General features: G+C 50.0%; 1 protein-coding gene across 1 annotated transcript; it reads left to right on the plus strand.

Moving 5' to 3' along the window:
* Positions 1-22,905: 22,905 nt before the first annotated feature.
* On the plus strand, positions 22,906-45,613 carry KIAA1755 (KIAA1755 ortholog). The gene is made up of 14 exons (XM_054574144.1): positions 22,906-22,983; positions 24,116-24,313; positions 26,958-28,308; positions 28,790-28,987; positions 30,488-30,611; positions 31,912-32,005; positions 32,898-32,984; positions 34,266-34,382; positions 36,056-36,154; positions 37,056-37,204; positions 39,283-39,421; positions 40,233-40,355; positions 40,889-41,110; positions 44,790-45,613. Exons 1-14 carry the CDS (start codon positions 22,906-22,908, stop codon positions 45,486-45,488), a joined length of 3,678 nt encoding a protein of 1,225 aa, XP_054430119.1. The 3' UTR covers positions 45,489-45,613.
* The last annotated feature ends 22,295 nt before the right edge of the window (positions 45,614-67,908 follow it).

Below are 67,908 nucleotides of genomic sequence, written 5' to 3' on the forward strand. Positions count from 1 at the left end.
CAACACTCATGCGTATGCACCTGCCTCTTCCCTCTCTCCCTCCCTCCCTCTCAGCTTCCAGAAGCATCCGAGCCCTCCCTCTTTCTGAATTTTTTGGAGACTTCCCAGCTCACAAAATTCTCCATCATAAAATCAGATGAAACTTCCCTTTGATCTCAGGCCTCCTTCCAGCTACGCCCTCCCTCCCCTCCTCAGCCAAACCTCCTCAAAGCACCATTTGTCTCCCGGGTCCAGACTCCCATTTCCTGCCCTCACACCACCCTCCCCACTCAACTCTGGAACCTTCCACCCCATAGGTAAGAGCAGCGCCTTCCCCTTGTCCTGCTGTTTCTCTCTCCACAGCGCCCCTCACCTCCTGAGATGCTATATACTTCTTTGCTTATCGCCCATCACCCTCATAGATTGTAAGGTGGCCGTTACGATTTGAATTGTGTTACCCCCAGACTCCGTTGTGGAAATCCTAACCCCCAGTAGCTCAGAACGTGGCCTTATTTGGAGATTGAGTCTTTGCAGGGGCCATCAAATTAAAATGAGGTCATTAGCTTGGACCCTAATTTAGTACAAATGGTGCACTTATAAAAAGGGGGAAAGTTGGACACATATACACAGGGCGGGGGCTCTGCGAACGTGAACCTGGCTGATCGCAGGCCAAGCAGCGATGCCTGGAACAGCCCTCAGGAGGAACCAGCCCTCCCAACACCCTAATTTCAGACTTCGAGCCTCCTGAACTGTGAGAAAATAAATTTCTGCTGTTTAAGCCGCCCAGGCTGTGGTATTTTGTTATGACAGTCTTAGCAGACTAATCCAGCTGAAGACAGCAGGGACTTCGCTCAGCTCACTGTTTCAGCGCCAAGAACAATGCCTGGCGCACAGTAGGAACTCCATAAAGATGTTTGTTGTTAGAAGAAATGAAAGAACTTCTTTTCAAACTCAATGTGCTCTCCTTTGGTCACCTGGTAGTTATTTTTTAAAAAATACATTTATTAGAATAGGGAAACATGTAAAAGATTCAAAGGGATAAACAGTGAAAAGAATATCCTCCCAGAGATGTTCCATGAAATGGACATCAGATGCTTATATAGGGGGGTGGCCGTGTCAAGACAACCTTCTGGTTTTCTTGTGGGCCTCTATTCTACCCTTTAAGCCCTGGGGCTTTCTGAGCTTCTGTCCTGTGTCCCCTTCTCTTCCCGCTCACGAGCCATCTTGAATGACCAGTAGGTCCAGTCTCTCCTTAGCCCCTCCGTATGCTGCCAGCTCCCAAACCCCTCTCTCACCTCAGATCTCTCTAGAGCCCCAGATCGGCAGCCCCCTGGACAGGGATGTCCCACGGGAACCTCAGGCTCAGGAGGTCAAACCTAAATGTATCTTTTTCTCTGTCGTGCTAGTCCTGGTATGCCTTCATCTAAGAGATGGCCCTCCCTCCCACCAGTAACCTGATGCCACCAGTCCCCGATGCCACCTCCCCCAACAACGGCAGCCAATCAAGCCCTGTGGATTTGGCATCCAGGGGAGGTAGTGTAGCCTTGCTTTCTCCTCCTCATCCCCGTGTGCCCTCCCCACCTGGTCTGCCCACTGTCTCCTGCTCCATTCTCTGCGCACGCGCGGTCAGAAGGAACTCTGCCCTCTAAATTTGGCCATGCTCCCTCCTCTGCTGAAAGCTTTTGCTGGCTTCTTATACTTAACAAAAAGAAGAAAAGAAAATTCTTAGCGTAAGAATTTTCTTAGTATCGCTTAAGTTCCTCCTTGAATTGGCCCCTGCCAATGGTTCTCCTGCCTCATCACACGCCTGCCCCAGCACCTTTGCACTTGCTCCACCCAGATTCTTCACGACTTGCTCTCATGTTCACTTCAGGTGTCTACTAATGGCCATTTTCTCCAAGAGGCCTTCCCTGGCTGCTTTCCATGAAAAATGAACCCCTAGTCCCTTACCCTGCTTTATCTTTTTCCTTAGCACTTATCACCTTGTACATGTTATGCATTTATTTGTTTACAGTTTGTGTTTTTCTCTCCTTTTCACTGCAATGTAAGGTCATGAGGGCAGAGGCCTTGTTTGCTTTGTTCACTGTGCCCAAACCTAGAGCCAAAATAGGGTCTGGCCCACAGTAAGCACTCAACCGACGTTGTCAGTAAGTGAATATTTTGGCCTCCAGCAACACTGAACTGCTTTGGCTGCTCACACAAACCATGCTGCTTCTCACTTCCAAACTTTGCTCATGCTGATCCACCTCCCTGGGGAACCCTTCCTCCTTTGCATAGATATTTTCTGCGGCTCCTTCAAGATTCTGCATGGGTTACCACCTCCTCCAGGCAGCCTTCCCTGGTCACTGTCCCTTTGCCTGGGTTAAGTACCCTTCCCTGGGCTCCTGCAGAGTCTCGGACATCTCCATTACAGTCCTTATCATTGAGCTGTTGAAGTACTTGTTTGCTGTTTTCTTGCTGGCTTACTGTGTACATCTTGTGCTCAAACTCTCTCTGGTACATCCTTAGCATAGAGCCTGGTATTATCAGTGCTCCCTGAATGTTTTTATGAATGAATGAATGAACTGGCTTGAGTCTAGCCATAAAACTCGCTCTGTGACCCTGAGCAAGTCCATGTCCCTCCCTCTCTGGGCTCCAGTGTTCTCAGTCTGTGTAACCAGATGTCTCACCAACCAGCTGTGTTTATTAAAAATACAATTTCTGGTCCTAGCTCTGGGGGGTTCTGATCCTGGAAAAGAGAGGCGCGTCTGCACGTCATGCACTCCCATGGGTCATGCTGATGTGGCAACCGCTGGACACCATGGCTTCTGAGGCCCTGTCTCACTCTGCGGACCTGAGATTCTGCTTTGACAAGAAACCAGCCGGGGAAGGTGGCACCTCATGGCCCCTGGAAGACAGTCCTGGAGGACCCGCTGGTGGGGCCAGGGGAGGGGCACAGGCAGGAAGAAGACAACCACCACCCTTCCCTATCAGGACTGCAGACTGAAAGAGGAAGAAAAACAGGCACAGCTGCAGAGGACAATTTAGCTTTTCATCAGAGACTAAGGTCACAGCCGGCGGGCGGGGGAGGCCACGGGATGACCTCGGCGCCGTCCTGTTGCTGTGGCCACAACACCATCTGCCTGATTTTTTCACACTGACGAGGCCTTTTGATCCCAGGAAGGGACTCTGGGTGTTCTTGGGTGGCCCCTGGAGCACCCTCAGGGAGCCCATGGGGGGAAGGTCCTGTCCCCATGAGTAAGAAGGCATTTTAGTGCTGAGAATCCCAGAAATGGGGGTAAATGAGGTTAAGCTGCGACTCTTGTGGGGCTTACGGCTTGGGGAGCCCCACTTCCTGTTTTGCATCTCTGCCACTGCAAGGCAATGCGGGGAAATTCCACCAGCCCTCTGAGCCCCGCTACCTTCCCTGTGAAAGGGATGACCCTACAGAGGCGGCCCTGATGACCATCGAGAGGCCTGTTCTACTCCTGGCACTCTGGGATTTGGGGGTGGATCCCTGGTCAGGACAGCGAGTGTGAAACCCGAATCTGCCATGGGCAGGCTGTGTGGCCTTGGAGAAGACTGTTGCCCTCTCTGGGCACCTCTGCAAGGCAGGTGAGGACAATTATCCCATTCTTGCACCGCACATCAAGGACACATACAATCAACAGGACCTATCACTGTTGATGTTGGCCTTGGTCCCCTGGCAGACGTAGTGTTTGTCAGGTTTCTCCACCACCATCGTGCTCATTTCCCCCGTTTCATACTGTGCTCTTTGGAGGAACGTCATTATGGTGGCCACACTTTAGGACTGGGGTGTGATGCTCCACCTCCCTGAGGGCGAAGCCTCTACACAGATTATTTGGAATTCTTCTGCATGGCAGGTTTGTCTCTTCTCTCCCACTTCTTTCTTTATATCAGCATAGTACTTTATTTTCTTGCTCAAATTGTTCCCAATTTGGTTATTAGAAGCTCTCTCGGTTGGTTCCTGTGTTCCCTTTCCATCACTGTGGGTTTCATGTGTTTGTTTTTAGCACTTCCTTTCTTTCTAGGCTCACCTTGTACATTTCTTACTCCAGCCTTAGGATCAGCCATTTCTTCAAAAAACTCTGGCTCTTTTATTTGAGAATGGCATTAGAAACCAAGACTTGGGTGCTAGGCACGCTGGTTGTTACTGGCATGTCATTACTTCTGAGCCTTCTCAGCTGATGGAACAAGGAAATATATATGTATATACTCACTTCTCTATACACATAGATCTATAAATATTTCTATATGTCTATCAATCTACCTATCTACATCTGTATCTATCTCAAGCTAAGCATGACCCCATACTGTCTCCAGCGTGTATTAATTGACACACAGTTAAGCTCATTTTTTTTCTCTTTGTTTTCAAGTTTAGGGCTTAGGTTTTCATCTTTTTATTTCATTTATTTTTGAAAATGTAAAATGTTTACAATGGTTAAAGGGTCAAAATTGTATAAAATATCCTCAGGAAAATTTCACTCCCATCTCTTGCTTCCCCATTGCATTCCCACTGACTCCTTATGAGCCCATTTTCAATAAGTTTGTCATTTATACTTCTTGGATTTCTCTTGCATAATTAAATAAGTATGTGTGTAAATAAATAAATGTTAAAAAATTTTTTACATGAAAGCTAGCACAGTATATGTAGCCCTTTATACTTTGCTCCTATTTTGGTTTTTTGCCTAACAATACAAGCTGTCGATCATTCCTATGGTTCATGGAGACCTTCCTCCCTGTGTTTACAGCTACGTAACTTTCCCTTGTGTGGCTCCATAGTTCATCCATCCGGTTACCTGTGCGTGGACATTGGGGCACTCCAACATTTTGCTATCCCACGCAATGCCTCCATGAATAACTTTATGCATATGTTTTTCATATTTGTCGGGTTATATCTTTAGGTTAAGTCCCAGAAGTAAAAATCCTGGGTAAGAGGATACAGCATACCGTACTTTGCCATGTATAACATGCACTTTTTTTGCCCCAATTTTTGAGGAAAAAATAAGAGTGCACATTCATTATACATGGGTAGTACTAGTTCCGTATCTATATAAATGTTTTCAATTCTTTTATTTATGCTTATGAGTTAAAAGTGTAACTCTAGAAAGCAATAACAATATCTGTCTGCAAAATAATACCCTGGAATATGAGAATCGGTTTTGTCTCTAAATATAAATAAATAAGATATTGAATTAAAAAATTAAAAGATTTTTTCCTGAAAGTTTGGGCCAAAAGCATGGGCACGCATTATACCCGGGAGCACATTACACACGGCAAATGTTATTCCGTTAGCTAGTACCAGATTCCCTTCACAGGGCTTGTCTGTGACTGACATTCCCACCAAGGATGCACGGGAGTGCCTGCCTGCCTACAGCCTCGCCACGTGTCGCCAAGCTTTTGAACCTCTGCCAGTTTAATAGATGAGGAATGGCATTTCAGTACTGTTCGATTTGCATTAAGACTTCTCATATGCAGGTCCCCAGAGCGCGTGCTGGGTCATTTTCAACAATCCCAACGGACTGGATCAGGGTTGATCTCCTCCAATGGGCGGTTGGTGTTTGTGGCTCCCCATGATGCCCGAGGGCCAGTGGGGTCTCCACAGAGAGTCACAGCTCTTCACCCCGCCTCGGGTTTCTGAATGTCACTGACGCTGAGCCACCCCCACCCACCCCCTGCTGAGGAAGCAACTGCTTCCTCTACACAAAGACGACTCTGAGAGAGGAGCATGACTTGGCCTCTGAGAAATGCTGAAGTCTTGACCTCCTCCACAGCTCAGAGAGCCAGCCGGGGCTGAGGAATGATGGAGCCGGGACCATGGTATCCGGAGGACCGGGTGGGGCTGCGGCAGGAGGAAGCTGGGTTTGAAGGCGCAGGGCCCCCCCGCCGTCTCCCAGGGAGGCTCACCCAGGTTCTCGCCTACCTCTCAGCTTTACGGCTCATCCACTCCACCCTCCCCTACCTGGCTGCCTGAGGGACCAGCCTGAAATGTAGAGGTGAACAAGGCACTCTCAGATGACAAACTTCTTCTAGCTCTTCAGGATGACAAACTCAGTTGGACTCTGATCCCCATTCAGTTTCCCAAAAGAATCTCCCTCCTTCCCTAACACACCCTAAAAGCACCTGTCCATCCCTCCATCCCTCCATCCATCCCTCCATCCTTCCATCTATCCCTGCCTCCCTCCCTTGCTTCTTCCTTCCACCCATCCATCCATCCATCCATCCACCCATCCATCCAGCATCCATCTGTCCATGTTAGCTATCTATTGATGCGTAACAAACTGCCTCCAGCTCAATGCCTGAAACAATAATCATTTTTGCACATCGATTCTGGGGATCAGGTTTTGGAAGCAGCTTAGCTGGGTGGCTCTGGCTCAGGGTCTCTCGTGAGTCTGCAGTCAAGTTGTCAGCTGGGGTGCAGCCCTCCAAAGGCTTGGCTGGGCTGGAGGGCCCACTTCCAAGGAGGCTGCCCACATGGCTGAAGTTGGCAGGACGCTTCAGTTCCTTGCCACATGGGTTTTTCCATGAGTTTCCTAACAACACGGTGGCTGGCTTACTCCACCGCAAGAGATCCAAGAGACAACAAGGCAGAAGCCACATGTCTTTTATGACCGAGTCTCAAAAGCCACATGCTGTTACTTCCTCCACATTTGATTCTTTAAAGGTGAGTCTCTAAATTTGTAGACATGTTTTAGTATCACCACACTATTCATCCACTTACTTAACAAACATTTATTGAGCGCCTGCTGTGTGCCTGGCCCTGTGAGCAGCTCATAGTCCAGACCCTTGAACATATCACCTAGATCAGGGTACAAACTCAGGTGCCCACAGGGTCCGGGAATTGAACCAGGTGTGGACTCTTGTGAGCTGGATACCTCGGGCCTGGATGAAAGGAGAGGCTGGTGCCCAGCTCCACAAGTGTATGTGAAGCCTCTTTATTGTTAGATGTTAACAACGAACTCAGTTTTATTTTAAACCCTCTGTGTGTAACTCAGATACTACCAGTTTGCAAACTCTGATGCAGCCACACCAAATTTCTCAACATTGTCCCCAAACATGCATTTATTCATTCAACAATGCACTCGGCCCCTTTCACACATGACAGAGATGACTTGCAATCACACACACTGTGTCCTTGGCCATCTTTCACCCTTCCGCGAACTTCTATTCCACCTTCACAACCCAGGTGCAGATGTCACCTCCCCTGGGAAACCTCCTCTGCCCCCACTTCTAGGGTCTGTTATGAGCTGTCTGCTCAGGTTCCATTCCTATTGGTGCCCACAGCTCCGTCACTGCACTCCCCTGGCACCTTCACCAAAAGCTGAGCTCCTGAGGGAATGAATGAAGACCAGGTGCAGCTCTGATCGGTGTGGCTCATTTGGTTGGGCATCATCTCCCCACAAAGTGAGAGGTTGCCGGTTCGATTCCTAGCCACGTCACATGCCTGGGTTGCAGGACTGGCCCCCTGACAGGGTACATGCAGGCAACAACTGATGGATGTTTCTCTCCCTCTTTTTCCTCCCTCCCTTCCCCTCTCTCTAAAAATAAATAAATAAAATATTTTTAAAAAATTAAAAAAGACCAGGTGCGCTGGGCCCACCAGGCAGGGCTTCCCGGAGAAGATGGTCCGGGGAGGAGGTACAGGACCTGCAGAAAGTGGGTCTCTGGGCAGGGGGAAGAGGATGAGAAAAGTCTCAGAGGCAAGGAAGACTGGGTGGTACCTGAAGCTGGCAGAATCCCAGCTCCTTCCTTCTTCAACAGCCCCCCAAAGCTGGCTGCCACCCCCAGATGGTGAGCGGCAAGGTCCGCAGGCCCCGAGGAGCTCTAGGCAGAGGGAAGAGGGGTTGGGGGCAAGATAGCTGGAACAAGAAACCCAAGTCCTAGATGAGCCATTGATGAAGTCCATCCCACAATAACAAGAAAGGGCTGAACTAGGGGGATAGAGAAGCCCCAAGGCTGCAGGCCCCAGAGGGGCAGGGGCTAAGGGATGGGTTGCGCGGAGTAGGGCAGCCCTCAGCAGCCCCTGTCTTGGGGTCTCCAGCCCTAAGCCCCTCCCCCACCAGGACCTTGGCCTTGGCTGCCACTGCCCTTGGAGCTAGACCCTCCTCCAGCCCTCCACCGCTGCTCCCTGGCAGGCTGGCGGGCCTCTTTGAAGCCCGCCTGGCACTGCCTCCTCCACGCAGAAGCTGGAGGAATGTTTCAATTCTTCCGGTGATTACATTGCTCCCTCCTTACTGTTCTCAATGGCTTTTCATGGTGCTAAGGAGAAAAGTCAAGCTCTCTGTGATCCGCAGAGCCTAGCCCACCTCTCCCACCCCTTCCCAGCTCTCTGTCCCTGTCCCTCTGCTTCTTTTGTGCCTCCAACCTGCTCTCCTACCACAGGGCTTTTGCATGTGCTGTTCCCTCTGACTGCAATGTTCTTCCCTGACTTCTTCCTCTCTTCAGATCTTGGCTTAAGCCTTCAGAGCAGCCTTCCCAGACCCTTAGAATCTACTGGGTTCCTTCGATAAGCGTTTTTGCCCCTTTAACAACTGTACAACATGTGCCAATGCATTCATTATGAGGATCTGATCCCTCACTACACTGTGAGCTATACAAAGGCAGGGACTGTCTGTCGTGTTCCCCCAGCACCCAGCACACTGTCCCTGGAAAAGAGGGGGCAATCAATAAATGCATCTCATGACTCCTGTCTCTTGCAAGGCATGCCAAATGTTCACAGCTCTTGCCTCACAGAAGGCAGGGGAGGGAGGCAAAGCAGAGATTAGTGATTTTATTGTGCAGCTGAGAAGACTGAAGCTCAGATAGTTCAGGCAAACCCCATGGCCCTCCAGGGAGTTAGAAGGCAGGCAGGTACTTGAACTAAGGCCCTATCCTGGGCTCCTCTCCCATGAAGCAGTTTTAGGAGCAGACCAAATATGACAGGCAGTGTGACACTGTGTGAGTCATCCCTCTCTGGACGGACCTCCCTGCGGTCACTTAGGACAGTTGAATAAGGCAAGTTTTAAATCTCAGGGGCCCCGAGAGGTTTTGTTCTTGTGGGTTGTTTCCATCTCTGTCCCTGCCACCAGGTTTGGGGCATCCCAGGAGAGGGAGCGCAGACAGTGTCCGAGGTACCTGTGTGTCTCCCCCACTCCCATCCCCAGATCTGACATCGGGAAGCTCATTTAAATATTCTATTTTCCCCTGTAAGAAGAGAAGGCCATTAAGAGATAAAGGCGTGTCTTTCCCATCCTTTTTCTTTCCGGCGCTTATGAAGTAGGCAATGAAAAAAACTTGCGTTGACTTAACCTGTGTTTTCATCTCCTTTCCGATTCCAGGAAATTCTCCCCACTCCATGCTGCCCAGGGACAGGCATAGAATCTATTCCAGCCAGTCAGACGGAGCTGTCTGGGTTCTGTGTTGAAGAGGATTCTGAGGCTGCTTCCAGGTTCAGCAGGAAATTGCATGTTTGATGATGTCTACCGTGAGTCGGAGAGGGCTGAGTGTACACGTGTGCTAAGTATTTGCTATCCTCTTCATAGGAACAAATAAATATTTATCGAATGAATGAATTCTTAATTCCAAGACATTCTGTTTAAATTAGGTAACTCTCTTCCCCTAAGGGAGACTGTTACCCGGTGAGATGTTCTGGCACCTGGCCCTGGGAATAGCGGGGTAATAGAATATCAGAATTGATATCAGAACCATTTGATGGAGAAGTCTCATATGCCCTCTCAATGAATTATGTCATTGGATTTTCACGAAAGTCTCACAAAGAGAGGGTTATAATATCCATTTTATGCTGAAGAAACTGTGGCCCCAAGAGGGAAGGATCTATGCAAACCCACCCAGCAAGTTGCAGCACAGCCCGTTCCTACATCGCTGGCCTGTTTTCTCCACTCCACCAGGCGTAAGACCAGTGAGAGGTTTGCCATTTCTCCAAATCCAGTGTAGCAATTGGAGCATGACTCAATTATTCATTTACCGAAGAGAGAGGAAATAAATACTTGGATAATCCTTGGAAAGTCCTCTGGAAAGTCCCTGAGTGATGAGCCCAGTCCAATCCAACACTTAAGCCTGTGTATTTGGACGTGGATTTCAGAACCATCAGCCCCTAACAGAAACAACATCGTTTCATGTGTTGTTACATTAATTCAGCTGTGTACCGGACACAGCACAAAGCACCTTACATGCATTAACTTCTTTAGTCCTTACCATAGTCCTAAGAGGAAGTAACTATTAATCTCTCCATTTTACAAAGGATGAATCTGAGTGTCCAGAAAGTGAACCTCCACATGCAGTATGGGACCAAACCACACAAGGGTATATACATATATGTACGTGCTTGCGCATTTTTGGGTGCATGTATAGTTGCACTGTGTCAGTAGAGAGTACTTTTGGAGGAACAGGCGTGGGAATAAAGGTGCAAGGGATGTTGAGAGACCCAAGGGGTAGACTGTAACGAACGCTTGCTGTTCGTAAGCCGTTTCAGATCCTCCATTCCCACCATTCTTTCTTTTTAATCCTCGCCTGAGGATATATTTTATTTATTCATTGGTTGTCAAGTGATCTTTAATTGAAATATTTCCCTTTGTAGTTTTTAACTAGCTGGGCATTCCACTGCCCGACGGCTGATGTCATCTGTGATGTCATGAGGGTGGCGGTCGTCAGCATTGCCGCCCACAGGCTGGGCAGTCCCCAGGATCTCTTTAATGGTTCCAGAGAGTTCTCAAGGTAAAGATTGGTACCACATCTGTCGGGCAATGTTGGCAATCTCATCAAAAGCGACATCGCTACTGTTCTTGATGTTGTTTTGTTTCTTTCTGTCTTGGGTGGTTCTTCGGGGGCTTTGACGATCAAGGCCAAGGCAGGAGGCACTGCCTCAGTCTGGGCCTGTCTGCTCTGAATGGTCGGCCTTGCTGTAATCCTCAGACCCTTCCCAGCACCGGTTGCTTGGGTGATGTCATCACCAACACTTTTTTCGTGTTTGGAGCCCAGGGGGTCAATCTTGGGGGCCGGGGCAGACGTGGCCTGACTTCCCCACTCGTGCACCTCGGGTATATGACTTTGATCTCGTTGGGGTCGGACTTCAGCGGCATAGGGGAAGTGGCTGGTGCCAGATGACCCCAGATTCCGGATGACTGAAAAAAGTTGCATCTATGCCTTCTCCCAGCCGAAAGCCAAAAGGACATTTACTGATTTGAGATAGAGAGGAAGTGGAGTTGGGGGGGTGGAGGGGAAACATGATATGAGAGAGAAACATTGATCAGTTGCCTCCGGTACATGCTCCAACCAGGGAATCGAACCTCCAACCTAGGTATATGCCCTGACTGGGAATCGAACCCGTAAGCTTTCAGTGCAAGGGATGATGCTCCAACCAACTGAGCCACACTGGCCAGGGCATTCCCACCCTTCTTATGCAATCTAAGTTTCTTTTAGGTCTCCAACTAGCCCTGAAATGTTTAGTATAAGGGGACCATGGGCACATGACCCAATTAGAATCTTTGAAGTCTTTGAAGCTAGTCGGGAGTGACAAAAGGATTGAGACTCATTCAGGTAGCACAAGAAAGGGGTTAATAATATAATTTCCGGAAATGGACAGCCTTATCCAGTTCCAGACTCCACAGTTTACCAACTGCTCTGACGTGGGGCCAGCTGCATAGCTTCCGTGTGCCTCAGCTTCTTCATCTGTCAAATGAGGACAATAGTAGAATTTAACTCATAACTGTTACACATTTAGAGAAGCACTCGACACGTAGAAAGCTCTGCTTTGGTGTGTGTGTGTCCGTCTACGTGTAATTCCATCCGTTGTGAAGAGTTCACAACTCATTTTTGCCAACGAGACCCCGGGAGCATGCGGCTTGCTCCTGCGCTTTCCAGAGGGCAAGCCCCAGCCTTCTCCTTGACTCTGTGGGCAGCTGATACCCAGTCAATCCATCATTTATCTGCTTGACTATCTCAGACTTACTCTCTGTTGCCTGCAGACCCAGAATACTAGCTGTCATGTCAGTTCTGTCTCACTGCAAAGCAGGGACTGCATATCCTCCACGCTACAACCCCCCAACTCTCATTGGAATTCTGCACCTGACATCAATCAGCAAGTCTATTTTCTCCCAAGTTCATGTCTGGAGGAGTAATACCAAAGCCTGCAGGCTGGAGAAGGTTTATTTGATTGCTTAGTAAATAGAATGGAGAGATCCTCTGGGCTGCATGGAATAGTGAACTGTTGGGGATTATTAGTCCCACATGAACAACGGGCAAATGGAGGTCCAGGGATAGGAAGAGACTTGTTAAAAGTTACACAGCAAGATAGGCTGGCTCTTAGCTCAGGTTCTCTCTCCTAAAGACTGATTACCCTATGTGCAGTGAGAGATGGGCTTTGAATAAGGCTTGGGTTTTGAATTTAAACCCTTGCTACTGCACACTCTTCCTTTTTCAGGTCTTTGTTGTCTCCCAGTTTCTTTAGGCTTGCTGCTACCCCAGGGCCTTTGCACATGCTGTTCCTTCTGCCTAGAGCTCTGTTTCTCCCTGCACACTCCTCCTGCGCTCTTCACCTCATTCCTTCGCCCCTTCTCAATCTAGGATTCTCTGCCTCTTCTGAGACTACCAGCTCTGAGTTGATCTCCTTACAGTTCCCAATGTCAACATTTATCTGTTTCCTTAGCAGTTACCCTTGTTGGGTTTTTTTTCCTCCTTTTTATCTGTTTTCTGCCCTATCTTCTTCAATAGGTTACCTGAGGGCAGACACTCTGACTTGTTCAGGCTCAGTGCTGGGAACAACGTTTGATAAATAAATGGATGGATCCTAGAGTCATCCAACCAGAAGTCATCTAGTTTCTAGTCTCCTTCCAAAGCTGAGGAACAATGGCTTGGCCAAGGCCACAAAGGTAGTCCTTATCTGGGAGACACAAAATACTTACACCTTGCCACCACATCTAAGGGCCACCATCAGCCCCATTTTACGGATGGGGAGACCAAGGCTCGAGGCAGTTCGTGACCGCCCAAATCCCTCGACTGGAAAGCGGCGTCTGTGAATGCGGGCTGTCGGGGCGGGCGCCGCTGCGAGGCGGAGGTGGGAGCGCCGTGGGAGGAGGAGGGGCGGGGAGGCCGAGGCCGCAGGCTTCCCTTGGCAGCCGCGCCGCCTGGAGCTGGGAGCGAGACGCCTGGTTCTCATCACGCGCGCCGCGGTCGGGGCGGGGGACGAGGCGCCGGCACACAAGGCCGCCGTCGCGCCACCGGGCCCACGCGGGGAGCCGTGCGCCGACACGGGCGGGGCTTCGGGTAGCGCCCGCCCCTGAGGCCGCCCCTCGTTGGTGGCCCTACAGCGCCGCCGCGTCTCTGCCTGGTCTCTCGCTGTCTCAGTTTCGCCTGTCTCTCGGGCACCTCCGCTCCGTGTCTCTCTCTTTCTCTCTCTCTCTCTCCAGCCTCCACTCCGAGATGAGGCTGGTGGCGCTCCAGGCCAGCCCGCTCCAGTGCTAGGCTGGGGACCCGGCTGCGCCGGACTGACGGACCCGCAGGAGGACTGACCCCGGCGCCCAGACAGGAGCCGCCGCTGCAGCTTGTAGCCCGTAACCATGGTAACGCCTGCCAAAGCCTGGACCACCTCCCTCTGTCTTCTTTTGGCGGGATCCTAGAGGGGGTGTACAGCGCAGACCCGACTTTTACGCTGAGACAGCCCTCAGTACCTCGCCAGGGCTCTGTGCTTAACTGCCCCCACCAGGAGGGGTGGGGTGGTGGGGAGGTGCCCAGACCCATCTCTGGGCCATGCCCCTCTCTGCATTCTGGGCCTCCGTCTCTCCATGTGTAAAGTGGATGAGTAAGCCTTGTAAACTTTAATATTGCCCCATCCCACAGCACAGATCAGAGCCGCAATCTTAGCTTTGGGGCCTTGGACCAGACTTGGGGTGGTGTTGCATTTTAGACTTGTGGCTGAGCTCAGATACGCCCCCTGGCCCCACACAGGGTGCAGATGGGGGTGGGGGTAAAAGGTCCCTCTGAGCCCAGTCAGGCAATGCAGGGCAAGGAGGGTGAAAGGTGAGGAGCAGAGAGGAGGAACTTGCCCACCAAAGTTTGGGGTGGTTTTGCTATTTTCGACTTCTGGCGGGAAAGTCAGATATGCACATGACCCAAGTTGAGGTGCTCCCATGGAAACTGGGTGAGAGGTAGGCCTAGGGGAGGGGGAGGGTACTACCCACATACCGTGACTTCCTGGGCTGGCACCTCACGGTTGGGTCAGGCGCGTGCGTGCGTGCGTGCGTGTGTGTGTGTGTGTGTGTACGTACAGAGAATGAAAGAGAAGTCTGTTTTAAGAGAATCCCAGCCCAGCCCCAGACAGGCCCAGGAGCCCCAGGCAGATTCACACAGACCCTCAGGAGTGGTGGGGATTTGGAAAAGGGCTGTGAACACAAGCTAGGGCTTTAACCCAGTGACAGTGACCTACCAGGTTGAACTCGTGTGGGTTTTCACTATGTGCATGTCCATACACGGAAGAATTCTGTACAGAGACGTGTACACACACACACACGCATACACCCCAAAGCATGCTCCTGCTGATTCACACGGCTGAACACATGTGCCCTCTCACACACGCAAGCCTTGTCCCCCCGCTCTCCCATACTGCTAAAATATGGGTACACGCCTGCGAACACACCACAGACGTGCTGTAAAACCAGGCTCCTAAATTCGTACACCAGCAGGGCATGTGCACGCACACATTGCTGTTGGAGATGTTTGACAATAATCATTGTGAGCTAATGTTATTCACCCCTCACCACAGGCAAGACCCTACCCCAGGTAATTTACATAAGGGAGCTGGTGTAACTCTCACCAACTCTGAGTACACCTGCTGGTATTTCCACCCCGCAGATGGAGACCTGAGGCTCTGGGAGCTTAAGTGGCCCAAGGTCACCCTACCAAGAAGTCAGAGTTAGAACAGCATGGATTCTAAACCTGCACTCAGCTGTCAAGGTGTTTGCCAAACCTTGCCTGGTTCTGGACCTAATTTAGTTATTTTTAGAATCCAGACACTCCTTGCTGAACCTGAGGCCGTAAGATCAAGGGTAAAGCACTTGGGTGGTCCTCTCAGAGAATAAACAACTCTTTCCTGAGAGGGAATGATGGACTCATGTTCCTTCCCATCATTGTCTTTGTGTATTAAAAGTTGTCACTTGCCCACCTCTCTGGCCTCACCTCTGTACTCCAGACACTCTGACCTTGGTTCAGAGCCTCTTATGCTTCATGTTCCCTCCTGCCACAGGGCCTTTGTACATGCTGTTCTGCTGCGTGGAACCCTTTCCCCTAATGCATTCTAGTCATCCTGTGCGTCTCCATCCAAATGCCACCTCCTAGGAAAGTCTTTCCTGATTTTCCTGACTCTCATTCTAGCATGCTCTATCTCTCTCCTTCAAGAACCCATCACAGGTGTAGTTTTTGTGGGATGCTTTGATTAACAGGGTTTATCCAGCCCCAGATATCTATAGTTTTGGTATCATCAGAACAATTTTTGCACATCCACTTATTGGACATAGGAAATAATAAATTCTACTACTTATTTGCTTCATATTTTATGTACATAAACTTTATAAACTTAAAAATATATTTAAACAGGAAATTTTATAGCATGACCATGAAAAAATCAGTATTCCTGGTCATCAATAGAAAATAATATGTAAAAATATATACAACAAGGGCAAATCCACGTTAGAAAATTCTGGCTGGATGAGGGTGGCTGTGGATGACTCCAAACCCAAAGACTGCTTTGTTTTTGTTGAAAGGAGTAATGACTAAGTGTTGAGAGGTGTTTGAGATATGCTGTCACTGAACTGAGACCTTCTCTTTAGTGTCATCAAGAGGACCAGAAGAGAATGGGAACAACTTCTTTACTGTGTTTTCATGTTGAGTTCATGTCCTCCCCAAATCGCGGGCCGCCTGTGATCCTATCCCGCGCTTTGAGAAAAACTGGTTGAATCCAATTCATTTCATTCAACACTGCCAGAGTATTGTACCTGCTTCATGGCAGCCCCCTAGAGTGCCTACTGTGTGCCAGGCCCTGTATAAGGATCTGGGGGAAGGATGTGGAAGCCCTGGGTGGGCCCGCCACTGAAAATTCCAGGCTCAGTGATAGGCAGTGGGGGCCCATCCCTTCACCTGGAAGCACAGGTGTCAAGCGAAGAGAAGAGATGCCGGTGCAACAGGGCTCTGAAGTGTGGCAGGGAGCTCACCCGGTTTAGGGAGGGACGCGGTGCTTCCCAAAGTGGGGGGTCCACCATGAGTCCTCGGAGGGCAGATTTTATTTTATTATTTTTTTCATGCTATTTACTTTAATTTTATTTTTCAATTACAGTTTACATTCAATATTATTTTGTAATCGTTTCAGGTGTACAGCACAGTGGTTAGGCAATCGTATACTTGACAAAGTGTTCCGCTCGGTACTTCCAGAGCCAGCCTGGCCCCGTGCATAGTTATCACGATACTATTGACTGTATTCGCTACGCTGTACTTTACATCCCCGTGACTGTTTTGTAACTACCAACTTGTGCTGCTTCATCCCTTCACCTTTTTCACCCAACCCCCTTCCCGTCTGGCAACCATCAGTTATCTGTGAGTCTGTTCCCATTTTATTTGTTCATTTATTTTGTTCTTTAGGGAAGAACTGTTTTGTTTGTTTGTAAGTGAAATCATATGGTATTTGTCTTTCTCTGTCTGACTTATTTCACTTAGCATAATACCTCGGAGGAGAGACTTCAGATGGCACTTAGACGAACGTTTTTTTATTTTACAACTTTTCATCTTAATGAGTGTTAGGAAATCATCTAAATGGCACACATGTGATAATAAATGCAAATATGTTTATTAAGTTGAAAGTGAACTGACAAAAAGATAAATGTGAAGCAAATAATAAACAATATTAAGTAAACAATAAGTGAGGATATGTGAATAGCAAGAAAAACTCAGAGATGCAGCGTGCAGGTGGCTGGGCAGCGCCGGCTAGAGCGTAAGGTGTGTGAGAAGAAGTAGGAAAGGTGGGTTGGGTGTAGGCTGACGGCCACCAATGCCAGGCTGAGTTGCTAAGGCCGTGGGGAGCCATTCAAGGTTGCGGAGCAGGGGAAGGTCCCAAAGGCCACTGTGGTGGCCCAAGGGGAGCCTGGTCTGGTGGCAGGGAGCCTCGGGAAGAGGCAGAAGAGCTTTTAGGTATCATACTCCACTCTACCATTGAGGCACAGGTTCATACCCCAACTCTACCATTTACTGACAGCTGAGCCTTGGGCTCAGTTTCTTAACCTGTAAAATGAGAATGAAAACATGCATTCCGTAGACTTGTTGGAAAGATGAAATAAAATAATACATGGAAAGTTGTTTAGCATAAGGCTTGGCATGGAAGTCTTGCTCAGTAAGAAGCAGCTCTGTGGTTATAATGGTTATTACCCTGGAGTTTGGGTGAGAGCTGGCGAACCCTATGGCAGGGGCAAAGAAGACAGGAGCACAAGGAACAAACACAAAACTAAGACTCAGAGAGGTGCTGCTCAAGGTCACACCAATGGTACACGACAGAGCTGGACTTGAATACCCACTTGCTTCTCAGTTCACTGCAACTGGAATGTTTTTTCCAGTTTCTGAAAGTTTTTTTTTTTTTTTTAAGAAGGAGCCAATTCTCACTCATACCTCCACCCACACAAAAATAAGGATAGAAAGCAGGAGAAGTTTTAGTTGGACGTGGGCAAGAACTTTCTGGCAGCCAGAGCAACAGAATGCTGGCTTTAGAATCTCCAGCCTGGAGAAGTTCAGGACGAGTGTTCCAGGTAGTTGAGGCCGGTGGTCACAACCTGACTCCTACTGGGGGCTGTGTGTGGTTCACAGATATGTTTGTTTTGGCCAACTTGAAAAAAAACCTGGGAGGTTTTACTAAAATATCAGTAGACCGTAGGCGATGGCAACGCTCATCTAACGCTGATGAGATGGGGCCCTTGCTCCAGGCCCCATGAGTCCCCGTTGCTTCCCAGGCATGGAGGATGGCTGTCACCTGCCAGGGCGGTTGTTTTCTCCCACCTGGTTCACTCTGCCTTCCGTGTCACCTGTCACATCCCTGCCAGTTTAGACTCTTCCTGGGCCTCATTATGCCTTGAATTCTAGAACGGCCTTGCTGGCAGGGCCCTTGGGGATAGAGGAACCCAGTGTCCCCATTTTGCACCTGGGGAACCGATGCCAGCATCGCCCAGTGAGTCAAGGTTGTCATGCCAGTTTCCCCAGGCGTCTCGCCGCGGTGGAGAGCAGGAGTTGAGGGCACCCCTAAGCCACCGCTGGCCTCGGGTTTTCAGTCCTCTCTCTTCCCAAGCCAGGAGGTGCCGACGCCAGGTGACACTACAACTTTGCCTGTTGGAGCAAGTGATAAATCTGGACCTTTAAAAAAAGTTCAGCCCATGTCTCCGAAGGCCCGACTAACAACATCTGGTGAGACCATTTAAATAGAGAACCAGCCTTAAAAACACACACAATCACACTTTTATTTTTTCCCCCCTTGATTATAAAAGCTCTGCAGGCTGGTTACAGAATGTTTGGAAAATCCAGCGAAACTACGAAGAAAATGAGAACGGCGCCTTACAAGGCCCCTGCCCCTCATGGCCCTGGCGGCGGGGGGGGGGACCAGTTAACAACACTCTTTGATGGGCTCTTGGCTTACACACGGTTTTCTGCAGTGGAGAGCAGATTGTGTGGGGATTTCTCTTTTAACAAATTCCGAAAAAAGAACAGTTACTCCTGGGGTGGGGTGGGGGCAGGTTGTCTGGGAGGGGGCCTCTTTCTGGGGTGGTGGAAATCCTGTACATTAATCTGGGTAGCAGTTACAAGAGGTTTATACGTAGGTAAAGATGCCCCAACCCGCGCGCTTCCTATTTGTTTATTTTTCTATAGAAGGTAATACTCAGGATTACAATAATGGTGGCTCATTACAAAGACATGGAGAAGGAAATATACAAAACCTTACTTTTCTCTCTTCCCGTGCCCAGATGGAACTGCCGGGAACAGATACTTCTCTGTGTTCTTTGGCACTGCATGAGGTCCCCGAGTCAGTCCAGAAGGTCCGTGAGCGTCGTATGAGGTGCTAGCTGTGCGGGCCGGTTCCGCCGGTCTCCGTGGGGGCTCCTTTCTGGCCCTGGGGTGCCGGGGAGGGGCGCGGGCCGCACGCTGGCTCTGGCTTGTCTCACTTCTTCCTTTCCAGCTTCATGCTGTCTCCTGCCTGGGCTCCTGCCGAGGAACAGTTACAGGCCCGGCCGGGCTGCGCTCACCGAGAAGGAATGGAAAGGCATTGATTAAGTTTCATGGAAATCATTTTGAGGGGCCCACGTCTGGTCGGCGGTGTTTGGGTTCCTGTGGTCCGGGGCTGGGCTGCCAGGTTGATTGTGAATGGAGAGTCGCCAGCTTTCCTTCCTGCAGCCGCCTGGTCCCCTTCACGGCGTGCTTCCTCCAATACTTGGACAGCTTACGAGCCCCCGGGGTTCAGGCCTGTAGCAGGTAATGCTCCGGCCAAGAGCTCGGAGTCCTGTTAACTTGGAATGCTCTTTCTCGTTACTGGCTGCCCCTTAAATGGTTACCGTGTGTGCCGGCTGTTGAGCCAACTCGTGAAAGCCAAGGGCGTCCCAGCCTGCGAGCCTTGGTCTGTGGAGGGGTAAACAGCTTTTTTAGGCCCCACTCAAAACAGCACAAGACAGACCACCCCCGAGGCTGGTGGCTGCTGGTGGTCCCAAGACAGGCAGGCACAAAGGGACCGAAGAAGAGGGCAGACTCAGCTGAGCCAGCCTTGGGTTGAACTCTGGTTCTGTCTTCTCTCCGGGAACTTGGGCAAATCAGCCTCAGTTTCTTTATCTGCAAAATAGGATGTTCCTGCCTAGCCCTGAAGATCTTTGTGTGGCAAAGCCAGTTAAGTATGAGCAGAGGGCCAGGTACACATCAGGTGTCTGGGAACTGTTGTTCTTGGGGTGACAGTAAGTGGAAGGGACCAAGAAGGGGAAGATGTCTCTACACATGGGCTGGGACTTGAGCTTTATCTGATGGGGTGAGTAAAAATAGATAATTAAAAACAGTAATGAGAGCAGCAACACCTTTTACCTTTCCCAAGATCTCCTACATCTGTTACTTCCCTGTATCTCCACTTGAACCTCTGAGCAAGACAGCGTAGGAACTAGAATCCCCATTTACTGATGGGGAAATTGAGGCACATCAAGGAAGAGCTCATTGCTCATTGGTTTAGCTCATTGCTCCCAGAGGTTGGGATGCAGACCACAGTTAGGACACAGGTTGTCTCAGGCTGGAACTAAATAATATGGGATTGCGTGGTACGAGAGGGTCTGTCCCTTCTGAATTTTCCTCTGGTCTTCTGAGGACCCAGAGGGAAGCTCTGCCTTTCTCCCATGATGAGATGCCTTTAACGCCTTCCAAATGCAGGGCAATCTTTTTTTTGGAAGAAGGAGAGGAAACTCGTTGAGCCTTTAGGAGGTGACCAGCTGTCTCTAGATTTAATGGCAGTATTTGTTTTCCTTTATTACTTTTTCTATTAAAAGATAGTTTATTTTTTTATAGAAATAGAACAGTAAAATAAAATATTTTGTATAAGAAATGTATATTTATTTTTTAGTTATGTTATCTTAAATATATAATTATATAAGATATATGCTATAGCTATGATAATAATAAATGTAAATATACTTATATAAATAAAATAATTTGAAAACCACCCAATGCATCGCTGGTTTATTTTTGGAGTTTCATTCTATTTCTGCTAGTCGATATTGATTTTTCAGTTTAAAGTGGTGATACAATAATTATAATATGAACACAAAAATAGCAGTGATGGCTCTTGCTTAATGAGTACTTATTAAATGGTAAGCCCATGCAGAGAATTTACATTTATTATATCATTGAATCTTCCTCAACAGATATGAGTATAACCTCTAGTATTATCAATGAAAATATTGAGGCAGAGAAGAGTTAAGGAACTTGCCATGCAACATAATCAGTAAGTGACAGAGCCAGAACTTGAACTTGGGCAATCTGGCAATGTTCCCATAACCAGTATGGTGACAGAGTCTCCCTTTAAAATGCACTTATGTAAGTCTCTAGAAAGTTGAGTGAATTTGGATTTGAAGAGAAACAGTAAGTGCTAGTAGCACAGACAGTGCTAGGATGTGCTAAAATTCATGAAGGTGACAGTGCTTGACTAAATTTCTAAAAACAAAATGAAACAAACTCAGGCCACCTCCATGCGCCCGCAAGGTCAGAAGCCCAGAGAAGGAAGGCACCTGCCCGAGGCGGCACAGGGAGGTGGACCCCAGGGGAACCCAAGCCCCAGGAGAAGCTGGGTGGAGCGAGGAGGACGTGTGGGAAGGGCGGGGTGCCAGTCTAATTGACTTGCTGTGTCTGTGTTCACGGGTGTCCTCTAACTCCCTGTTCCCGTTCCCACTGCTAACATTAGGTTTGCATGTGGGGGGCTAAATCACTATTGGGGTTTAGCCTTGCTGGGGGTGGGGAAGGCATTGAAAGAGGTTACCAGGCCAGATGAGCCAACTACTCTAACAAATCAAAGCCCGTCTTCCACCTCAGCGTGAAAAGAGCCCCTCCTGGGCACGTGTTCTCTCGACGTCCAGTACGTGGTCCCCTCTGCGTGTACCACCATGACAGCACCAGGTCCCTCTTTCCTTCAGAGTGGGGGCGGTGGGCATCCCTTCATTCATTCTGCAACTAGTGACGAGGGGTGCTGTCGTGTGCTCAGAACGGTTTGGGTACTGAAGACACAATGTAACACTGGCATTTGTCTAAGTGCCCCCTGTTTTGTAGCTGCCTGACATTAGAATCTTGCTGGGATTGAGAGTTGCCAACTTCCTCCTCCTCTAAGCCTCTGTCCTATTTCCCTGCCTCCAGGGTCCTCTATTACATAAATGAGGATGCTTATTCTCCTCTTCCTTTCCCTTCCTCAGGGATTGGTGGACTCGGGGCTCGCAACCAGTCTGTGACAACCAGAATGGCCATGGATTCTGTGACTGTATCGGAATGGAAACCTTTGGCCTTGACCAGCTTGCCTATGTTATAGATGGAAAAACTGTGGTTGAGGGAGGGATATTTTGTTCAATTTTCCACAACATTTATTGAGCACCTATTTTTGTGCCAAGGACTAAAGACCCTAGAGGACTAGGGCCAGCGCCTGCTGTGTTAGTTTCTATTGCTGCTGAAGCAAATGATCATAAACAGTAACTTAAAGCAACGCGAATCTGTTATCTTGCAGTTCCACACAGCAGAAGTCCAATGTGGGTCTTGCTGGGCTCCCATCAAGGCCTGGGCAGGCTACTTTCTTTCCTGGAGACCCTAGAGAGAATGTTTGCTTGTGTTTTCTAGCCTCTAAGAGCCATCCACATGCCCTGGCTTTTCCTCCATTTTCAAAGCCAGCAGCATTGCGTCCCTCGGATCCTTCCTCCACAGTCGCATTTCCCTCTGACTTTGCCTCTTCTGCACCTTCTTGCACTTTTGAGGACCCTTGTGACTGAGCTCAGGATTATTATCCTGAATAATCCAGGATAATCTCCCTATTTTAGGCCATCTGATCACCAACTTATTTCATCTGCAACATCCATACCTCTTTGCCATGTCGGGTAACATGTTCACAGGTTCCAGAGGTTAGGATATGGGTGGGCATTTTGGGGGACCGTTATTCTGCTTACCATTCCTGTTCTTGAGGAGCCTGGAGTCCACTGGGGGAGACAGCAATTAGTGTGGAAACCGCTGTGACCGGGGTGCCATCGAAGCCCAGGAAAGGGGACACGTGACCCAAGGGGGTGGGGAAAAGGAGGCCAGAGAAAAATCTCGAGGAAGAAATGAGAGCTGACCTGAATCTTGAAGAATGAGGAGGAGTTAGCCAGATGAAGAGGGAATGGAAGTGGAAGGTGTCCTGGGGGAAGGAACAGCATGTGCAAAGGCCTGGAGCTGAGCGAGAGGACACACATGTCACTGCGGCGGAAGCGCGAGAGAGGCAGCAGAGCGGGGGTGAGACCGGAGAGGTGCACAGTGGCGGGATCGCGGGGGGTCTGGGTGCCCGGAGGCCAATGCTTCCTGAAGGGGGGGGTGTCTTTCAGGTTTAGAGCAGGAGATGGAGAAAAAAAACCTTTCAGGTTTTTCTGCACTTGAGAAAGGTTACTGTGGGGCGCTGGTGGAGAAGGGCTGGAAGCGAGGCTGACAGGGGCTGGAAGCCAGTGAGGAGGGGATTCAGTGGAACAGATGACGGGACCTGGGTCAGGGTGGGGGCAAGGGGGCAGCATGGAGCGGAGCGCGTATATGGGTGAGCTGTTGGAGGCAAGAAGACTGTATATAGGACATGCCGAGGGTTGTGGGCGGGGGAGGCAGGACGAGGGGGTCGCATTGTGCGCAGATCTCTTGGCCTAGAAACGGGCTGGATCGGGGGGCCATGACTGACGTAGGGACGTTGGGGGAGGAGTAGGTTTAGGAAGGTACTGACTTGGGTGTGATATGCTGATGGCCTGTGTCCCATAGACCTCTAGGAGAGGTATCCAGAAAGCAGCTGGATATATGAGTCTGGAGCTCACCTATCTTTTCTATCAACGTGTATCGATTAGTTATTGCCGTGTAACAAGCCACCCCAAAACTCAGTGGTAAAAAACAGCCACGACTCATCATCACCCAGGCACTTCATGCTGACTGGGGCTTGTCGGATCTAGGACCAGCGACACTCGTAGCTCAGCTTCGAAATGCAGGTCTGCAGGTCAGCCAGGTGGTGGGATTTGGGGATGCCGACCTCCCCTTTCCCTCCAGCCCTGACCTGGATGTCTTACTTCATTCTTCCTTTCCACTTTGGACGAGAGAATGACATTTGAGCCAAGACCCGAAGGAAGGGAGGGAATGATGATATCTTGAGGAAGAGTAGGCAGAAGGAGCAGCCAGTGCAAAGGCCCTGCCGTGGGATGGTCCCCAGTGTGTTGAAGGAACAGGAAAGAAAGCTGATGTGGGTAGAGGATGTGAGTGAGGGGAGGGAGAGGGAGAGGAGGTCAGAGAGTTAGCAGGGGCCTTAATCACATGGGGCCTGGAAGGTGAAGGGAAGTGGCCACTACTCTCGTTATTACTGCAACTGTCAGTGTTCATCCTCTTCTCCTGTCCCCCACAGGACGCCCCGTCCCTGGACACAGCCATTCAGAATGCCCTGGCAGGCCTCTATCCTCCTTTTGAGGCCACAGCGCCCACTGTCCTGGGGCAGGTGTTTCATCTCCTGGATTCTGACTTCCAAGGGGATGGGCTGAGCTTCCTCCTGGATTTCCTGATCCCTGCCAAGCGCCTGTGTGAGCAAGTACGCGAGGCAGCCTGTGTAAGTCGGAAGGAATGCCCTCCGAATGAAGGGGGAAGGCCCCTTGGCCGTTTACTCTCTGACATCGAGGAGTCCATCATGTTTGCACTTTCACGGGCAGGGAGGAAAGCCTGGATAAGGGCGTCCTTGTGGGTTCCCTCGCTCCAGGAGCCTGCCCTGGGGCTGGCACTGTGGGAATCGCCAGGCTAGAGAATGTTCCAGATGTTCCCTGGGGCCCTTGAGTCCTTTCTTCCTAGGCCCCTGCAAACCCAGATCTCTGGGAGATGTCTCCTGAGGCAAATGGAACGAAAAGCATTTTAGGTGGGACTCGTTGACTGCAAATGATGAGTCCTTACTCAGACAGGGACAGGGTGATCTGGCCTCTGACCCAAATGTATTCACTGATCAATTCCCTTAAGGACCCTGTGTGTCTCTGTTTCTCCTTTTTGTCCTTGCCTGCCAGCATCAGTCTTACAGGCTAGGTGTTCCCACAAGGCTGGAGCCCAAGACAGCTCTGGGATCAAATCCTGCTCTGGAGAGGAAAGTAACTCTTCCCCATCAGCTGCAGAGAGAAAAATTGCAAGGAAGGATCCTGATTGACCAGGCTTGGGTTCTATGTCCATTCCTGGACCAATCACAGCAGCCAGCGGAATGGGGTACCAGGATTGGCCAGCCTTGGGTCCTATGCTTGCCTCTATGGTCAGAGGGTGGACACTGTTTCAAGAAAATGGTAGGGAGAGGCATTTAGAGACCAAATCCTCAAAATGCCCACTGCTGGAACTTGCCCTTACCCTTCACCGGGTTGCCAGCTGTGCTCTGCCATGCTGCTATAATACCCTTCCTCCGGCCACTGAGCCTCAAGGATCACTAAGAGGGTCTCAGTCTTTCCTGAGTTCCTGATGCCGGACAGGGACATGACATATCAGGAGCAAAATGTAAGGATGGGGGCCATGTGCATCATTTCAGTGGTAGAAAGAAATGCACTGTGGCAGCTACAAGTCCAAGCTTAGGAACCAGCATTAGAGATGGTTGGAACTGGAAGGAAACCGAGGTCATTCATTTAACATGCTTAGCACAGTGCCTGGTACATAGAAATAGCTCCATACACATGCATTGGTATTATAGGGAAGGAAGTCTCTTTGGAACATTTGTAGCCACCTTCCACATATCCACATTGCAAAACTTCATGCACTCATCCTTATTTCTCATCCTTATTTCTTCACCCTGACACACTCTACAACCACCCACTTCCTTTATTTGGCCATTAAAACTGCATTTGTACCATCCTCTTCCCCATTTCTCTCAGGAACAAGGATCACAACCTTTCAGTTTCTTTATTTCTAATTATAGATGATTTTACTTTCATTGTAATTATAGGTGAAATTGTGTCACTTCTGAACAGTGGGTAGGTAGCAGTGTGGAATTAACAGTTCCCATAGGCCATGGAAACCCCAAGTTCACATCCAGGCTCGATAGCCAGATCTACAGTGTAACTGATATAAACTAGTTTATCAAGCTGGGGTACAAGTATGGACAAATCTCATTATTTCCCCAATTAATAATTCCAGGAAACAGCTACTTAATTGGCAGGAATCAGCATCTCCCATATACACATCCAAATTATATAAGATTATCCAGGATCTACTCAATCTACAGGAATTAGACTCATTTCCAAAGCCAGGTAGAGAATAACTACCACAGTCAGTCTGATGGAGTGTTCTTTCTGTGTGGCCACATGGTGTCACTGTTGAACACTGGTCCCGTACAGCCTACTGAAGAGGTTCAACTAAGCCCAATTACTGGGTTCAGGCCTGCTCCAGGGTGACTTGCTGTGTCTACTTATACAGAGAATTTGCTGGCATCTATTGTTTAAAAAATTTTTTTAAATTTTGCCTCACTTGCTATGTTGTTACCACTAATGGCAAATAAACAGTAAACAAACCAATAAATAAATAATAAACATTCAAGCCCATAATAGTGAGGCAGGGCCAGATTTCCTGACTTTCACTCAATGTTGTTTCTACTTCGCCCGGTAATTTCTCTACTTAGAAATTAGAAAATGGTATAAAAGCAGTAAACGACCTCTTTGTTTTTGCAATTGAAAATCCCCACACTTTTCCGTACAATAAGTGTGGTCAAAGGGAGAGGGAGCTAATATTTATTGAACACATGTCTTTCATATACCAAGTGTTGTGTCAAGTTATATATCATTGCTCTTATTTCTCATACCAGCCCAATAATCCAAATATGTATCATTATTCCTATTTGCGGATAGGAAAAAAAGAAGCTCCAAGGAGTTAAGTAATTTGCATACATCTGCCATTCAGACCTTGGAACGCATGGCTCATGGGGAGGAGAAGGGAGCATGTATCAGCAGGATGATCTGCATGGGGAAGGTGCTTGCTAACCAGTGCCTGGAGCTCCAGCTCTTCTCCCTTGGGCCAGTAAGCTAGCAAGTACTTTTAAGGTCAGGGCCAGAACCTCAACACGGCCGAGGCACTCACTCCCAGGGCTGTGAGACATGCTACATCCTAGGCACTTCTCTTCCTCACCTGAGCCCCTGGCCTGTCCATGATTCCTTCTTGAAGAGGGGAGGGCGAGAGGAAGGGGCAGTCCCACGGGTGGGGCTTTCAGACTCTCTGACGTCCTCCCCTTCTCTCCGCAGGCCCCCTACTCACACTGCCTCTTCCTGCATCAGGGCTGGCCGCTGTGCCTGCGGGACAAGGTCGTGGTCCACCTGGCCGCCCTCAATCCCCTCTTACTGCGCCAGGGTGAATTCTACCTTCAAGTGGAGCCTCAGGAGGAGCAGTCCGTCTGCATCAGGGTCAAGTGCCTCTCCTTGGACCTCCGCACAGTGGACACGAAGCCTGTTCCCGTGTCATCCTACCCAATACTTTTCACCCAAGAGTGGCTGGAGGCCTTCAACAGTGACTTTGAGGGAAGCCCCCTACACAACTGCCTGGTAGCTTCAGAAGAAGGGATTACCCCTGTGCCTTGGACCAAGATAACCAGCCCAGAGTTTGTGGAGGACAAACCCCAAGCAGTGACTGTTCTCTCCCCGGCCTGGGGGTCCCTTCAGTTAGAGGCACTTGATTTGAGTGGTCATCAAGAGCTGCACCAGGCCCGGTCCCCAGGAAGCCAGGCTCTTCTTGGCCAGAGCTTGGCCAAGGAAAAGGGCCAGACACGTGGGGCTAAGTATCCGGGGCTCATCAAGGTGGAACAAGCGAGGCCTGGGGAGGTGGCCTTCAGGATGGACCATGTGGCCAGCCAAGACTTGGAGGGAGATTATGTGTCTCTCCTGGACTTTTCCCAAGAGAGCAGAGGAGAGTCTCCGAATAAGGAGGCAGACACATCCTGTGGCTGTCCTATTAGGACACTGGAGGAGCCATCTGGACCTAAAGAAACCCCTTTCTCTCAAAGGATGCTGCCTCTCTCAGGGGCCGGTGGGGGACCTTCCTTGGAAAAATGTGTTTGTGCAAAGCCAGCAAGCCTGGAGGAGGAGCCCTGCGTTTTGGGCTTGCGGAGAAAGGTCAATCATACAGGCCCCTCCCGCAACTCAGAGGAGCAGCCCCAAGAGCCCTACCTCAACGTCCCTGAGAAGCCATTGCATTGTGCCTCTGGCCTCAGGACAGATGTCTCAGAAGAGCCTGCTGCCTCCAAGGCACAGGAGTCTCTGGGAAATGCAGAGAATGTGGTCCAGCTCAGGCCTGGACCAAAGCAAACCTCCTCTCCCCGGCTGTGCCCGGCTTCTCTTCCTGCTGCTCCAGCCCTCGAAACCAAAATGGGAGAGAAGACCAAACAGGGAAACTGGAGATTCCCCAAGCCCGTGACTGGCCCTGGGCGAAGCACCTCCTCTTCCAGGTCCCCCACTCTTGGGCTCAAATTCTCATTCTTGAAGGGGCAGAAGCAAGTCCCTGTATCCCCAGAGAAAGCCTCGCTCCAGCATGACGGGCCCTGGAAGGTCTTGTGTTCACTCTACTCTTCCAAACCCAACCAAGCCAAGTGCTTGGGGAAAGGTAAGGTGCCCACTTGCTCAGCTGGACAGAGGAACTGTTCCCTGGGTGGGATTGAGTGATGAGGTTGTCAGTGACAAAGACCCACCTGGGCTGCTCACTCTCAGCAGTTCAGAGCACCGGGTAGCAGGTCAAGAGGCTTGAAGTCTTTTGGTTTTGGAATTGAGCAAGGTGTTGTGACTCTATTGCGATGGCTTGAGTCCACACCCCAGGTTCACCACACACTGGCTGGGTGACCTTTGTCAAGGACTTAACCTTTCACAGTTCAGGGGGCCCTCTGTGAGCAATGGGGATCTTACCTGCTTTACATAGTTGTTCTGAGGTTCAAAGAGACATCAGAAGTAAGGAGCTTAGCACAAAGGCTGGCATGCAATAGGAGATCAATTGTTGTAAGCTATTATTATTAGTCAGAAGGACATTCCCCACCCCTACCCCCGGAAAATTCATCTTCTGCTTAACACCCTCTGTTGTTGCTTTTCCCCAGCTGGAACAACTCAAACCAAAACATCTGGCCCAGCTGCTGACTCAGGCCCACTCACTGAAGAACAGGCCGATTTCCCAGAAGCTTCTACAGGTCCTCCAGAGAAAGGCTCCACTCTGAATGAGGAGACCCCCGGGCCTGAGCCCAGGCTTGGGGCTCTGAGTATGGAGATCATCCACTCCAGGATCGCGTGCCTGCCAGGTCCTTGGGATTATTGGGGCAGGTGGAGGTGTAGGGGAGGGAGTTTGGGGTGCAGGTGGGGTCACTGAGCATTTTCAGGTGCTAGTGAGTGTAAAGGGAGACAAGGAACGTTCTGGACACTTGTGTTCTGGACTGAGCCTTCCTGACACTCAGGTTTCTCATCTTTCTGATGAAGAAGTTGGATTATACAGGGTCGGGCAAAAGTATTATAGGTTACAGTTCATATGCAAAATAACACAATAATTAATAAATAATGATACAAGAATAGACTGTGTTTCATGTACTTACAACTGTAAGCCTACTTTTGCCCCAGCCTGTATAAAAGCAATTTCTAGGTATCCATCCAAACATTTGTCCATCCATCCATCCACCTACCCACTCACCTCCCCACCCATAATCCATCTACCCATCTGACACCCATCCATCCATCCATCCATCCATCCATCCATTCACCTACTCACTCATCCACCTACCCATCCACACATACGTACATTTGTACATACATTCTACTTTTAGCGAGAAAGGCAAGATGAGTATCATAGGTCAGGTTCTCTAGAAACTGAGCCAGAGACAGGGATCCTTGTGAAAGTGATTTATTTTGTTGAAGGTTGCTCTCAGGAGAAAGGAAGTGAGGGAAGCAGGTCAGGGTGGGGGACGAGCTAAGCATCGAGGGGGTCTGATCCCACAGAGCTGCTTCCATCTTTAGGCACAGGGGACTGGCCTTTTGTGCCTGGGTCTGCTGGTCATCAACCCAGGCGGATCCTGGGATGGGATGCAGGGTGAGCTCATGATCCAGCTCAGCCAAGAGCAATTCTTCAGAGACGAGGGCATCTGCGAGCCATTGACAGCCAATAGCTAAGGCTGCGGGGATGTGTGTTCTGGCCTGGTGGCCTGGTGAGGGGGTCTGGGTGGGGTATCAACAGCATCCAACACAGAGGGCATTATCATTTACGCTTAATATTTATTCACCTTTACAATGAATACTTATTGAACACCTGCGGTGTTCCAGGCCCTGAGCTTAGCACTGAGGTTCAGCAGGAAACAAGTCTGATGTGTTCTCTGCGCTCAGGAAGCCTAGGGGAGGAGAAAATGCAACAGGTTATGACAACTCAGTGTAAAAAAACCTTGTGGCCATGGGGCCACACAGGGGGCTGTGGGAGGGCAGGTGTCTGTGCAACCCCAAAGCTCATTCCACGAGCTTTTCCTCGCAAGGTGCCCAGGACGGAGGGAGCCCAGGGGAGAGGGGGGCTACCTCTGCACAGAGGAGGAACTCAGGGATGACCTTTCTGAGGAAGTGGCTTTTGAGTTGGGTCTTGACGGATGAAAAAGAGTTCAGAGTTAACGGGAAGGGGGTGGTGCGGGGTGGGGGGTGTTGGGGAAGAAAGGGCATTTCAGGCACAGGGACCAGAGTGGGCAAAGGCCTGAAGGCCACAGGACAGGTCCCAGTAGAGAAGGTTGCACCAAAGTTCTCACCGTGCACGTGTGCTCTCTCTCCTCCAGGTGGCCGGGACAGGGAGGGGCGGCCCCTGCTTCTGGTGTCAACCAGCCAGGGGGCCTGGGAGACACCATGGTGCACAGCCTCAGAGGTCACTAAGCTGCTTTGCTACCTGTACACTGTCCCCAGGTAAGAGGCTGGGTGGGCTGAGCACTCCATCCCTCCAACCTCTCAGGCCAGAGCCCAGGACGCACCGCTCTCCTAGCAGGGGCATAGCCAGAGGCAGATGAGGTAGGAACATGAAGTCAGAGCCCTGGTGTCACTTCCAAGAGCCTCCTCTCACTGTCCTGTCTCCACTCTGTGCCTCAGTTTCCCCTCGGAGGACAATAGCAGACACTTAACGTCCCTCCCACTCTATGCAGTCACTGAGTACTCTACAGTAATGAAGTCATTGGTCCTCACCACAGTCCTGTGGGGCCAAAGCGAGTATTATCCCCATTTACAGATGGGGAAAGGACTCCTAGTGAAATAAAACAACTTGCACAGGTGAGCAGCTACTACAGCAGTGCCGCAGCTCTACCTGACGCTGGCTACCTCTGGTTCTGTCTGTGAACTGGCTCATAAGGCTTGAAAGCAGCGGGTTTATTTTTCCAGCCTGCTTGGTTGTCAGAATGGCCAAGGGCACTTGGAAGCCCACAGACTCCCTGGCCCCACCCCTTATGGCAGATATCTGGGGGCAGGGATGGGGTGTGGGTAGGGGTGAAGGATCAGTATTTTAACAAGTTCTGACAATTGGCCAGTTGGAGAGATCTAAGGCGATCTCCAAAAAGTGCAATGTGAACCAGTTAGGGTGTTTTGGCTGCAAGTAACAAATTCCAACTCAAAATGTCTTATCTGATAAGGAAATTTATCATTCTACGCCTCTGCCTTACAGCTCTTTGTAAGAACTTTTTAAAGGAGAGACTTCTTTCCCAGAGTCCCCCAGCAAACCTCTCAGGTCTCATTGGCCAGAAATATGTTAGATGACCCCTATCTAAACCAATCATTGGCTAAAGAAATTATATCCCCACTGTTGGCCTCAACCAATCAGAAACTAACCCCTGTGGTGGTGGTGATGGGGATATGGTCATATGGAGGAAGATGGATTCTCAAACAAATTCTGCCCACACAAAAGGAGTGGATGAATGCTGGTTGGCTTACCCGCTGCAGCTGTATCCCATTGCAGCTGGTTTGTAGTTTATGATTATCAGGGTGTAAGGGAGAGCTGTGTGAGGTACTGTGGGAGCACTGAAGAGAGAGCCATGTGCTCTGGAGAAGAATCATGGAGGGCTTCCTGGAGGGAGGGGGCACTGGATCTTCATCTTGCAGGATGGAGTCCACCAATCAATCAAGGCTTCTAGCAGCCAGTTTCCCTCGCCTCCCACTAGATCTTTCCCCTAAAAGGCCTGGTTTATCCAGCAACAGTGCCAGTTCTGTTTACCACGCACAGGCCAGAAGATAAAACCAAGGGGCTGGCGGTTGTGATCGATGCCAGGAAGCAGCCTCCACACCCCGGTCTGGTCAGTGCCCTGAAGGCCACCCAGGTGAGTGGGAGATGGACAGCATCAGCCTAGCAAGAACCAGGGGCCTGCTGATATTCGCGGAGCCCGGGGGGCTCAGAGCTGGGTCCAGGGCCCCCAAGCAGGGACTCCTAGTTGCAGGGAGCGGAAACCCCAGCCGAAACGGGCTTAAAGAGAAAGGCTGTCCGTTGGTTCATGTGACTCCCACAGTCCAGGAGTTAAATCCAACTTCAAGTATGGCTTGATTCGAGGACTCAAATATTGTCACCAAGATCTGGTTCTTCTCTCCACTCCTGGCCCTGTTCTCCTGGGAGAGGGCCCTTTTCATCCAGGCCCCTGTCTTGGTGGCATTCTGCCTCCCAGAAGCTTCTAACTTCACACAGTCTTTCATTCAAGTCCAATAGGAAAGAGTGAGGGATTTTTCTTCCAGAAGCTTCAGCAAAAGTTTCTTTGGGTCCCCTTAACCCCACTTGGCTCAGGTGTCTATCCATCAACCACTCTCTGTGACCAGGGGAATGCGACACACTGATTGGCTTAGACTTAGGTCACATGCACCTCGCGAACTGAGAATGGGGGAGGGAAGAGATTCCTAACTAGCTGGTTTGGACAGCAGAGTAACCGGAAGTTCGCTTGTGCTTACCTCATGGTCTGATCTCCTCCTCCTCCTCTTCATCATCATCTTGATGGGGAAACTGGAGCCCAGAGGGGCCAGGTCATTTAGGAACTTTGCAGCACAGCTTGGACCCGCTGCTCTCTTGATGTCCAACGGCCCACCCTCCACACATACCACACCACACCAGCCTCAGGGAGCCCCCCTCCCCAGCTCTGTGGCCTGTTTGCTTGCATCTCAGTGGGGAGGCTCGGTGGCTTAGTACAGGCCTGGACAGAGCAGCTCTGAAGTGCTCTTTTCTGACAGGCTCTGGACCCAGCCTCCATGCACGCCATACTCTTCCTGGGGGAAAAGGAGGCGGCTCTTCCGCTGGAGACATTACCGGACATGCAGGTGAGGGGCGAGCCGCGTCGGCCGAGGCGCAGGGGAGTTGTTGGGACAGCACGGAGCCGGGGTGGGGCGGGGTGAAGGACTGCGGAAGAAGTCACGGGTGCGGGGAGGCCCTGAGATAATGTAGTGAAGGGTAATAAACGCAAGGCCTGGGAGCCACAACCTTCCGGCCCTGCCCCGTGTCACAGAAGTATTTCTCCCTGGCAATCCTAGTGACACCTGGCGGGCACCACCACGTGATTGACAGCTGCACAGGGCGCGGAACCTTTTTGAGAAGTTTCATCCTGCCAACCCCTCCCGCCTTTCTTTTCAGACAGGGAAACAGGCCCGAGGCCACACGGCCAGCTGGAGGCAGAGGCGGTTTTTCCTCCTGCTCTTCCTGTACTTCTCTCCCCAGTTCCCCTCAGCATCTCCGACTCAGACGCGGAGGTGATCTGGCACTTTGCAGGAAGGAGCCCGGCCGCTGCCCTTAATTAGTGTCATGTGCCACCATCCTAAGTGTGAGCACCCCGTGCTCTGCCCCGTTTCAGGGACTGATTTTACTGCAGATTCCTCACTCCTGATTAGCGACGAGGCACATTGTGAGCTAGAGATAGGCTTTTCAAGCCTTAATGGGCTCACGAGCCAGTTGGGGATCTGGTCAAAGCGCAAGTTCCAATGAAGTCGTGCTGGTCGGGGCCTGGGACTCTGCATTTCCACATGCCCCTCGGTGATGCTGAAGCTGCTGGTCCGTGGACCACACTTTGAGCACCTGGGATAAGTGGTGGGTCTCCCCAAACCACAAATTTGTCCAGTCCCTCCCTCCATGTCTTTGGGAGAAACGTAGGATTTGGTGACCTTTCTCAACAGCCTCGAGGAGGAGGTAGCACCTTAGTGGGTCACCAGGGACGGGGACAAGGATTATAAAGAAATGACATGACGAGGGCCCGCTTCAGTCAGTGCGTGTGATGGCCGGAGAGCTGGGCCAGGGAAGAGCCAAGCGCGGAGGCGGCGCGTGCTGCGACTGATCAGCACTGTCCGCCGTGGGCTCAGGCTGGGAGAGTGGCACTGCAAGCGCTGTTTCTTCCCTGCTCCTCCCCTGGACCTGCTTCCGAATTTGGATTTTTCAGAATTCCCAGAGAAGAGCCCTTGCCCAGAAAGCAACTCCGAAAGCCAGGGCCAGACTCGCCCTTGGGAGGCGGAGCAGCGCTGGGGCCGGGGTCTGGCCAGGCCAGCCTGGCCCTCCCCAAACGCCTGCCCCCACACCGAGTCCCCGCTCCTCCTGACTCACTTCTTTGTCTGCAGGTAGAGGTGCTGACCTCCTTAAAGGCCCTCAGCCACCACGTGGACCCCAGCCAGCTTCCTGCAGCCCTGGAAGGCTCCTTCCCCTACTGCCACAGCGAGTGGGTGCAATTCTTCCAGGTGTCTACCGCCATGGCCTTCACCCTGCCCGCTCGCTCCCTCTCTCCCTCCCTTCACTGTCCTGCCCCATGGAGCCGTCCACACTGTCAGTTCAAAACTAGTCGTTTGACAAATGTTTATAACAGAGGTGCAGAGTGGAGTGATTGGGAGCTCAGGCTCTGGGGTCTAACTGCCTGGCTTCCAATCCCAGCTCTGCTGTGTGACCTTGGGTAAGTCGATACCTTCTCTGAGCCCTTTTCATCATCTATAAAATGGGGGGAGGGTATAATGATAGTATCTCCTCAGGGGGCTGTTGTGAGCAGTAATTGAGTTAATGGAGGTAAAGAGCTTAGGAGAGTGTCTGGCACCTGCTAGGGGCTATGCCGGTGTTAGCTGAGAAGATATACAGATGCCTGCTCTGTGGACCCGCATGGCCCCGGAGCTCAGGGTCTGGTAGCAGAGGCAGACATGTTCCCTGCTGTAAGGGAGGGACATAAGAAAACTGCCCGTGCTGGGCTCCTCTCCCGCGTGACCTCAACCCCTCCTCACTGCAACCCTTCGAGGGGGCGTTTCGTGCCCAGCTCACCCCTGAGCACACACAGGATGGGCGGCTCCCATGACACACACAGGATTGCCAGCTGGAACTGCACCGAACCCGTGCCCAGCAGTACCTGCGGGGCGTTCTCTGAATCAGGGCTGCTCGTCCTCAGCACTATTCACATTTTGGGCTGGATCATTTTGTTTTTGTTGGGAGCTGGCTTGTGCGTTGTAGCATGATTAGCAGCACCGCCCCCCCGCGCCCCTCCCGCCCCCCCCCCGCTCTGCCCACTCTGTGCATGACAACCAAAATGTTTCTGGACATCGCCCATGTCCCCTAGGGGGCAGCATTACCCCCCACGGAGAACCTCTGGTCAGTAACTAATAGTCTACAGCGCAGTTCTCTTCTCAGAATCCTGTCTGTTTTAAAAATAGGCCATATGTTCAAAATTCAAGTGGTACAAACAGGTATGGAAAAATCTCTTCTCCTGCTTGTCCCCTGGGCTCCAGTTCCCTTCTCCAATTAATCCAGTGACTCTCGAACTACATTTTTGTTTTAAAACCTTCCCTTTAAATGAAATCTTACCTGTAGACCCAGAATATAAGACTGGTAATGATGAAGACTAACACTCTTTGATCCTCACGCCAGCCTATAAGGCAAGAGCTACTGGGACCCCATTTTACAGACGATGAAGCGGAGGCACAGAGAGGTTAAGTAACTTGCCCAAGGCCTCACAGCGAGTAGGTGGTGGAGCTGGGCTGAAGTGTCACCCCTCCCCCTACCCTCTCACCGCCCCTTCCTTCCCCTCCCCCAGGGTGTCTCCACTGGCCCGGGAATAGCTCAGGCCTGCCTTCCTTCTGCCTCTCTCATCCCCAGCAACAGTAGTTCTCAAAGCGTGGTCCCTGGACCAGCAGGGTCAGCATCACCTGGGAAGTTGTTACAAATTCACATTCTCAGGCCCCGCCCCAGAGGAACTAAGTCAGAAACACAGGAGTGGGGCTCAGCAGCATGGAGACGAACCAGCTCTCCAGGTGATTCTGATGCAGCTACGGTTTGAGAACCACCACCTGAAGCCCCTGCTGTGTCCTCCTGGGGTGGGGAGGCACCCTCCTTACCGGCCCAGGCTGACACCCTCGCTCTGGCCTCCATTCTGCAGAAGTCGGACCCTTTCCTTGCTGACCTCCGCCAGGCCTCCTCCCTGCTGCAGGCGTCCATCCAGGAGTTTGAGAAGGGTGACCCCCCTGGAGGGGCACAGGTGAGCCAGGAGCATGTGGTGCGAAGGTCACACCACACCCCAGATTCTACAGACTAAGGGCTCAATGAAGGGGACAGCCAGGGTGGGCATGATCATCCCTGGGTTTCATTTTTATTCATTTGACTAATATTCATTGGGTACTAACTGTGTGCCCCCAGGGACCCAGTCTGGGGCAAGCTGACTTGTCCCTGCCCTCAGGGGGTTTGTGGTACAGTGGTGGAGGAAGCTGTTAAAAAGTGAACAAAGAAATGGACCTGCAGTTACAAACTGTGCCGAAGGCCATGAAATGTGCCAAATGCCACCTCACTGAAGAGATGATATTTAAATTCAGACCAGAAGGATGAGAAGGAGCCTGCATAGGAATAAGAGGGGAACTGGGCTCCAGGGGAAGGACAAGCGTGTGCAAAGGCCCTGAGGTGGGATTACACGTGGTCCGTTCAGGAACAGCATGGGGGCCAGGTGGAACAGAATGAGTTGGGAGAGAAGGGTGAAGAGAAAACTAGAAGATCTTGTGGATCCAGTGGGGACTGTATCGAAGAGGAGTTGGGTTGGGATTTCCTCCTACACGGGCAGGGAAGCTACTGGGGAGTTTTAAGCAGAGAGTAGGTTTGCACTTTGGGATCCTACCAGCTGCCATGTAGAGAACAGACTGCAGGGGAAGCCAGAGTGTAGCAGGAAGACCAGTGAGGAGGCTAGACTGGGTGTCCCTGCAGGACCAATGAGATTGCCACGGCGGTGAGGGGTGGCTTGAGGAAATGTTTTAGAGGGAGAAAAGACAGACTTTCTGCAGGACCTTGAATGCCTACACTGGGGAGTTGGGCATGATCTGGGTGTGGGGAGCCCTGGAGGGTTGTGGAGGGAGCGTGGGGATGGGTCTCAGGCCACCTTCCTACACTGGCAGGAGGCCTCCAGGTGTCTGAACAAGTCCAAGGAGCTGATGGAGGCCGTGCTGAGGGACCCAGGTCTGCTGGGCCTCCAGCGAGAAGGTGGAGCCACCCTGGCCAGGCTGCAGCAGGAGGCCAGCAGGATGGACTTCAACCCGGATGTCAGGTACGGACACCCAGCCTTTTCCTCTCCCACCCCACCCTGTCTCTTGAGAGTTCAGAGCTGGGGACATGTAGGGTGGGCCCTGCAGACGCCCAGGATGGGGGTGTTTGCAGGGCCCACATCTTGTCTCTTCTCTGCTGCCGTCCTTCAGCCCCGGTCATCCTCGGACCGGGGTGGGGGACACCCCTGCCTGGTTCTGGTCACACTCAAGGACCAAGCACTTTCTCTGACCCAGATGCTGAGCTGAGCCCTGCCAGGAAAACCTCAGAGCCACAGAAAAAGTAATAAATATTCCTGGAAAGTACCGATTTTCTTCAATTTAGGGGTGGGAGGGGCAAATCAGTAATTAAATCAGTCAGTAATTGGATATATTTTATCTCTGTTAGAGCACACAGTTCCAAAAGTGTGCATAAGCTTCCAACAATCTGTTTATTTAACCAACTCTTAAATGGCACTTAGGATGAGCACAACATTGTTTTAAGTGCTTTACAAATAGTAACTCGTTTAATTCCCACCCATGAGGACATTCCTGCAGTACCCCCTTTTTACAGTGGAGGAGCCTGAGGCTCAGAGAGAGGTTGAGTTGCCCAGGGTCACACAGCTGGGACGCAGAGGGGCCAGGACTTGAACCCAGGCAGCCTGGTCCAGAAACTTGAACACTGCACCCTGGGCTGTGCCCCCAGCAGAGTCCTGCTGATATGACCACTGGGCAAGTAGTAGGCCCTGGTTCCGCGTGTGGGGCCGTCTCCCTGCCCCCTCACAGGGCCTGGTGGGGCTGGCACTGTGATTCCCAGAAGGTCCCCTCTCACTGGCTGCGCGTCGGGGCCCTCTAGTCCATGAGGCCTTGCCAGATTGTTGGCCACTAGCATCTCCACCAGGGGGCGCTGTGGTCCCATGCGAGCTGCTCTGCGTGTTTGTTCTGCAGATGGGTCCCTGCAGCTTCCTCCTACGGCACCTTCCTCCCTCCTTCCGCCAGGCAAGCTGGCATTTTCCATCCCGTTCACGCACCCTGGGCTCCCACCTGGAGGGGCAGTGACCAGTAGGGAGCAGCAGTCAGATGAGGAGGCCCCGAGCAAGCCTCCCTCCAGACAAGCGGGCTTTATTCCATCTCTTCTTTCCTTTTCTTCCTAAAGTAAGACACCCCACCCCAGGGCAGAGAAGGATGGGGTGGGATTTGAGGGGTGTCTGGAAAGCCCTGCGATCCCTTCCTTTACCCATTTGTTACCACATTTAGATCCCATCCACAATCCTTCATTTATGTCTTGCTGGCGTTAACCATTTTAAAATACCATCATCAGAAAAAGCTGTGGACTGGGCTCCAGTTCAAACTGCCATGCCTACGGGTCGATTCCTCTCTCTGGACCTCAGTTTCCCGTTTGTAAAACGGAGGCGGGGTGGAGAGGGTGTTACATCTACTCACCATCACTGCAATAGAAATAACAAGCACTGACAAACCTTGTGTGCCGAGCCAGCCCTTTGTTCAGTGTTTTGAATGGTAAGAACTGGTCCTCAGCCCTGGCTTCCTACTGCCGCACCCCCCCCCCCGCCCCCATCCCAGCAACTCCTGAGGACATTTAGGAAGCACTAGTGTCCCTGCCGCACTCAGACCTGACTCAGCTGGCCTGGGCATCGAGATTTTTAAAGCTCCCAGGGTAGGTTCTAATGTGTAGCCAGGGTTGAGAGCCAAGGAATTACACGATTTAATCCTTGCAAGCCATCTGTGAAGTGGGTTCTCGTATCTCCACTTTTGAGAAGTGAAAAAACAGAGAAACAGAAAGGTCGAGAAATTTGCACAAGGTCCCAGAACTAGAAGGTAGCAGAGCTAGGACTTGAACCCAGATCTGTCCAGCTTGGTTCATCCCCTCCTAGGGAAGTCCCGCTGTGTCTGCTCGTCCTTCCAGTGCCATGGAAGGCCCAGAGAGGTGTAGGGACCTGCCCAGGATCACACAGCAAGTCAGCAGCTAGAATGCCCCGGCCAGGACTGCAGTATTGCTGGGAGTTGCAGGGCAGGCCTATACTGGGCAGGAGTACTGGGCAGGGGCTGCATCCTGGGCCTTCTCTCATCTTCCTCTGCCTCCCAGGAGCCATCTGGCTGAAGCCGCTGCCCTCTATAGCCTCCTGGATGAGCAGCTCCATGTCCTGGTCACCGCATCTAATCACCTCCTGGGGAGGCTGGAGCTCCGCATCCGCCTGGGCCGCCTGGAAGCTGCCATCCGCCAGGTGAAAGGGGAGGCTGGCCTGGGAGACGTGGGGGCTGCTGCCTGGCCTTCCCCCACAGGGAAGACCCTGCGCCAGGCCCTGCCCCAGCCAGGCACTTGCTCTGGTGTAAGGACATGAGGCTGGCCATTCTTCGAGGGCTAGGCAGGCATCGCTGTGGCGTGGCACATGACATGATACTCAGCAAGTGCTTAATGCGTGAAGACCCAACCCCAAAAGCTGCGCTTGCTGTCTACGAGCTGTGTGCCAACCCCTGGGCCAGAGCCTTCGCGTTACCTCCTGCCCCTCACTGAATCCTCACGTCTGACCAATGTTGCCCCTGAATAAACTGAGGCCCAGAAAGGGCCAGTGCCTTGCCCGGCTCACACAGGAAGCTCATAGCAGGCCCATGCACCTTCCTCTACAGCAGGCAGCCTTTTCTCCAGCACTGTGTGCATTCCCCCAGGGATGGGGAGCTCATCACTCCCAAGGCTGCCTGTTTTATGATTGGGTGGCACTGAGTGGTTAGGGTAAGCTGAAATTGGCCACCCTGTAATTTCATTCAGACAAGTGTGCCCTGCTCTGTGCAGGGCGCTGGCTAAGCCATGTGCCCTCTGGGGTCCCACTTGGGAGTCCTCTCCCCTTTGAATATTTGAAGAACATGACAGTGCACGTTCCTCCCCACCCACCAAAGTTGCCTCTTCTCCCCAGAACTGGGAGGGTTTAAGTCCAGGCCAATGCACACAGGCCCAGCCACTTCAGGACAAGTGACCTCAGCCTCCAGGGATGTGTCTCCATCATCCCCTCATGTCCAAACCTCCCTTCCCCATCCCAGGTCAGCAACTGGATGGAGCAGGAAGGAAGCCGGAGCCTGCAAGCGCTGACGCCCAAGGATGGAAGCTTGGAGACAGTGGAGAAGACCCACGTCGAATTTGAGGACTTCTTCCAGCAGGCTGCAGTGCGTTCCCAGAACTGAGGCTCAGGACTGGAGCAGATGGAGGGGGCAGCGGAGGGGGCAGCACGGCTAGGGCGAAGGTGTGGGGGTGGGGAAGTGCAAGGAGACTTCCAGAGACCGTGAGGAGACCAGGTGGGATCGTAATGGGTTCAGCTGGGATGCTGCCTCCTCCAGGAAGTCTTCGGGGACCACCAATCCAAAGACGACCTATCTCAGAATCCCTGACAGAACTCCCCCCAGGACAGTGGGGGATGGCGGTGGGAGGAAAACAGAAAGACAGGAAGAGAAAACTGTGGAGGCACAAAGACTTTGGGGTCGGGGAAGTTTTCCAGGAGAAGATGACACTAAGCAGAATACTAGCTCGGCGAAGTAAGCTGCCTCCGCAGAGGCCAGGGTCCCCATTGCAGAGGAGGAAACTGAGGCTCAGGGAGTCTCACTACTCAGCAGCAGGGCAGTTGGGGGGGCGCAGTTCTGACTCTGGGGGAGGCCTCAGTGAAGGCGGGAGCTGAGTGGATGCCTCTCCCGTCCCCCCTCAGGCCCAGTACCGGCGAGGCCTGGAGCTCTCCAAGCAGGCGGCCCAGCTGGAAGCTGCAGCTGGAGGGACCAGCGAAGCAGGGGGAACAGAGTTTCCCGAGCTGGCGGCCTTTGCCTCCACGCAGCGGACCTTCCAGGCTAAGCTGACCCACTTCTACATGGCTGCCGAGCGGCAGCGCACAGACCTGGAGACGCTGCTCCAGCTGTACCGCTTCTGCAAGAAGGTGAGGCCATCCCAGCAGCCGGGAGGCAAGGAGCAGCCTAGACACAGCACTGGGCTTTGTCATTCAGTCCACAGTCCTGGGGGTTGCGGGGAGGTATTACTTCTGTTTTCCAGAAGGGAGACAGTTTGAGAGGTTGAGTCACCCTCCTAAATCCAGGCCTGGCTGATCCCTGACCGCAGCTTGACCCACCGTACCAGGCATGCTCCCAGTGACCCTCAAATGCGACCTACTCCTTAAACATTGGGATTAGGGGGATTGGGGTTGGGATTAAACATGGATATTAGTTTAGTCAAAACATAGGCTTTTTCTCCACGGGTAGGTCTCTGTAAGCAACTCCAATCGTGTCTCACCCCTTTGTGTCCGATTTGGAGAAACAGCATCAGAGAAGGGCTGTCACTTAGCCAAGGTCACACAGAGAACCCATGGCACCATTATAGTGCCTTTTCCCATGCCCTCACCTCGCCTGCACGGATGGTGTGAGCAGGGGCGAGCGCAGAGTACTGGGGCGGGAGGCAAGAGGAACGCCAATGCTTTGCATCTATCATCTCTTGGCAATCTGGTATGGCAAGGTTGATCAGGCCATTTTACAGATGGGGAAACTGAGGCCCAAAGCAGGGAAGGGCCTTGCCCAAGACCACATAGCTGGAGAAAAGAAGAGCCGGAGTTTGAACACAGATATGTTCATGCCCTATAACATGCCCTGGGTTCTTCTCCAAAGGTGGGCAGGAGGGTGGGGAATGGCCACCAGTTGGCCATGTCCAGGCCGGCATGATGATGATAAAGAGTAGACAATTATTATGAGGACAGCCCATGTGTTGCCTGTGTACTCCATGCCAGAGCCTCCTATAAGTGCTTCGCAAACCTTGCCTGATGGAATTGGCACCATATGTTTATGGGGAGGGGGTGCCAACATTATTTCCATTTTACGGATGAGGAAACTGAGGCCCAAAGAGGCAAGTGCCTGGCTCAAGGTCCCCCAGAGGGCTGATGGTCAAGCAAGATTTGACTTAAGAGCCCCCTACCTCTCCTAAACCTCTCATTTTTCTAATGGGTAAACTGAGGCCTAGGGGGACAGGGGAGCAGCCTGGGAGAGCTGTGACCCAGCCAGAACAAGAACCCTCATCTCTGGCCCAGACCCAGTGTCCTTGGCTACCCCTCACCACGGAGGACAGAAAGTGAGAAGAGCCTGACCCCAGCCTCCCAGGTGTCAGGCTACCCCAACCTACAGGGGACAGGAAACACAGGGTGCTTTGGAGGGCATGGGAAGGACTTCCGTCAATCGCGCGAGGGGTGCTGGGAAGCACTGGGATTGGGTGGTGGGCACACAATGTAACACACAGATCCTGGGTGGGCCGTGGCAGCCAAGGGCCCCCCACTCCCACATGGACAGAGGTTAGAGAGCCAGGCGGCTTCGGCCTGCCTGCATGGCTGTGTGGCCTCAGACACGGTCTCACTGCTCCAGGCCTGCGCTCCTCATCGATGATGATGATGATGGTGGTGGTGATAATAGTGAGAGCAATAATAACTAATGCTTCCCTAGTTCTGACTGTGTGTCCTGTTCCAGCCATTGTACACCTCGTTTTATTGTCACACTAACCCTGTGAGGCAGGTACTAGTATTATGCCCGCTTTGTGCATAATACTTTGTGCATAATAAGGAAGCACAGAGAAGCCAAAGATCTGACCCAGGGTCACACAGCTAGGAAGCGGCAGAGCTGAGCTCCAAACCCAGATGATCTGGCCCTAGTGCCAGACTTGCCAGGTAGAATTAAATTGCTGAGAGAATTAAATTAAACGTAGGTAACCCCCACCCCGGGCTTTGCTCATATTTAGAATTATGATTTTTAACACCAATATTAATATTATCATTAGTAGCAGTAATGCCTCATGAATTAAGGATTTCTGGAAGCTTCTGCCTTGCTCATCAATTTCAGCCCCATTGACTCTCTCTGGAGAAACCAAACTTGCTCCAGCTCTGAGGCTTTGCACTCACCGTTCCCTCAGCTGGGAACGCTCTTCCCCTCGACTGACTGACCTCTTGTCTTTCTTCAGTGCTCAGCTTGCATGTTCCCTCCTCACAGAGACCCTTCCTGACCACCTAGCTCCCACCCCCTATTCTCTCATCACCCTGTGCTTATCGCTTCATGGGGCCCTGTGGGGTCTGAAAGCATACTGTTGCTTCATCACCTGCTTGCCTCTTGCCTGTCACCTGTGAGGTGAGCTCCTGAGGCACAGCCAGGCCTTCCTGGGTCCTGGTCCTGTCCCCAGTGCTGGGCACAAGGCCAGCGCCCAGAGGGGCTCAGTGAACGCGGTGGAAGCCTGACCGGGTGGCTGTGGGTGCGTGTGGGAATGTGGAGGCTGACCCAGGACTAGGAGTCGTCCGGCAGAGCGGGGGGCAACCCTGATCTGGGGTCCCACCATGGCCGTCTCTCGCTGTCTGGCCTGGGCAGCCTCCTCTCCTCTCTGGCCCTGAATTTTAACCAGCACAACCGGAGTTGTTTGGGCAGGATGATTTCTGAGGTGTTATCCATCTCTGTCCTGCTCAGCCTAAAAGATGGAGTCCTAGACAGACAGACAGACAGACAGACAGGACAGGCCAGTGCTGGGCCCAGGCCTGGCTTGAGAGCAGGCATGCAGCAGCTTTGGCACTAAATAATAATAACACGATTGTGCCTCTAACGGAGATTTATGGAGCCCTTTCCCAGCCATGAGCTCCGTGTGCTTCTGCGAATATGAAGCCATTTATCTAAAGACAAGTTCCCTTAATCCACGGAAAGATGGTTTCTTCGGAGAAAATGGTTCTCCAATCCCCACAGCCTAACAGCTCGCTGTCGGCTTCTAAATTAATGGAGAGAAAGATTATGTTTTTCACGAGCTGCTGGGAATGTGTTGGCTCCTGTGCAGCCTGCAGACATTTTGTGGGTGAAGTGGGGACAGACAAAGTCCCAACATGGAGCAGAGGGGGCTGGAGTGAGGGGACGGGGATGGGGGGCCTGAGTTGGCTGATGGTCTCGTTCGTGACAGCAAGGGCCTGGCCCTGCCTGGGCCAGTTTCCCCTGCATAAGGGGATGCTTGGAAGATACTCTCTGAGTTTAAACCCTAGCTCCTCCCTGACTTGAAGTATGACGTGCACAAACGATTTCACTTCTGAGCCTCAGTTTCTCCCTCCGTCAAATGGGCTGTTGGCACAGTTGAGTGTGACCAGATGTGAGACACACTCAGCCTGGCAGACAGGGATGCTCCATAAACATGAACCAGACTCCCTGCTCAGGACCCCTCATAAAGGGTTCGTGCAACCCAAGAGTCTGAATATTCGGCTCCCAAAAAGCTTTCTATGATCACCTCATACAACCTCTTATTTTACAGAAGGAGAAATGAGCCCCAGGGAGGCTCAAGTCCTTGCTGGCCCGTAGGTGTGTTAGACCACGCCTGCGTGCCAAGGGTGGTGGGCCACTCCCCAGAGGCAGGCGTGTGTACCCTGGGGAACAGAGGGAGACCGCTGTCATCACTGTCCTCAAAGAAAATCACAGCCCTACTATTTTACGGGCAAGTTATTGATTCAGTCCAGCAGTGCTTGTTCTTGGAGTCCTCTCTCTGCTCAGAGAAGCCCATTTGTCCCCATGGAGTCCCCAGGCGCCGCTCCTAGCTCGAGCCCCCCTCCTTCTCTTCCTGTCTCCCAGATGACCTGGTTCCACATGGACTGTCAGGACCTGATGACCCAGCTCAAGCTGGGCAAGGCCCAAAAGGCCAGCCCTGGGGACCAGCGCCGCCTCCACCGCTACCTGCAGCGACTGTTGTCCGAGTTCCCTGCCGAGAAGCTCACAGCCATGGGCCTGCAGGCGGCCTCCCTGAGCCGCGAAGGCCTGGGCTGGGACCTGTGGGAGGAGGCCCGCGCGCGACACGGGGAGATCCAGGCCCTCCTGAAGACGGCACTGGCCCGCTGCCCGTGCCCACTGGGTGCCGCTGCCCACCTGGCACAGCTGGAACTACGGGGGACAGCCGCCAAGGGCCAGGATGTGAACGGAAAAGTCACTTCCAAGGGAAGGCAGGACCTGCCCTTGCAGGACCCCCTGGGCCTGGGCCATGCACCAAAGTCCCGTTGGCCCCCTCAAGCCCCCCGTGAGGGGCAGCACAGAAATCTCCAGGCAGGCCCTCTGCCCCAGGACGCTGGCCAGGCCCTAGGGGCTGATGAAGGCAAGGGTCCCCACGAGCCCCTGGACCCTGTCCCTGAGCGTTTTCTCGCCCCCCTCTTCTGGCAGCGGTTTCCCAGGCAAAGTCGGATGCCCCGCCCCATCGGGGGAAGCTCCTCCTCCGAGGGGACAGACTCTCAGACGTCTCTGGAGGACTCGCCCCAGACAAGCCCCCCTGCCTCCCTCTAGCTGGGCACCCCCACCACTGCACCAGGCTCCAGGCATGCTGGGCTGGAGCACAGGGACTGAGCCCACCAGGACGTGGCTCCTGAGCCCTCTGTGTGCATGGTCTGCGCTAGCGGGACAAGAAGCACCAGGAAACTGTGGAAAGACACGACCCTCGGGAGGTCGGTCAGGACAGGGTGCAGTGGAGTGTGGGGTTGGCTCCCTCATCCCGGTATGGACCGTTCAGGGGTCTCAGCCTTAAGAGGGCCACATGTCCGGCGGGAGTTCAAGGCTACCCAGCTTCCCCTTGGGACACAGGAGGCATTAGTGCCCTCAGACAGAACTATGAGCGGGAGATTTGGGAGTGGCTTCTGGTCTTAGGGTCCCATTGAAACAGACCCTGAGACAAGGGTCCAAGTGCACAAGTATTTGACAGCAATCCCAGGACCCCCTAGGGGGAGGAGCAGGGAGGTGAGTCTGGGAAAGGAATAAAGGGGGTGTTGTCAGGCAGATTACTGCACGCTGTTCACTGCGCCATTGGCCTTGGGCAAAGAGAACCAGGCACCTGCTGGAGGCCAGTTAGTGTCCAGGAAAGGGGGTTGGGGGAGGGGGAGGAGGAGGGAAAGTTTGTGCATATCTGCTCTCACTTGGCAACTCCAACCATCGTGGGCCATCCATTTCTCTCAAATTCAAGGGTCCCCACAGTCTGGCCTTTGCACTCCAGAGAGAACCCTCAGCCCCCTGACGTCCTCTGTCTTCCCTTCCCCCTGCGTCTCCTCAGTCTCTACCATCTGCTTCCCCTTCCCCCCAGCCTTCTTCGCTTCTCTTTACACACAGCCTCTGGTGCCCGGAGTCACGGGTTCGGCTGGTGTCAAGGGCCGGACAAGGGTGAAGCAAGGTCCCCTCCAGCAGGTGGTGCTGGCGGACTGGGGACAATGGGCAGAAGCCTCCCCACCTCCGCTCTGAAGTTAAAGGTAGTCGTTCACCCGCCCAGAGTAACTCCCACTGGCGCCTCCCTGGAATGTCATTGCCCTGAGAGAGCGAGGGCCCGTCCCTGCCCTGGAAGGCATTACCCACACACAGGGCCTTCTGGCAGCCCAGCCCTGGAATTTTCCTGGCTCCGGAGGAGGGTGGGGCGCACGGCCTCCCCCAGACGAGGCTGTGGAAGGACAGAGAGGCAGGCCCGGGGCAGGCCCAGGAGGACACACGGGCTTCTGAGTTGTCTCAGCAGGGAGAGCCATGCAAACCTCAGTGACTGAAGTGACTTCAGGAATCTTCCAAGCCTCAAGATGTCCTCCAGTGTGGCTTGGGGCCTGTCTGCCTCAGAACCAGTAGCAGAGCTGATCTAAAGCAGCTTCCTAGGGGGGCCCACCGCAGAGAATTAAAGTCAGATTCTTGGGGCCATCGGTGGCTGGAATCTGTACTTGTAACCAACTGCTCAGCTGTTTGCCACGTGACGCAGAGCAGTGAGGCCCGCTGTCTGGAAACTCTAGGGGCTGGGGGCTGGGCTAGCCCCCCACCCCAAACCAGCTCTGATTCTTCCATCCAGACAGGTCTGAGAATGCAGGAGACATTTGATCAGCCCATCTCCATCCATGCCTGTCGCCTCAGATGGGGGCCAAAGGCTCTTAAAACGCTGTTGCTATAGCAACAGCATCCAGCCAGTGGGGACCACAGGCAGGGAGCCAGGGCACCTGGGGTTCAAAGATGGAAACTGACTTCCGAGAGACTATAGCTACTGCCAGGAACAAGGGGAGGGGGCGGGGATGGGTGATCCAAGAATCCTTGAGAGGGAGGGGTCCCCAAAGCCATCTTGTGTGTTCATCTGTCTCCAAAAAACGGAAAACAACTTGTCTACTCACAGGAGTCCCCGGGGGAGAGGGAGTGCAAAAATGAAATACAATAATGAATCATAACAAAAATAATGAATAATAATAACACTAATAGCTAACATTTATCTGCATTTTCTTTGTGCCTAGCTTGCTGCTAAGTCCTTTAAAAGCTTCATAGCATTCATTGAAATGTTCACAACAGTCCTATGAAGCCAATACTGATTTAACCCCATTTTAATAAGGAGGAAACAGACTCAGAGAGATTTGGTGGTGCCTTGCACAGGGACGCACAGCGAGTGGCAGAGCTGCGACTTGATACAATGGATGCTTCTAACTCACCGTTGGACAAACCTGGGCTGATTGCCGGTCTGCGGTGGCCACAGGCTTTGTCCCCTCCGCAGTCCTGCTGTGCTGGCCACTGCCCCGCACTCAGGGGCCTTGGCTGGGCTGGGCTTGGTTCTCTGGGCAGCACTCATATCTAGTCTCCCGGCACTCGCACGTGGCAGTGTGGTCCGCTGGTTGGTTGCGTGGCTCTGGAGCTGGAGGGATCAGGCTCCTGGCCAGGCGCCACCACTCACAGCTGCGAACCCTCGGCCAAGTTATGCTGCCTCTCTGTGCCTTGCTTCCCTTGCCAGAAAATGAGAATGATCAGACCTCAGGGGCTTGCTGTAAGTATTAAAGGAGTTAATATACGGGAAGCCCTTGGAAAGGCGCCTGGCTCATAGTAAATGCTCACTTAACACTATCTAGTGTTATAATTGGGTACCAGCCCAGCCAGCCTCTGCTTCCATTACCTGACAAATCAAGGAAGAAACTTCTCCGGAGGCCACCAATAAATTCCCAAAGAGTGTGACACTCTGTGAATACTGTAGATTTCCTCATTTGTTCCCTGGATCCCCAGGTGTTTCTTGAAGGCCAGAGAGACCGGATGTATTGACTTTTGCCCTTACCGGCCCATGGTGGAGACATGGGGTGGCCTCTCTGTCCCAAGATCCCCCACTAGTGTCAACACAGCTCTGCGTCAGTAAAGCCTCAGCCCGCAAGAGGCTGCCATAAGGATGTGACAGTGCCGCGTCCCTCTGCGAAATTTTTGAGAAAGTCTGCAGCCTGTTCTGGTGGGAAGAAGACGGGCTGATGAGGAATCCCAAGTCTGCCAGTGACCGTGACTACGCACTGTGATGGAGCCCCTGTGTGGGCGCCCGGAGTTGGCGGGCAAGGGGCGGTGGGAGGAGCAAGGCCTGGGAGTCAGGCACCCCGCGTGCCACTCTGCCCTGCGGCTGATGGCCTGTGTGATCCCAGGCACGTTGCTTCCCCTCCCTGGCTCTCAGCTGACATTATCTGTTCCATGAGGGCATTGGACAGATAAGGGTCGCTTTCATCTTTGGACTCAGAGAGCCCTGCTTTGAATCCAGGCTTAACAGCCTGGAGACTGAGCAGATGGCTGCCCCTCAGTTTTCCCGTCTGTCCAAGGAGATGGGCTGGTCAGCCTGTGGGGCCAGGATGATAGGAGCTCTGGGTCCCCAAGCTCCCCATCAGGCCTTTTTTTTTTTTTCCTCCAGAGGGGTGGCTTTGGAAGTCCACTGGACAGTGACATGGGCACGAGGAGGACTGGACGCAAATAGAAGTTTAAGCACTTTACAGTTTTCAAAGTACTTTTTTTGTCCATCCATTTGCTCATCAGATCTTCACTACAATTTTGAGAGGCACAAAAGCCATCCTCTTGGGTGTTCTCATTTTAAAGAGGCAAAGGCTGAAGCCTGGAGAGGGGAGGAGAAGGGCCCAAGGTCACATGGCAAGAAAGGGCTAGAACAGAGGAAACCTCAGGATCCGGACCTAGGTCTAATTAATGCCAAGTCCAGGAGAGTGGAGGAGCCTCTGTCTTGTCAGCCACCTGAGGCGGGTACCCCACACCCTTATACCCTCAAATTACCCACATGAGACCCAGACAGGACAGCTGGCGGGGTCAAGGCACAGGCTGCCCTCATGAAACAGAGTTGTTCTGTTCTCTGGGGGCTGTGAGCTGGCTGCCAGCCCAGGACACACTCATCTGGCCTGAAACCCCACCCTCTCCCAGCTGAAAAGTAGCTCTCTGAGCACAGAGCTCGTGGCTCCTTGGAGAGTAAGTGCTCTGGCCGGGTGACAGGGCTCCTGGAGCCCCACCCCACTCTGCCTCAGGAGTGACGGGTGAACCGCTGTGCTTCCTGAGGCCCCGCTGTCCCCATCTGTGAAATGGTGAGAATGGGCCGGACCAGGGATGGAGAACTTGTGGTCATCTCGCGCATGGAACTCCTGGCCTGCCCTCCCAGTCCTTCCTCCTCCCTCTGTGTTCACCCACCACCCATTCAAGTGCCCAGGCTAGAAACCTGCAAGTTCTCCTTGAATTTCTCCAGAGCCTCTAAATCAACTCCACCCCTCCACACCCTATCTCTCTCTAATCTTCCATTTCTCTTGCCCTCCACCTTCCCCACCCTCATCCCAGCCTCCGTCCGCTCTCCCTTGGACAGTGGTCACTGTATCCTAGATGGCCTTCCTGTGGCCACGTGGGTCCCTCTCACCTGTCCTCCCCACAGAAACTAGAGGGACCTTTGCAAAATGTAAAATATGTAGTGTGACACCAAACGCACAAGCCAAAAAAGTACAAATTGGCCAATTGAACGTCATCAACGTGAAAAACATTTGTTCATCAAAGGACATTTAATCAGGAAAGTGGAAGGACAACCTACAGGATGGGAGAAAATATTTGCAAACCATATATATGGTAAGGGTTTACATCTAGAATATAAAAGGAACTCCTACAACTCAACAACAAAAAGAGAAAAACCCAAATTAAAAAGTGCATAAAGAATGCAAACAGACATTTCTCCAAAGAAGATATACAAATGACCGGCAAGCACATGAAGAGATGCTCAACGTAATTCCTCATTAGGGAAATGCAAATTAAACCACAGTGGATACCACCTCACACCTACTAGGATGGCTAGAATCAAAGAAGCAGGCTTGGCTGATGTGGCTCAGAGGATTGAGTGCTGGCCTGCGAACTAAAGGGTCTCTGGTTCGATTCCCAGTCAGGGCAGATACCTGGGTTGCCCAGGACCCTGGTTGGGGTTGTGCAGGAAGCAACTGATAGATGTATCTCTCACACATCGATGTTTCTCTCCCTCTCTTTCTCCCTCACTTCCCCTCTCTCTAAAAATAAATAAAATCTTTTTAAAAAAAAAGCAGAAGGTAACATGTCGGTGATGATGTAGAGAAGGTGGAATCCTTGTACACTGTTGGGGGGAATGTAAAATGGTGTAATTGTGTGGTGGTTCCTCTGAAAAGTCAGCATAGAATGAATCAGCAATTCTACCCCTGGGTATACACCCCAAAGAAGTGCCACCAAGGAGTGTGTGTACCAATGCTCATAGAACCATTACTCACAATAGCTACAAGGTGGCAGTAACCCATGTGTCTACCAACAGACGAATGGATAACTAAATGTGGTATTTACATAAAGGGGGTATTATCCATTTTATGGACTAATTATCCTTTTATGGACTAATGTTCCATAAAAAGGAAAGAAGTTCTGATGCATGCTTCAATTATGAATGATCCTTGAAAACGTTATGTTAAGTGAATTAAGACAGACAAAAGGAATCAACATGGCATGATTCTGTTACATGAAATATCTAGAAGGTAAATTCATAGAGACATTAAATTGGTCAGAGCTTCCCAGGGCCTGCAAGGAGGGCAGAATGGGGAGTTATTGTTCAATGGGTACAGTGTCTCTTTGGGGTGATGAAAAAGTTTGGAAATAGTGAGGGTGGTTGCACATTGTGAATGTAATTAATGCCTCTGAATTATACACTTAAGAATAGTTAAAATGGCAAATTTTATAGTATATATATTTTACCACAATAAAACATTTTTTTAAAGTACTGATACATACACAACACGGATGAACCATGTAAACTTTAGGCTACGTGAAAGAAGCCAGCCGTAAAAGCTTACATATTGTATGATTTTGTTTGTATAAAATGCCCAGAACAGGCAAACTATGGAGACAGAAAGCATGTTAGCAGTTGCTGAGAGCCAAGGGTGAGGGACGGGAGGGTATGTATACCTCAAGGGTAAAGAACTTCTTTCCTAGGTCATGGAAATGTGTCAAAAGTGACTATGGTGGTTACACGTATCTGTGAATACATTTAAAAAATATTGAACTGTACACTTTAAACGGGTGAATTGTATGGGACGTGAACTCTGCCATTACAGCTTTTTTTTTTTTTAAGCCAGAGAAGGAATACAAAGAAACAAAAAGTGATGGTGGGGAATTTGGGTGTAACATTGACAATGTCTGCTTGCAAGCTCTTCATTGTCTCAAGGCCTGGAATGTTCTCTCCCCCCTCTTCCTTCCTTATCCTTCAGATACCAGTAACTGGCTCAGCCTTTCCTGGCCACTGTGAATGAGTCAAAATTCCCTTTTACAAAAAAACATGTACTTTAATGGCATTTATCTCAATTGCCATTTTGTGGTATTTTATTAATGTTTATATCGCCTACTAACCTGTGAGTTTCACAAGAGTAGGGACTGAACCTGCCTGTGCTTGGCACAGGGAAGAAACTCAGCAAAATTTGTTAGATGAATGGATGGATGGGGGAATGAATGAATGAATGTCAACTTTGATCGATAAGTAGGGACTGCCTAGAGCATCTGGCTGGCTCAGTAAGAAAAAATTCTGATTGATTAATCATGTCTGCCACGGAAGCCAGCAGGGATAGAACTAATAGATGTGTCCCAAACTTGCCACTCCTGAAGTAGACAGAACCATGCCTCAGGATCTCCCATCAGAGGGGGCTCTGGAAACAGACTCATCTCTCGCCCAGCTCCCAGGAGGGGCGTGCAGTTGTCATCCCAGCTGGCTTTGATAATCAATCACACAGCCTTGCAGGGCCCGTTAGGATTTGTCACTGAGCCGCATCCAGGTGTGCCAGGCAAGAGCAGGCAGGCTCATTTACATCTCATCTGCATGGAAATTTGCATACGCCTCCACAGCCCCGTCTTCTTGCAATTTTCAAGTTAAAATGTCATTATCGCTCCTGTGGAGGCTGTTATTTCTTGATTTCGTCCTCCCTGCTCCCCTACCCCCAGTCCCTCCTACGCCTCAGGCACTCAAGCCTGGGCTGGAAGAGAAAAGGTGTTTGAGCTCTGGTTCTGCTTCTGATTCACTTGTGCCTCCCCTTTCTGGGCTGTGCCTGTGCCCCTGGGCACAGTGGCAGGGATGTGGCTGCCAGAGGCCACCCTTGAAACAGCCACAGGAGGGCTGACATCAACTTAGCCACGCAGGCTTCTCCACACAAAACCTCAGATTCCCTGCCTCCCAGCCTTTGCCCACGCTATGCTCTCCTTCCGGAAAGCCTTCTCCCTTTGCTAAGAGTGAATGGCCAAGACCCCCACCCATTATTTCTCTGCTTATGCTGTGTCACAGGCCTGTTGGATGAAGACATGGGCATGTGATCCAAGTTCACCAATAAGACTCTTTTCTCAGGATTTGGATTTGAAAACCAGAGTTGTCAGGCAGCTTTGGAACCGAGCATGTGTAAATTCAAGTGCGGAGAGCCACTGTGTCCAGCCATGTCCATAGAAAGCACAAAAATAATCCTTGGTTTGGAAGGACTAAAGCTGATGGGCTCAGAGCCAGACTCAAGAGGCCCAGAGGCAGCAGCCACCCCACCCCCACCCCCAAGTCAGGTCAGGCTGCCCTGCTCACCACTGGTTCCACCAAGCACCACTCCGTCTTGCCCTGTCTCCTCCTCTCATGCTTCAGCAAGCTCTAGGCACTTATGTTCCTTGCAGCCAGGATAAAACATTAGGCAGAGGAATTGTGAGCTCAAGACCCCAAAAGGAACTTTGGGGGGCAAAGAATTTGATATTTGACATCTCAAAGAGCCCATGGAAGTAGGTCATGAAAATAAAAAGCCGAACTTCAGTGGACTCTCTTTTTTTTGGTATTCATACAGAGAAAAGGGGATATTAGAAGGCTTTTTAGAAACAGGAACTATGACCTTAGTCTTCCAAAAGGCTTGGATAACTCTGCCCAGATGCCACCTCCTCCAAGAAGCCCTCCACTTCCCAAAGCAGAAAGTCATCCTACATCTTTGAACTCTAGGGCCCTTGGCCTGTCCTTCCTGCCCAGCACTCACTCCCTTGACCTGGTCTTTATTCCCAGAGGACTGTGCACAGGCCGAGGGCAGGGCTGCATGTGTGGTCTTCAGGTCCACCCCTGGGGCGCCGTTAATTCATAACAATAAGACAAAAACAAAATAACAGGGACCTCTTATTTACTGAGCATCTATTCTGTGCCAGCACGGTTGTGGATGACTTAGCTGGGTTATCGCATTCCATCCTCACAATAGTCCCACTATTGTGAGGGTCAGTCGGTTTTATGAACGAGAAAACCGAGGGTCGGAGAGGTTAGGTAACAGGCCTGAGCTCACACAGCCAGCCACAGGAGATAGAACCAGGATGCGTGGGGACCCAGGAACTGTCATTTCAGAGTATGCGCTCTGAACATCTACACGGATATTTGAGTCCCCTGGGGGATGTCCCATGGCTTGAAGAGTTCTGGAAAATACTTGTATAACTGCCCCCGAACTCTGGCCCTAGCCTGTGGCTGGTGGCTCAGTATCTGACATTTGTGCTTCTAATATCTTGAGTTAAGCAACAACCTACCAATAAGGTGACCAGACATCCCTGTTTGCTTAGGGCAGTCCCAGTGAATGCCTACTGTCCTCACATAATTATTAATAGCTCCCCAATGTGTTTTGGCTTGGACAATAAATTACATGGTCATCCTGCCCAGCTGGTGCCTTTCACTGCAGAACAGTGTCTCCCTAGGGGTTGGGGGAGGGGACGGGCAGCGCTGGAGCCCTCCTCACTGCTAAGGAACAAGGCTGGGGGAGGGGGGCCGAAGCCAGAGCAGCCTCAGGGCCACCAGGGATGAGTCACAGGGACTTTCTGGCCAGCTGAATTCTGCAGGGGAAAGCTGCTGGCTCACTCCCCTTTCTCCCTCATTCCGGTGCATCCCACTCACCCTGGGGAAGGAGCCATGGGCAGGGTGTCAGCCGGGGTTCAGCTGCAGCTCTGCATCCTGAGCTCAACTCCTTTAGGAGTTGGGATAACCTGGCTTCCTCACTGGGACTCAGCGTGCCCATCTGTTAGAACGGAGAGGATTTATCCTGGCTCTGAGTGCCAGGATGCTGGGAGAGCAACGCCTCTCTCAGGTGGGGCCCCCAGCTTCCACCCCGCCAAGGAGCTCCTGCTGACATAGCCACATCTGGCTGGGGCTCCTGGGACAGATGGCTCCTGGGCCCCTGAGCAAGGGCTGGGAATACCCCAGCAGCTCTGAGGGCCACCTCTCTCCTGCTAAATGTGCACCTGAGAGTGAGTGCCAGGCTTAGGGCCTCGTCCTAGATCAACCGTGTATTCCTATACACGCACATGTCCTCCTCCGGAAAATGTGGGCGCCAGTACCCTTCCCTTCAGGGAATGCCAGTTGTGTGGCTGGTGAAGAGATGCTCAACACATGAAATGCTATGAGTGGGAGGTGGCATTATTATTAATAATTAGACCCATTTAAGCAAGGGATTCTGAGCCCTCAGAAGCCACCTCAGTGGAAGGAGGCAGGGTCCAGGCTTCCAGCCCCAGCATGACCCCTGGTTTACTGGGAGGCCCCAGGCCAGCCCTTCCCCGTCTCTGAGCCTGGGTTCTCCTCCCACTGCTGCGGAGAGCGGAGAGCGTCAAATCCGGGAGGAGGGGGAAGTCTGAAACAAGCTGGATCAGGAAGCTGTGGTTAATCTGACTGGGCGCTGGTCTGGCTCTCACATCCCCTCAGCAGCCCTGACCTCGATGACCCCATTCACTCCGAAATCTGCTCACGATCATGTGACTCTGGAGCGCTCCCATGTGACTCTGGGGCGCTCCTGGCCTCTTTCAGGGGCCCTATTTCGACCATCTGCTCTGAGGCTCTCTGCTCTTTGGGTCCAGGGCAGGACCCCCTCTCCACCCTCCAGCCTCCAGTGCATAATCACACCCTGTGGCTTGGGGAAGCAATTCCCAGATTGTTTTGTCTCCAAACTTCCCCTTGGGCTTGGCCAACCTTCCTGCAAATGCGGGGTCACCAGGGCAATAACCTGGCTGGAATGTTTGCTTTTGTTTCCTTCAATGTTTATAAGAAAAAGGCTTAGCCACCCTGACTGCTAATATGTTTCCAGTGCAGAAGTGGGCCACACAGGGCTAGCTTTGGAAGGAGATCCAGGACTGCGCATGAGCTACACTTGACCAAAAAAGGCTTGACTGGGTCTAAGGGAGGGAGCTGAGTGACAGGGGCTCCCAGGGGCATCGTTGATGCTGCCTTGAACCGACCAAGGGAGGCCCTAGGCTCACACCACAAAATGGGGTCCTCACAGACTCTTACTTTCCCTCCCTCCCTCCCTCCCTCCCTCCCTCCCTCTCTTTCTCTCTTTCTTTCCATCTCTGTCCCTCTTCCTTAGCTCAATGCTTTTATTTATTTATTTGGAGAGAACCATGGGCCAAAGTCTTTTTTTTAATAATACATTTATTGGGGTGACATTGGTTAACAAGGTTACACAGGTTTCAAGTGTAGATTTCTGTAACACATGATCTGTATGTCACATTGCATGCCCACCACCCAATGTCAAACCATCCTCCATCACCATGTATTTGGCTACCTTTACCCTTTACTACTCCCCTACCCTCCCACTATGCCTTTGGTAGCCACCATACTGTTTGTGTCTATGAGTTTTGGTTTTATATCCAACATAAGAATGAAGTCATATGCTTGTTAGCTTTTCCTGACTGACGTATTTTGCTCAGCACAATATTCTCAAGGTCCATCCAAGCTGTTGCAAATGGCAGTACTTCATCTTTTCTTACGGCTGAGTAGTATTCCATAGTATGTATGTAGCACATCTTCTTTATCTAATCCTCCATTGAAGGACACTGGTTGTTTCCATGTCTTGGCCACCATGAATAATGCTGCAAAGAACAGAGGGGTGCATATATCTTTGTGAATCAATGTTTTCAAGTCTTCAGGTAGATATCCAGAAAAGGGATTGCTAGATTGTATGGTAATTCTATTCTTAATTTTTTTTTTTTAGGAAACTCCACGCTGTTTTCCATTGTGGCTGTACTAGTTAACGATCCCTCCAGCAGTCAACGAGAATTCCTTTTTCTCCACAAGCTTTCTGACACTTGTGATTATCTGTCTTGTTGATAATAGCCATTCTAACAGGTGTGGGGTGGTATCTCATTGTAGTTTTGATTTTCATCTACCCATTAGCCAGTGAAGTTGAGTATCTTTTCATACATCTATGGGCCATTTGTATGTCTTCTTGGGAAAAGAGTCTGTTCAGATCCTCTGGCCATCTTTTAATTGGATTGTTTGTTTGATGTTGAGTTGTATGAGTTCTTTATATATTTGGCATATTAACCCCTTGCCAGAGTTGTTGTTTGCAAATACCATCTCCTATTTGGTTGGTTGCCTTCTTGCTTTGGTGGTGGTTTCTTTTGCTGTGCAGAAGCTTTTTAGTTTGATATAGTCCCATTCATTTGTTTTTGTCTTCACTTCCCTTGCCTTTGGGGTCAGATTGATAAAATCTTCTCTAAGACCAAAGTCCATGAGTTTAGTATGTATGTTTTCTTCTATGTAATTGATTGTTTCAGATCTTATATTTAGGTCTTTGATCCATTTTGGATCAATCTCTGTACATGGGGACAAACTGTAGTCTAGTTTCATTCTTTTGCATGTGGCTTTCCAATTTCCCCAGCACCATTTATAGAAGAGGCTCTTTTTCTCCACTGTGTGTTTTTGGCTCCTTTGTCAAAAATTATTTACCCATATACATGTGGCTTTTTTCCTGGGCTCTCAGTTCTGTTCCATTTGTTTGTGTGTCTGTTTTTCTGCCAATACCATGGTGTTTTGATTATCGATGCTCTGTAGTATAATTTGTTTTGTTTTTTAAATTTTTATAACAGTTTATTTAAGCTAAACTGATGACATATGCCAGAGAGCAAGATCTCAAGTATACTGGAGAATCAGTTTTGCAGCTTTTTAAATGCATTTGAAATTAAGAAGGGAATGTAAGGAGGTAGGAGAAAGCAAGGTAAGGATTAGATTATAGGATAGTTAACAAGATCATGTACTTTCTTGAGAGTTAACACCCCCTCTAAGGGTTATTACTTCTGGTATTTCAAAGGTGTGTTAACTTAGCTGTATAAGAACAATGGACAGGACTGGCTTAAAACCTTTCCCCCTCTCTGAAGAAATTATAGGCCTCGGACATGACTGCCCACTATGAGCTGCCCAGTTATGAATTTATGAACAGGTCACCCTGTGAGATTACTTTCCACAAACCCCCGTTTTTTCATCCACAGTTCCCCCTTTTGGTCATAAGCAACCCGAAGGACGCACTGATGACCAGCCTCTTGATTGGGTGGTGTGGTCTTACAGCACTAGGAAGTCTCATTCCCGGGAAGTCTCAGTATCGATGTCGTCTTGTTGACCACTGGGCATGGGGCAATACTGCAACCATGAAATCTAAATTGACATTGAATTTTCCCCCAAACATGAAGGGCAGGTAAATAAAAGGCCATCAGGTATTATGGACTTCATTACAAAAAAAAGCCCTGGATCATTTCTATTCTGTGAACTATCATGATCTGAATTTTGCCTTCTGTCTCATTTTTCTGTATTTGGAATCTAATATAACATTTACATAAGGCATGGAAGAGTATTGATGGTTATACAATACATGTGCAATAATCATAAATAGTTGGACTATATAGAGAAACCCAAGGATGAGTATAACTATTATGATGACTAATATCATTATCAGACAGGTAAAGATAGTCAAACACAATGGACGCTGAGTTTAGTATCAAAGAGTAGGTATACAAGCCTTGTCGATGTCTAGGGATAGCTGTCTACCCCTGGTGTTGGCTGCTTCTTGCCCTCCAGCAGTCTTTGATGTCTGTAAACAGGTAGATGTCCCTTCCCAATTAGGCACCTGATAAAGTCCCTTCCAATGAGAGTGTCTTTTATTTGATGTCCTTTCCAATAAACAAAATCTCTAGGTGGCAGTCAAATAATTTTTAATGTCTTTGTTTCCTGAAAGCTGACTGTGGAAGAAAGTGACTACTAATTTGGCATTTTCTTGAAGTGACTCTATCAAACTTTGGAAATAGTGTAAGATGTCTCCTTTCAACAATGTTGGCTTATAAAGTTCTTCATCTAAATCCAGCCTAAATGCACTGTGATGCATGAAGGAATGAATGCAAAGACCGAAAGGAGGAGAGCCAGGGAGCAGGGAAGAACAAAGTGGCTGTTTTGGGTTTCCATAGCCCTGACTGACTATTCATTTAATTTATAACCATTGTTTATCTATGTAATATACCCTAGAAGTTTTTATCACTTATTTTATAATGTTTCCAATGAAATTTCAAATCATTTGAAGTGCTCCAGTAGCCCTTCTGAAGCACTACACAGGTATTCTTACATATATTAATATTTTAACCCTTAACGCCTTAATGTCTAATGAAAACTAATAAGTTAAATAGCCTACTTTAGTTGAGACATTTAATAACCTCCAGAAACATTTTTCAGAAACATAAAAGTCAATTATTAACATAAACTTACTTTTGTAAAATTCAGGCAAAATAAAGACATGTCTATTTTACTTAACCCAACAAATTTAAGCTGGCTTTCATTTACTAAAGATTAACCTTCGATCACATGAATGTGAAAAACCATTTAGGTTAGTGTTTATATTACTGAGAATTTTAGAATATCCAATTCTTAGAAGCAAGCATTTACCTTTAAATTAATTTTAACAAAACCATCGGGAGGTAAAAAAACTAGCTCACATTTACAGCATACATATACAGGGATATACCCAGATAAACACACATACATACAGACAAACACAGAGACCTTCTAGCCATGAGAAGAGCTCACTAGTTTATAAAAGAATAATTAGATACAACTTTTTCCTTGACACATTTATAATTCATATTTCCATGACAAGTCAAATTCCAAATGACCTTCCCCCTTTCAAAATGACAGCCATATCTTAATACTTCAAAAAATGGGATTGCCACCTAAAAGACATCACACGTGGGTCTATTTCTCTAAATCTTTTGAAGTTTTGAGAAGCCAGTTAAATATGTTTTCCATTTATTTTGCCTAATTTTATAGCCAGCTTTTTGTAATTGTGCACGCAAAAGATTAATTTAGAGGTATCAAAGGATCCTCGTCTCAGCCACCTTCGTGATGTTAGCGACAGAAGAACGGCGCCTGGAGTTAGTCATTAGTAGGGTCAGACCAGACCTTGGTTCAGCAACCTTGGTACTTGAGTTCTGGCTAGGAAAGAATTCAGAGCCAAGATTCAAAGTATAAGAGAGAATTTATTTAGAGAGTCACAGAGGTAGAGGAAGTGAGCCATAGAAGAAATGGACTCAGGGAACAAGTTACAAAGGGAAAAATAAAGGCCTTTGGGTGCTTAGGATAGAGAGGCAAGGAAAACACGCCTGGAGGTGAGAGGGGCGGGGAAAGGCACAGGTGTGCCCCATGGAGAGCAGGTCTGTAGTGTAATTGGAAGTCAAGTAGGGAGATACCTCTGCCTTCGTGGTTTTTTCTCAAAATTGCTTTGGCTATTCCGGGTCTTCTGTGGTTCCAAACAAATATAACAATTTTTTTGTTCTATTTCTTTAACAAAATGACATTGGGATTTTGATGGGGAAGGCATTAAAGTTGTATAGTACTTTGTGTAATATAGACATTGGAACTATCTTGATTCTTCCAATCCATGAATATGAAATATCTTTCCATTTCATTGCATCTTTTCCAATCTCTTTGTAGTTTTCAGTATACAGGTCCTTCACATCCTTTGTCAAAAGATGTGGCTTGGTCAAAGAAGAAATAAAAGGTAAGGTCAAAAGTATAGGTGCGGTATTGCTCCCGCATCCTCTGGCTGGTGGGTGCGCAGCTGGGGGCTGAGGTTCCTGAGCTGGTGGACCTTGAGGGAGGATTCCCTGTGCCCCAGCCCCAGGACCCCAGGACCTGTCTGGCCGGGAGCGCAGCATATTCTGGTAAGAAGGCAGGGGAGGTTGCGGCGGCTGGGCTTGCTTCCCTTCCCCAGACAGGAAGCTGCAGCGGCTGCTGCTTGCTGAGGCCCAGGTCAGCGCACGCCAGTCAGCCCCAGCACAGCTTGGGGGCAGGCCCCACATCCCTCCCTGAGCGCTCTGATCCTGACCAGGAACACTGTAGGCGCTAGGCTGCTCACAAACACTTTGTCACTGAAGCGCCCTAACCATGCTGCTTCATCCAGGGATGAGGCCATTGGTCCATTCCTATTGGTTCATCCTAGCTCCATGGTTAGTTCTGACCTTGTGGCAGTAATTCTTTACACTTGTTAAGGAGCTCTTGATGGAATAGGACACATTGCAGTGATGTGGTGGTTTTAAGACTGGGCCACAGGCCATTCGGAACCCTCTGTGTGAGAGCTTGGGGTCTGAGCAGAGAAATGGGAATAAGCTGCTTGAAAGAAGCAAGGCATTTGCTGACAAGCCAAAGAATCCTCGTTTGATCATGAACTGCTAATGAGAATTAAGAACTTGCTCGAACCTGTTGTCATAAGGGATAATGGACAACATGAGAAACAAGCTTGTTTCATTTTCTCTGCTTTATAGTCTGGAAAACTCAGTGTTCATTGTTTGAAAGATATGGAATCTGGGGAAATAGATGGATGATATTTGGAAGAAGAGGAGACAGATGACCAAGAGGACTCCTGAAGGAATTTCTTAAGTGCGGTCTGGAAACTGATGATTAGTGAAAAAGACAAAACAAAACAAAACAGGGGAAGGGAGTCTCAACTCTGTCTTTTTGAAGAGTTCCTTCTGAGCAGCCCTTGTCCAGACCGCTCTGCACTTGATAAATGCAAACCTGCTTTTTCCCCTCCAATTCTCAGCGATGCTTAATAATGCCATGAAACCTATTCTCCCAATGCAAAACCCTAGTTGCCATCCTGGACAATTTTCTCTTCATCTTCTCCCTCTAATTCATTATTAAGATATGTTGGTTCTGTTGCAAATCTCCCCATTTATCCTTGCTCCCTCCCTACTGCTGCTCTTGGTCCTGCTCCTAACTTTATCTCAACTACATAGGGCGGTTTTAGCTGGTCTCTCAGCCTCCTGTGGCAGCCACTTCTCCATCTTCACTGTTCACATAAATGTTTATGATTGTTTTCTTTCTTCTCCTTATTGGCTAGAAGCACAACTATATTTAATGTAGAACACAGCAACAATTAAATGTTGTGATTGTGAAATATATCAATGTATGTTTTCCCTTCTCTACTCATGCCCAGGAACCTTGCAAGTATGTACGAGTCTAAAAAAAAAGTAGTTCTCTGCCTCCTGGGAGTCATGAAAGCCTTCAGCTATGCCCTTTTTCGCCCCTGCTCAGGTGAGGAGTTCTCTATCTTTCTGTTGTCCATGGGAAGAAGTCTATATCAACAAGCAAAGCAATTCATAATTCAGTCCTTCCTTGCCTCTTGAGTTTACTCATCATTTCCCCTAAAAGCAACCGTCCACAGATCAAGTTGATGGTGTCCTGACTTTTGTCATTTATTTTCGTAATGCCACATTTTTTTCATGCTTAGTTCCCTCTGCCTGAAATGCCTTTCCCCACCTGAAATGCCTTTCCTATCTGACAAATAGCCAGTCATTCTTCAAAACCCTCCTGAATGTCCCCTCTTATATACTTCCTTGACCCTACCAGGCTGACTTGAGGGTTCCCTCCCACAGGCCTTTATATTTTAATATATATTTACCTCTTGTGTATCTGACTTGTCTGTGGTATTATAAGCACCTTCATGACTGTAAATTTTTAGAGAGAGGGGAAGGGAGGAAGAAAGAGAGGGAGAGAAACATTGATGCAAAAGAGAAACATTGATCGACTGCCTCTCACAGTATGCTCTGTCTGCGGACCAAACACGCAACCCAGGCACATGGCCTGACTGGGAAGCAAGCTGGCGACCCCTCATTTTGCAGTATGACGCCCAATCAACTGAGCCACGCAGGCCAGGGCTGATTGTGACTTTGTTGTAGTCATCTTTGGATTTTTAGCTTTTAGCACTGTATCCACAAAACAAAACAAAACCTGATGTTGAAATACATAAAAGAATTGAAGATTTCTTTTTTAATAAAAAGCCAAATGTACAAATGAGAATGGCCATATACTTATCAAGACTTCTGGGATACAGCAAAAGCAGTAGTAAGAGGGAAGTTTATATTATTACAGGCCAATCTCAAGAAACAACAGAAATGTCAAGTAAACAATCTAACATTACATCTTAAAGAACTGGAAAAATAAAAACAAAAACAACCCAAAATAAATAGAAAAAAGGAAATAATAAGACATTAGAGCAGAATTAAATGAAACAGAGAATAAAAAGGCTGTACAAGAAATTAATAAAACAAAGAACTGGTTCTTTGAAAAGATTAATCAAATTGACAAATGAAAGTATAAAATCAGCCCCATTTGCTATTGTGGCACCTTTTGCCTAGCAGGCCTACGACCTTGTTAGACATGGCTGCCATTTTACTCAACTGAGCTTCTGTCCCCAGGACTGGAAATTACTGGAAAGCAAGAACAGAACTAACCACTCCCTACAGCCACAGGCAGAAGACAACAGTGGAACAAACTGCGGCTTCTGTTACAACAGCCTAGCAGCTGCATAACGGCACCCCTCCCCCACCTTTTTAAATCCAATTATAATCCAACAGAAGCTCAAAGCCCCCACCCCTCAATGCTGGTGTATGTGTCTACACCATTCCCCTCTCCTTTCTTGGAGAGTAAATAAAAACTTTATTCTCTACACTTTCTTCTCTTTGTGAATTCTTTCATAGCCTGTGTCACCAGCCACTTTCATTTAGAAAAAGAGAAAAGACTCTATAAACAAAATAAGAAGTGAAAGAGGAGAAGTTATCACAGACATCGCAGAAATATAAAGGATTGTGCTAGAACACTATGAAAGACTCTATGCCACAAAATTCAATAACCTAGAAGTAATGGATCGGTTCCTAGACATACATAACCTTCCTAGGCTGAACTGTGAAGAATTGAAAAATCTGAATAGATTGATTAACAGTGAGGAAATTGAAACAACCATCAAAAGTATCCCCCAAAATAAAAGTTTAGGACCAGATGGCTTCACTAGAGAATTCTACCAAACATTCAATAATTTGATACTTATCCTCCTCAAACTTCTCCAAAAAAATTGAAGAAGAGGCAACACTTCCTAACACATTTTATGAGGTCAGCATAACCCTGATACCAAAATCTGTCAAGGATAACTCATAAAAAGAAAACTACAGACCAACATCTCTCATGAATACGGATGCAAAAATCCTAAACAAAGTACTAGCAAATCGAATACAAAAATACATTAAAAAAAAATACCTCACAATCAAGTGGGGTTTATTCCAGGAGTACAAGGATAGTTCAACGTATGCAAATAGATGGATGTGATACACCACATTAACAAAACAAAGGATAAAAATCATATGATATTATCAATAGATGCAGAAAAGCATTTGATAAAATACGCGACATCCATTCATGATTAAAACTCTCAATAAAATGGGTATAGAAACAAGTACCTCAACATAATAAAGTCCATATATGGCAAACCCTCAGCCAATGTGATCCTCAATGGTGAAAAACTGAAAGCTTTTCCTTTAAAATCAGGTACAAGACAAGGACGTCCACTTTCACCATTCTTACTGCACAGAGTTTGGAAGTCCTAGTCAGAACGATGAGGCAAGAGAAAGAGTAAAAGGCATCCAGATTGGGAACGAAGAAGTAAAAGTGTAACTTTTTGCAGATGATGTGATTCTATATAGAGAAAGACACCACCAGACAACTACTAGAAACAATAAACAAATAAAGTTGCAGAATACAAAACCCGTGTACAAAAATACACTGCATTCCTACATACTAACAATGAAATTTCAGAAAAAGAAACGAAAAGAAAAACATAATTCCTTTGCCATTGCAACAAAAAGAATAAACTACCTAAAAATAAACTCACATGCTTTTCTTATGATGTTCCTAACTCTCCGTCTATTGAGTAGGGGGGCCTGTGTTCCCCTTCCTTTGTGACTGCTTTGATGGACAGAGCAGGGCTCAGTGATGCTCTGTGGCTTTCAAAGGTGGAGCACGAACAAGCATTTTCAGTCTGCTCTCTTGGAAGCTAGCCACCGTGCTTTAAGGAAGCCCACGTGGAGAGAGGCCGCTAGGGGGGGGTCACATGGAGGTGTCCTGGCGACAGCCGCCTGGAGCCCCGCCTGACAGAGTCAATGCCCAGACCTGTTAAGTGAGGATGCTTCCAGCTCCAGCCACTGTGTCACCCTTCAGGTACTCCCGGCTGACGTCATGAATCCGGACAAACCATCCCTAATTGTTCCCGATCTGAATTCCGGACCTCACGAGTCTGGGAGCATTACAAAATGGTCATTTTACACCACAAAGTTCTGGGCAGTGTGTGATCCAGAGCCGGTGCTGGGATGGTGTGCCCGCCTGGGGGACGCCCCACCAGAACTCCCAAGCCCTCCCTCGCCGTGGTCAAGCTCATGCCCTCTTGTCACGGAACCTCGCCCCGAACATCCCCTCATTGTTTAGCGGAGGACACAGCTCCCCTAAGAGGGACCAGGGACTTGCCCGGATTCCCACAGCCTTCAGCGGCTTGCTGCCGGCTGCCAGGAAGCTCTGATTTAACCAGATCCCTTAGAGCAATCAAGGCAGCCGCCTGGTTGGCCCCGCTGCCTATTTTTGTAAATAAAGTTTTATTGCAACACAGTCATACCATCATTTACGCATCACCTGCTTTTGCACTACAAGGGCCCACAAAACTTAAAATGAAAGAAACATCCAAGCCTGTAGAGAATTTTTATTAGTTTGGTTTTTTTTTTTTTTTTTGAACCAAATGGACAGCATATGCCAGGAAGCAAGATCTCAAATACTCCAGAGAAAGATGGTTTTGCAGCTTATCTTCTACGAGATGAGACTCGAAAGAGAAGGTATAAAGAAGTGCATGAAATTCAGTGGTGGTAGATTAAAGAGGGAGAAAGCAAGTGGGGAAATCTCTAGGATTGCATAAAAGGAAAATGGAGAAACACGTATTTCTTTTATGTTGGCGGGCACAGGATACGAAACTTTTACAGCACATAGAGATGGTGCGCAGGGACAAGATAACAATGAGGAGTTCCGTGGTTTCTGGTTTCGAGGCGGTTTCCTGCGCTGAGGGTTTTGTGCTTTGCTGCTGATGGTTACTCCTTTGAAGCGCAGAAAAAGGAAATGACTCTGGCATTTCAAAGGTATGTTACCCTAGGTGCATAAGAACAATGGACAGGGCTCACTTAAGGTAAGGAATGACATTTGCTCAGAAAGCTACGGGCCTGGGACGGGCCTGGGACGTGACAACCCATGATAACCTGCTCAGTTAGGAATTCGTGATCAGATATCATCCTGTGCGTCTGCTTTTGGTCACTGAGCTTGTCAGGCCTGCCTTGTGACTACCTGGCCTTTTACAGAAAGTTTGCCTTACTTAAAGGCCTGAGGATGAGTTGGAAATTTTCCCGCAAAAAGCTCTTCAGTTTGACTTAAGGAGGCCCAATTAGACCCAGGGATTCAAATCCCCTCCTTCTTGCCCTGACTCGTGTGGCTCAGTTGCTTGGGTGTCATCCTGCAAAGCAAAAGGTTCAATTCCTGGGCAGGGCACATGCCTGGGCTGTGGGTTTGGTACCCAGTCAGGTGCATAAGGAAAACAACCATCAATGTTTCTCTTTCACATTGATGTTTCTCTCTCTCTTTCTCCCTTCCTTCCCCTCTCTCTAAAAATAAATAAAAAAGGTCTTTAAAATTTTTTTTAAAAGTCTCCTCCTCTCCAGCCCTCACTTTCCTCTTCCGCAAAACAGGACAGAAACTCTTCCTGCCTCTGACAGGTGCCAGGAGGATGGAGGAAGTAATGAGAGAAAGCCCCTCTTTGCACAAGCTCTGGATCACCCCGGCGCGTGCCTGCCCTTCCTCCGCCACTCCCACCCAGGGGTCCCTGGCATGCCGGGAGGGCAAGAATGGAGCTGGAGCCCCCAGGGAAACTAGTTCCTGGACCCTGGTGGCTTCACCTCCTCTCTAATGTTACTGCAAAGATTTGCAGAATGTGCTCACCAAGGTGCTATTTTACTTGCCCATTTCAACAATTTATTCATCTGTGTATTTTCCTGCTTAATTTTGAAGATGCCAAATTGGGGGTCAGGAGGTGGTAAGTGGAAGACACTATGGCTCGTCAGATCTTTCTCCATCTCCATCACTGGACTCGGCCTTACTGGCCTTCCTGACACTTTTTACACATTAAGCACATTCGTGCCTCAGGACCTTCGCACTTGCGTTTCCTCTGTTTGGTATATCCTTTCTCCAGAAAACCACATAGTTCCCTCTCTTTCTTCCTTCAGCTCTTTATTCAAACATCGCTTCCTCAAAGAATACCTCCTTGACTTCTCTGTATTATTGAGTAGCTTCTATGCTTCTGCTTTTTTTCTGCAAAAACACTTTTTACCACCTGACATTGTAGTACGTTTTTCTGTTTGTCCATTGTCAACTCCCTTAGCAGAATGTAAGCTCCACAAGGGTAGGATTTTTATTTTTGGCCTTTTTTTTTTTTTTTAACTACTCTCTCTCTCTTAGTGCCTAGAACAGTGGCTGGCACCTAGCAGGTCCTCGGTAAATATCAAATTAGTGAACTCTCGCGCATTGAAGGATCCAAGGCCATAAGGTCGCAGGCTGCCCAAGGACTCACACCAAGCACAGTCATCTCTGACTCCAGGACCCAGGTTTGCTACCAAAGGGAGGCCAGGCTTTTTCCAGAAATGGAGCAGTTTCTAGAAAGGTGTAGCTCAGCCTCCCCGAGGGGGCTGACACTTCCTGGATAGGCCAGAAGAGCTGTCTGGGCCAAGGGTTCCTGGCAGTTGTTTTGCAAGACAGTTGTCATATGTGAGGGGCCTCAGAGTCAAGCTGGTAAGTCCAGAGGTCACAGTCTGGCTATGAAGGGCACAAGAAAGAAGGCCTGGCTCACAGGGACAAATGTCACCAAGAGTCCTGAGATGGCTGCTGTTTCCACTTCTCAGGGGACGTTGTGAGCCGAGGGTCAGAGCTGGAAAGCCAAACCTGTTCTGCACCATTGTACAGATGAGAAAACTCAAGCTGTGCCCAGGGAGCTGGCTTGTCCACATGTCCTGAGCAGCACCCACCTCTCCCGGGAGCTCCTGGGCTGAGAGGCCCTAGCCCGGGAAGCACTGCAGGCTGTTCCTGTCTGTGTGGTGCCTTTTCCTCAACAGGCCCCCTCAGACCTCACTTTCTCAGCAGAACTGTCCCTGATACTCTTGGTTTAGGTCAAGTTCCTCTGTTCTCAGAAAATCACGCTTTTTCCCTTCAGAGCCCGTGTGTGTGGGTGTGTGTGTGTGTGTGTGTGTGTGTGTGTGTGTGTGTGTGTCTTAATTTGTT

The sequence above is a fragment of the Pteronotus mesoamericanus genome, unplaced genomic scaffold (assembly GCF_021234165.1).
Source record: "Pteronotus mesoamericanus isolate MK-2021 breed Mesoamerican mustached bat unplaced genomic scaffold, CSHL_Meso_final contig_25, whole genome shotgun sequence".
NCBI classification, from domain to species: domain Eukaryota; kingdom Metazoa; phylum Chordata; class Mammalia; order Chiroptera; family Mormoopidae; genus Pteronotus; species Pteronotus mesoamericanus.

Coding starts and splice junctions, on each gene's coding strand:
- KIAA1755 (XM_054574144.1), top strand. CDS start 22,906: ATGTGCAAAGGCCTGGAGCTGAGCGAGAGGACACACATGTCACTGCGG. Junction 32,006..32,897: donor GTGCCCTGAAGGCCACCCAG/GTGAGTGGGAGA, acceptor CTTTTCTGACAG/GCTCTGGACCCAGCCTCCAT. Junction 32,985..34,265: donor AGACATTACCGGACATGCAG/GTGAGGGGCGAG, acceptor CTTTGTCTGCAG/GTAGAGGTGCTGACCTCCTT.